General features: G+C 43.0%; 4 protein-coding genes and 1 pseudogene across 4 annotated transcripts in view; 2 read left to right on the forward strand and 3 right to left on the reverse strand.

Moving 5' to 3' along the window:
• SPAAR (small regulatory polypeptide of amino acid response) overlaps positions 1–2,235 on the forward strand; it is a 5,650-nt gene extending 3,415 nt beyond the window's left edge. The window contains exon 1 of the mRNA XM_047700685.1: positions 1–2,235. This exon is cut by the window's left edge and continues 3,415 nt beyond it. Within this exon, the coding sequence (XP_047556641.1) occupies positions 1,058–1,291 (234 nt within the window). The 5' untranslated portion in view covers positions 1–1,057 and the 3' untranslated portion in view covers positions 1,292–2,235.
• A 20,439-nt stretch (positions 2,236–22,674) lies between these two features.
• On the reverse strand, positions 22,675–23,634 carry LOC125083549 (olfactory receptor 2S2-like). Its single transcript, XM_047700276.1, has one exon. The coding sequence runs from the start codon at positions 23,632–23,634 to the stop codon at positions 22,675–22,677; it is 960 nt and encodes a 319-aa protein (XP_047556232.1).
• Positions 23,635–38,551: 14,917 nt separating this feature from the next.
• Positions 38,552–39,390, reverse strand: LOC125082983 (olfactory receptor 13C7-like; annotated as a pseudogene).
• Positions 39,391–41,210: 1,820 nt separating this feature from the next.
• LOC125083516 (olfactory receptor 13C7-like) lies at positions 41,211–42,170 on the reverse strand. Its single transcript, XM_047700197.1, has one exon. It carries the CDS (start codon positions 42,168–42,170, stop codon positions 41,211–41,213), a length of 960 nt encoding a protein of 319 aa, XP_047556153.1.
• Positions 42,171–66,652: 24,482 nt separating this feature from the next.
• Positions 66,653–67,613, forward strand: LOC125083521 (olfactory receptor 2S2-like). Its single transcript, XM_047700206.1, is given in 2 exon segments — positions 66,653–67,372; positions 67,374–67,613. Coding segments are annotated over 2 exon segments (960 nt in total).
• The last annotated feature ends 4,476 nt before the right edge of the window (positions 67,614–72,089 follow it).

Raw genomic sequence — 72,089 nt, forward strand, 5'->3', positions numbered from 1 at the left:
GGAATTCAGGAAGTGCTCACAGCTCGTCAGACATCTCGGAGCCTTGTCGGAAGCAGGACAAAGGCTGTAGCACCCAGGGATGAGTGTGCCGTGGGGTGGCCCGTGGGGTGGCCCCCGGGTCAGAAGGCCATGGCACCGCGTACAGCCAGCGCTGTCACTCGGGGAAGCCCAGGGTAAGTTGTCCTAGCACCTGAGTGTGGGCAGCAGGCTGAGTGAGCCTGCGGCGAGGAGGACTGGGGGGAGGCCGTGCAGAAGAGGGCTTCTCGGGAACAGGTACTACAGGGCAAAGGAGCTCGGATGTTAGTCGTTGGAGCGGGTCAGGTCCTGGGGGGAGCGTAGCCCGCCCTCTCTAAACAGCCCTCTTCCAGTCCCATGTAGGAAGGGACTGCAACCCCCGCCGAAGGCCCCATGGCCCTCTAGGTGACCGTGTAGCGCTCCCACCCCGACCTTGCCCAGGGCTGGCGTTGCCCTCCTCCCCACCTGCCTGCCTACCTCCTGCCTGAGGCCAGGAGCTCAGGAGGCGCCAGATAGGCCTACTCAAGGACGGGCCCAAGGTTCTTGCGGGGGAGGAGCCCAGGCTCATCCTGGAGCCCCAGGAGGGGGAGTATTTTGTCTTTTGTCTGAGCAGACAAACTCTCTTGAAATGGGTAGGCGGCACCAGAGGGCCCGGCTGGCAAGGTTATCTCTGAGCAAAGTCTTCTGCTCCCTCTTGCTCAGCCCCTCCAAGTCCGGGGAGTCTTGAGCTCACATCTTTCAGGATAGGTCTTCTTCCAGGAGCTGCCACTGGAGTTGACCACGGCACTTGGGATCCTGGCCAGAAGCTTAGAGAACAGTAACAGAGACCAACTGAGGTCTGACTGGTGCAATGCGGAGCGCCCAACGGCCTAGTGGGGCCGTGTTGCAGGGCCTCAGACCAGCATCTGCCTAGGAGCCCACAAGGAGCACGGCTCGAAGAGCAGGGTGCCTGCTACCACCCAGAACCACCTGGTGCGTATGGGGAGCTAAGACTCTAAGACACACCCCTGGTTGCTCAGCCGGTCAGCTGCTGTGCCGGGCCATGGAAACAGCGGTGATTGGAGTGGTGGCGGTGCTGTTTGTGGTCACCGTAGCCATCACCTGCCTCCTGTGCTGTTTCAGCTGTGACTCGAGGGCCCAGGATCCTCAAGGGGGCCTTGGCCACAGTTTCACGGTAGCCACGTTTCGCCAGGAGGCTTCTCTCTTCACAGGCCCGGGTCGCCATACCCAGCCTGCGGCAGCGGTGGGTGCCCAGGACTTCTGGACCTTCATGTGAGGCCTCTCAGTTCCTAGGATTTGTTTTGCTGGGGGTCAGACCCACTCACCCACCAGCAAGCCTTCCTGCTGTTCCACTACTTCAAGTCTGGCCTTCCTGGCCTTCTCTGCCTGTTGTATTCGGCAAACTCCCTGTGCCATCCCATCCCAGCTTGTGTGTCCGCCAGCCTGGTAGATCTTCAGGGCCAGGACCAGGTGGAATTCAGCTCCGACCCCTGAGAACTCAGCTGGACCCCTGCCCACAGGATGGGGCCTAGGGGAGGCCTGAAGAGTGAGTGACTGGGTCAGATTGCACGGGGGCCAGCTCTACAGACTAACGGTGGTATGACTGGAGTTTATCAGGAACAGAGGGCTAGTTCACTCAGGTTACCCCAGCATGCCTGTGAAACTGGTTCTGTTGCCACCAGAAGAAAGAGTGCCCTCGAGTGTACATTTTTACATTTTTATATGCTCTGCTGAGGGAGTCGTTTGGTTCCTTGCCAGGGCACAACGCACAGAACTCAGCCCTGAGACCTGTCCCCTGCCGATTGTCTGAAATTAGACCTGCAGTTCTGCAACCAAAAGACTGCTTCCTTGGGAACGAAGCATTTATTTTATTATTGAAAATGTATATCCTTATATAGGTTTCTCAAGAACCAGTGTTGAAAACTACAAAATGAAACAGAAGAGAAAAAAACATGGTCACAGAAAGTACAAGCTGTTTGATTAACAGGAAAGCCAGAAAGAAGACTTTGAACATATTTTGAATGAGACTATATTACTGTCTTCTTATAGGTCACTTGTGCTCTTAGAGAACGTGAATGACTTGCATCATTAGGAATGATAGAAAAATCATGAACTGAAAGATAATCCCAAATAAGTTAAAATGTTATGTTACATCAAAAGAGCCTGTAACAAAGCTCTTGTTTTCATCACAAATAAAGAGATGTTCAGTTTTTATTAACAGAAAATCTGCTTTTTTTTTTTTTTTTTTCTGTACTGGGAAATAAATGCTGTGCCATATTTAGAGTACAGTTTGAGGGGTGCAAACTTCTGGGTCTCCTTGCTCATATGTCCATTCAGGGCTGAATGGATGGCTCTCCTAGGACTCTTTTTGAGGGTGGCAAAACTGACCCTGATAAGGTTCTGGGCTCTAAGGTACCTAGACAGGCCATCTTGGCCACAGGAAGGACTCTCAGAGAGAGGCTTGGGGCTGCAGAGGTATAGCGGGGGAAAGGGGACAGGGAGAGTGTCAGGTTGGTAGAGAGGGATGGAATAGGAGAAATGGGGAAGGGAAAGGCACAGCCCAGGAACAAGAGTTCTTGGGAGCTTGTCTTGGTCACTCTGGACCCGAAAGCTCCCAAACAGGGCCTTCGTAGATGCACGTGGAAAGGAACTGTTGCAGCTTGCATTCCCCACAAATGAATACTGAGACAAAGCTTGGGGTATAAGATGTTTATAGGGGTCAACATCTGTGAGGGGAGGGTGGAGAAAGCAGGACTAGATAGAGGAAAAAGTCAAATTATAATGCAGGCCCTTAATACACACCTTCTGCCTTTGCTCGGTCTCTGAGTGCTGCCCACCCCCATTCCTGTCCCCCAAGTTTTGACCTCGGCAAAGCAGCTCTGCGGCTGAGGCTGACCCTGAAGTCCTTCCTTGAAGGGGTTCTGGGTGGTGACTTTTTCAGAACTCAGCAGGGGCCTGTTCTCAGATGTGCCCAGATATCAGAGGTAGGCGAGCATATCTAGACACAAAGAAATATCTGGGCATGGAAGCTCCAGATGGGCAGAGATAGAAGTGCAAGGTCTGGGAGGGGTGAGCAAAGTCAGCTCTGGTCCAGGTCAGGTGCCTTTCAGCTGGACCCAAGTATCAGGACCCAGGCCTGGAGCTCTGTCCCTGTGCTGCATGGTCACAACCTCTCTGGGTCAGGGAAAGAAAGGTCTGCAGGCTGGAATCACGTGACTCTGAAAACAAAGCAATGGTGGGGAGCTTGACCTCACTCTTCAGGCAATGGGCAGTCTGTCAAGCCCTGAGTTTTCCTCACTTGTTCACTTGCTAATCCACCCACTTATCTACCATCCACCCATCCATCCATCCACTTACTTACCCATTCATCCATACATCCATCCACCCACCTGCTCCCATTCACCCACCTAACCATCCACCCATTCACCTACTCATCCACCCACTCACCCACCCATTCTCCCTCCCATCTATCCACTCATCCATTCTCCCTCCCATCCATCCATCTATCCATCCTTCCATCCACTCCATCTGCTCAATAAGTCTCCCTTCCTTCCTTACTCAAGCAATTGTTCGTTCATTCTGTCACTTTTTCTCTTATTTAGTCATTCACTTCTCTATTCAATACACACTGGCTGAGCACTGACTGTGTACCAGGTTCTGCCTAGGGAACATGGGAGTCAACCAGATATGGTCCCAGCACTTGGTGAACTCCTAATTTAGTGACCTGGACAAGGCTGCAGATAACATACTCAGGTGTTCAAGGGAGGGAGAGCTGGGAGATCCAGGGGAAACTGGGAGGAGGTGGCTTTTGAGCTAGACCTGAAGAAAAGAGGGCACTTCAACAGGGAGAGTTTGGGAAAGGGTGTTCCAGAGGCAGCAGGACAAGTGGTGATTCAGAGAACATGTGGGGGCAGGGAGTAGGCAGCTCAGTGGGAGGAAATGAGGCTGGACAACAGCCAGCTCCCAAGGGAAGCGCTTCTTGACACATCTGGCCAGCATGTTTCTGGGCAATAGATGATGAAGGCAACAAAGAGGCAGCCTTGCTCGTTGCTCTGGGCAGGTAGTCTTTCCAAGCGCACACACATACACCTCCCCCCCAACACTGCAATCTGCTGTTGCTACAAAGGAGCTAGAGAAAAGTTCTTTCGAGACTCTGGGCAAGGCCAGTCGCGAGTGGAGCTGGGCTTAACGGTGTGGGAGAAGCTGTCCCAGAGATTAAGGAGCTTGAGAAGGGAAGGTAGGCAAGGCCAGCACCCTGGAGCAGGCTGACCTAAGGTGGGGGCTGAGGAGGAGCAGCTGAAGAAGGGGTAGGAAGGTGGGGAGCACATGGGACAGAGAAGCAGGGAGTAGGGTTGCCAGATTTAGCAAATAAAAATGCGGGACATCTAGTTATTTTGATTTCAGATAGAAAAAACCAACCAACCAACCAACCAACCAACCAGTATTTAGTATAAGTATGTCCCATGCAATATGTGGGACATAATTATACTAAAACATTATTTGTTGTCTATCTGAGAATCTATTTTAACTGGTGTTCTATATTTTATTTGGCAACCTTGCAAGGGAGAAAGTGGTTTTCAGAGAGGACGAGTCAGCTGGTTGAAAGCTTCGGGGGTGGGGGGGCTGAAGATGGTGAGCACAGAGCTGAGACCTTGGATTTTGCAACATGAGAATTGACAGTGACCTTGGTGAGAACAGTTTGAGTGGAGTGAAGGGAGTGGCCCTACAGTGGTGTGTTTAGGGTGCGTGCATGTGTGCAGGGGCTCTGCGTGCAGGGGCAGTTGGATCATTGGGAGCTGAGGAAGGAGAGGTTACTGTTGAAGATAATTTGAAGGGAAGAGGAGCCATGTATTTTGTATTTTGGCCAGAATGGTGCCACACTGAGGCAACGGTGATTATTATTTTTAGGAATAGGAGGGAGGTTGAGCATGTGTTGAGCAAGGAGGATTGGAGAGGGAGACACTAACAGTACACCAGCAAGGAAAAGACCCACAGAGGGCTCCCCAGGATGGGCCTGGGAGGCAGAACTCAGGAAGGGGATCTGGGGGGGTCAGGCCCAGGTGGTGGTGTGTGGATGCAGCAATGGTGCTGGGAAGGATGTTCAGGGATGCGGATAACTGCTGTGTGTCTGCCTGTCTGGGGGAGAAGGGAGATGAGCATGTCACGCCGGATGGTCCATTGTCTCAGAGAAGCAGGAGCATCTGCTGAAAGATGGGTATGGGGTAGCTGGGATAGGATAGTGGGGAAGGATGACCCAGAGAAGGGACAAGCAGCTCCTATAATCATACTTCTCTTATGTTTGTGGAGTGTGTGGGTGCCAGAGCACGCATGGGCTATGTGGTGTGAGAGTGAAGTGTGTGTGTGATGTGTGTGGCATGGGTATGTATGTGCATGAGGTGTGTGTTGTGTGTGTGGTGTGGTGTGTGGCAGCCCCAGTGCTCCTGCCCTTCTGCCCAGCGCAGCCCATTGTGTAATTGTGTAAGGGCGGGGTGGGAGGGAGGGGAGGCTCTGGAATAGGCTGGCAGCAAGGACAGAGACACCAGAATGCCAGCAAAGCCAGGAGTGTTTATCTGGTGGCAGCAAGGGAAGGGGCTGCTCAAGGTCACCTGAGAAATCTGGGGTGGAGCCTCATTTGAACCCAGTTTCCAAATCCAGTGTTCTCTCTGTTCCTTCTACTGCTGTTACCTGTTCCTACTTACTCAACATCTCCTATGTGCAGAACTCCAGGCTTTCTACAGATCTCAGTGCTCACAGCCACCCCATCCCCTTTATTTTGTAGCTGAGGAACCTAGCTGCCCACTGTGAGGCACTTCGGACCCAATGTCTTATAGCACTGCTGGGGCAGGAACCCACAGGCACAAAGCTCAACTGTCCTTTTTGTCCATAAATGGGGTCCGCCTCTGGCCACCTGTCAGCAGACCCATTTGCTATCTTCAGAATGAAGGGAAGGCCAGAGCACCTGGGGATCTAATTTGCCCTGGGTTTCCCCAGACAGAAGCTTTGTGCTGTGTCCTAAGGAGAGTGGGGGCCTGGCAAGGCACAATGACCCTTTTCTACTCCTTGGAACAAGTGGTTTCCTTTAAGGAAGGTAATTTTCCGGAAAACATGTTATTTAATGGCCCACTGACTCCAGAATCCAGCCTGTCCCAGAAAGGAACACCTCCCTGGTTGCAGGGTCAAGAATGTGGAGGAAAAGCCGGGCAGGGGTGAGCCCCTCCTGACAGCTGGGTTTAGAGGCTCTTCCAGCTCTGTGACTTCCTCTCGACAAAACAGGACAGAATCCTGTACCCCTGCAGGTGTGAAGCCTCAAGGAGGCCGTGGTGGGCTGGGTCAGGGCTGAGGTTCCACTCGTGTTCATCAGGGTGAGACTTCCTGGGCTGCTCTTTAGGACTGGGTATGGCAAAGACCCCTTTCTTCTTCAGAGTAAGAGATCCAGGGAAATCCACACGTGAACAGGGCTTCACTGTTGCTGTCCTTCACGGGCTTTACCACTGTAATACCCTCCGGCTGACCTCCCTGCCTTACCCCACCACTGCCCACCTGGCCCCAGAGGGATTTTTCTCAGACATACATCTAAACTCCTTAGGAGTCTCCTATGTGGGCTCTGTTCTCAACTTCAGGCTCTTGGTGCCTGTGCTAGGCATGATAATGGTCTCCCAAAGATGTCCAAATCCTAATCCCCAGGACCTGCGAATATGTCGTATTACATCCAAAGGGGAATTACTCTTGCAGATGGAATCACAGCTGAAAACCAAATGACCCCAAAATAAGGTTGTCCTGCATCATCCAGGTGGGCCCAACACAATCAAAAGGATCCTTAAATGTGAAAGAGGGAAGCAAGAGACGTCAAAGAAAGACTTGGAGAGAGAAGGGACCACCATCCAAGGAATGCCAGCAGTCTCCAGAAGCTGGAAAGGAAAAAGCAAGGAAACAGATTCTCCCTGAGAGCCTGCAGGTAGGAAGCCAACACCTTGACTAGAGCCCCCTGTGTCCCAGTTTGGACTCTGACCTCCAGAACTGTAAGACAGTACCTTTGTTATCTACATAACAAATTTGTTATAATAATGTGTTGTTTTAAGCCACTGACTTTGGGGTTACAACAGCAAAGCACTCTTGGCTTAACCATCATTGCTCATCAAGACTAAGGCTAGAATTTGCTCCTCTAGGTAACCCCAGTCCTGGCTGAGTCAGGTGGCATCTGAAGAGCAGAAGAAGGCAGTTGGGCTCAGGGGGTAGGAGAACCCTACAGATAGGGACGTGGAGATAGAAATCATGCTTTACAGATGCTGCTGGGAATAGGCTAAGAGTAACAACGTGGGTTGTTAGGCTCTGTGTGTCGGGCAATGTGCATCTCCAGCCATCCCAATACACAGAAATACCCACACTGTGTGTGCAAACATGTATGTCCAGGGATGGTCTTACAGTATTACTGTTTTTTAGAGGATTATTTTGAAAGCGAGAACATTATAAAGACCAAAGTATCCATCAATAGGGAAACATGTGTGTCCCTATTGGAATTATTATTATTATTATTGTTATTATTATTTTTTAAAAGATTTTATTTATTTGACAAAGATCACAAGTAGGCAGAGAGGCAGGTGGGGCGGGGGGTGAAGCAGGCTCCCTGCTGAGCAGAGAGCCAGATGCGGGGCTTGATCCCAACCCCCTGGGATCATACCTGAGCCGCTTGATCCCAGGACCCTGGAATCATACCTGAGCTGAAGGTAGAGGCTTTAACCCACTGAGCCACCCAGGCGCCCCCCCCTATTGGAATTATTATGGTACATCCACAAAGCGGAATAATAACCATTACAAAAATGTACTGACTTGGAAACTGCCCAGTACAAATAGAGAAAAAACAGCAAGTTACAGAATGGGCCCATGAAATGGGGTGGGGGAAGCAAATAAACACCTCTTCTTCCTAAGAAAACAAAAGCAAAAACAAAAAACTCCTAAATTACTCTTATGTGTATATGTATACATATACACATGGAAAGTCTGGAAGGATATGATTACCACCGGGGCAAAGGGTTGCAGGGAGGAGGAAACTTACTTTTGACTTTGGTTACTTCTGCATTGTTTGAATTTATTTTAACAAGCATGTGTTGCTTTTTAGTACATGTAATATTTTTTTAAAAAATGGTGCAAAGGTTAGGAAAAGCAAACTTTACTGCTACTGTTCAAAAATAGCTGTTATTTGCAAAAAGAGCTCTCTGGGCTGAGGAATGCCAGAGCTGTCCTTGGCAGGAGGAACATTCTGGATGCAGGCGAACAAAACTGATTCCTGTTGCTGTGTGAGCTCAGCCAGGGAATGGGGACAGCATGAATCCTCATGGAAATGTGCAGTCATCCAGGCGCTCCTGTCCTTTTACAGATGTGATAGTTCTGAAGATCTGAAGTTCAGGGAAGGGAACTGACATCTTCCTCCACATCTTATGGTAGTTCCAGACTGAAATGCTACTTCCTGGCTTCCATTTAGCTGAACTTGCACACAATTCACACCCCCTTTTTATAATCCATCACTTTCATGTGAGGAGTACAATTTTCTGTGTTCTACTGTCTGATCCCAACTAGGTGTAGAATGATTCCACTATAAATTCAAGGTCTTGTTTATATCTTGAAGCTCCAGCTCTTAAAAAGGTCAGGCACTGGCAGAGAGTCTAGGAAAGTGGCCAGAATGGGTGGCCTCTGGAGTTCCAGTCTCCCCATTGGGCTCGCTCCCCAATGGTTGTATCAGGTGTGTGGACGTCCTTTATTGGTCTGGCACCTAACCCTCTACAGGGTGTCCCAAGTTTGCAAAGCTCTTCTGAGCATGGTCTCAGCTGCCTCCCACAACAAGCCAGGGGCTAGGTAGAGCAGCATTAGTTGAAATTTCCAAGTGAGGAAACCAAGGCAGAGATCCGTAAGTGACAGGCCCCAAGTCACTCAGCAATTTGGTCGCAACTTTGGGGACAGAATCCCATCTCCCAATTCTTCTCCTTCAGCCAGAGTTTCCTTTTATATCTTTTTTATCTCCTGTTTTCAAGGTGGGCTTTGTTTGATAATAAAGATTGGCTGCTTTAAAAAGTTTGAAAATCGGTTATCCAGAGTAATGTTTCCACATTTCCAACTGATACTAACATTAATAGCCAGGAACAACAAATTAGAATTTCTGGGAATTTCAAGCTTCCTGACATTGTAAATCATTCCACATCTTTTTTTTTTTTTTTTTTTTAAAGATTTTGTTTAGGGGCACCTGGGTGGCTCAGCCGTTAAGCCTCTGCCTTCGGCTCAGGTCATGATCTCAGGGTCCTGGGGTCAGGCTCTCTGCTCAGCAGGGAGCCTGCTTCCCCCTCTCTCTCTGCCTGCCTCTCTGCCTACTTGTGATCTCTCTCTCTGTCAAATAAATAAATAAAATCTTTAAAAAAAAAGATTTTATTCATTTATTTGACAGAGATAAACAGTGAGAGAGGGAACACAAGTAAGGGGAGAGGGAGAAACAGGCTTCCTGCTGAGTGGGAAGCCTGATACAGGGCTCGATCTCAGGACCCCGGGATCATGACCTGAGCCAAAGGCAGATGCTTAATGACTGAGCCACCTAGGGCCCCAATAAATCATTCCACAACTTTCATAATACTTTTATATACTTTAAAAATGAGAGACCATAATAATAAACGGAATAATTTTCTGATCATATGATACTAAAAGTTTCAGAAGTTTTCAGCAAATAATACAGTTTTATATTATTATCCTCATGAACCAATATACTGTGACAATATTATTTCAATAACATGAAAAATGATCTCTCCCTGATGCAGACTCTGGGTATAGAAAATGATAAAAGGAAGGGAATAGTAACACAAAATAAATGCCAAAGAAAACCACTTAAAAAATGGAAAGGGAACACCACAAATATTTGATATTTACAAGTTACGATTTACAAAATGAACTTAAAAACACAAAGCATGAAATAGTCCACCTGATAGTTTTAATAATTTCTTTGCAACAAGCATTCGAGATGTAGAAAATGTTCTTTCATTTTGCACTCATGTTGGTTGACTTGAGAACATGGCCCAAACATCTTCAAGTTGGGCATTAGCGTACATGTTGCTTCAGAGAAGTTCCTTTCCTTTTCTTTTTTTTTTTCAAAGATTTATTTATTTTAAGGAGGGAGAGAGAGAGAGAAAGCAGGGGGAGGGGCAGAAGGAGAGAGAAACCCAAGCGGATTCTGCACTGAGCGTGGAGTCTGACATGGGGCTCGATCTTGATTTAGACTCAGGTCATGATCTCAGGGTCATGGGATTGAGCCCCATGTCAGGCTCCATGCTCAGTGCAGAATCTGCTTGGGTTTCTCAGGCATCCTGCATTTCCTTTTTTTTTTTTTTTAATATTTTATTTATTTACTTGAGAGAGAGACAGTGAGAGAGAGCATGAACGAGGAGAAGGTCAGAGGGAGAAGCAGACTCCCCATGGAGCTGGGAGCCCGATGTAGGACTCAATCCCCCGACTCCAGGATCATGACCTGAGCTGAAGGCAGTCGCCCAACCAACTGAGCCACCCAGGAGCCCTGCATTTCCTTTTTTAATGACAATTTTGTCTGCTTGCCTTAATCTTGATTTTGAATTTGTTTGAATTTGCCGTTGAATACAATATTGCTCTTGCCAATTCAGATTTTCATGCAGTTTCTGATTTCATGTTGGAGTGTTCTACGAAAGCAATCACGTTGTACTTTTTTGCATCTCTTTTATTGAATATTAACAAAGAACTGTAGCCTGTAGTGAATACTTGAACACCTAGAAATGCCAGCAATCATTATTGGAAAGTTTTCAAATAATATTAACATTCAGACCTACTGGGGAAGGTTACTAATACTACACAAAATCACTTGTTGAAATTGCCAAAGAAGGACTTACTTTGCCTCAGAATTTATTGTTTTATTTTTCTAACATCACTCATAGGACTTGTACAAGTATCCTATGTGCATAAAATTACTAGTATTTATTTTATTTATAAAAATGACTGTTAGGAGCAGACCGGTTCCCCCGCTCCCGCCACACACACTTGAAACCACTGTGTGCTGGTAAACCAACTCTCTGGGGGAAAAATAAAAGCCTTGATATGTAGCATTTGCCTGGTACCGAGGGGAGGTGTAAGTGTAAGTATTCCCAGTACGGTCAATTTTGAGCTCCCAATGTGATGTCCCTGAGCACTGGGAAGAGATGCACACAGCTGCTCCCCGGGGCCTGTGCAAGCCCGTGCCTGCCCACCACGGTTCCTAACATGGCCATGCTTGCCCACTTGCTGTGGGCAAGCCTGATGGGATCCCATTTGGAATCTGTCCACCTTAATTTTCCAGCGCATGCTTCAGTGTCCTCTATGTCTCTACATGTGCTTCCAACTTGACATCAGTGGATTTCTTTGAACTAGTGACATCTCTATGTTCACCGTTAAGGTTCTTTTGTTTGGTTGGTTTGTTTTTTTTGTTTTTCTATCCTAAACATTTTTTATTTTTGTTTTTTTCAGAGTAAAATATAAAATAATACAACAGTGCCCAAATTGCTCAAGTAAATCTTTTTTAAAAATTGAAGGAGAGTTGACATTTTCATATTAGTTTCAGGTGTACAACATAGTGATTCCACAATTATCTACATTACAAAATGCTCACCACAATAAGCGTTGTCACCATTGGTCACCACACAGTTATCACGATATTATATTATATTATATTGCCTATATTATATTATATTGACTATATTGCCTGTGCTATATTTTTCATCCCCGTGGCTTATTCATTTTGTAACTGTAAGTTTGTACGCTGAATTCCCTTCACCTAGTTTGCCCACTCCCCACTTGATTGTTAAGTTTTAATTTTCATGGGAGAAAACTTTCTCCAGGTTTCTAGACTTCCCAATGTACTTTAGTTAGGATTTGGGCTTTGGTAAAACAAGACAATTCTGAGAAATGCCAGGAAGGAATTCTTGCATGGAAACACTAATTGAGAAGATCTGAGTTAAAAAACCCATTTGCTTGAATGATCATGATTCCACTGGATACATTTTGTGTGCCCAGTTTTGTCCACTGGTCATTGATCTTATTTTAGGGGATTTTAACTTGGAGTCCTATGCAGTTTGGTGTCAAGGTTAGTGATTTTCCAGTAACCACTTGACCTTGTGTCTGACCCTGAGCACATGTCATACAAGTTGTTGTCCACATAGCTAGTTGTGCCCTGATCTCAGTGTCCCCCTTCTTCCTTATTATTAGAAACAACAACACAGCCTCCATTGAATCTAGGAATGCCCAACAGAAGTGGGGTGCATCCTCTGGGGAATGTCCTGAGGTAGAGAGAAAGTGTTCTGTACTTTGCCTTTCGGCTTTTCATGTGACCAGAACGTGGCTGTAATGGCTGGAGCGACTGAAGTCACACTGGACCATAAACAGATCTTGGAATGGAACAACAAGGTAGAAGGAGTCTTGGTTTCTGATATGGTGGGGTTGCCATACCTCACCCACTTCTAGGCTTGTACACCAAAGAGAAATAAATCAGCTGGTCTAAACGGCTGGTGAGGATGGGCTTTCTATCACTCGCTGCTGAAACAAGTGAAACCGCATACTCACCCATTTGTTTCCTATGGAAAGCACAGCGCACTCGCAAGAGACTAAGAAAGGTCAGTCATGGAGAGCAGCTGATGAAAAACCTCAGCCTTATTCAGTGACTCAGCAGGCGTCTTTGAGGAGATTTTACCTAAACGTGTGGAGGACAGAATTTGTAATATAAGGGACCGTGGGTCCCCCGGGGTGCTTGCAGTAGGTTTGTCAAGAAGGTTGGTACCTAAGAAAACTTCTGTACTGCTCTGAGCTGGTTAGCCTGGGAAAAGAAGTTTTCAGACTTTTGATTCTTCACAGGATCTGTTCACAAATGTCTATAGTCTTAACTTTGTAGCAACCAGAGCCCTGGGAGGCATAGAATGTACTTTATTGCCCTTCAGGCTGAGTGTAAGTACGGACTGAAGAACTAGGGGGTTTAGACCAGGGAAGAGATTAGAGGAGGTGGGGATCTGAGAGCCACTTTCACACATCAGAATAAAGAAGGGTGTAGGAGACTCCCAGGCCTAAACAAGGGCCCTTGGGTAGAGGCTGCCTATTCTGCCCCAAGTTACAGGGAAACCCGTCTCGGTGCTGGAAGGAGGTGGTTGAAGGGACTGCCTCTCCTGGTGGAGGGGATTTAAGCAGAGGCCGTTGCAGGAAAGATTCATCAGCTGAGCAGAGTTCCTAAATACAAGTTTCCACGTTGGTACCTGTCTGTAAATCTTTCCAGGCCTCATTTTCCTATTGAGGAAAGAAAAGATTGCGTGGTACATTTTTTATAAAGCCAAATACTTCAAATATCAATTTGAAGTACATTTCCTTTATTCTGAGATTATGTTCTTTCTATTTGGGAGGTGTTAAAATGGTTTTTTGTTGTTTTTAGATAGCAGGTGGTATTTGTTATTGTTGTTTAACATCCTAAGTCAACAAAAGCCAATCTTGACAACTCCTTATAAGTCTCTATAAACAAACAAACAAACACAAAAATCCTTATATGTCTGTGAAATCTGGAAATCTGGTAACCACTGGCAAGATGGACCATAGGATACAGCGTTCTCTGACTTGACCTTTCAAGGAGCTGTAGTTCATATAAGTGGCCACTAGGTGACACTCTTGTCTATTTCCAACAGCGGGACAGTTTCATGGCGCCAATACAGAGATCAGAAATGGGAGCCACTTGCTTTAAGGTAGATTAACTTTCACTGCAAAAGTATTCACTTTTGCCACATGTAACTACTTTGGAATAAACACTAATTTTTTATGAGCATATGAAAACAAAACTAATTTTCAAACTTTTTTCTTAAAATTGAAATGATTGCTTTCCTAAATGCTCTAACTCTCCAATAATCTTGGCAATTTAGTGTGCTTACAACAAACCTTCTCTTGGTCAAGAGCCTTTGTGAGCATCTCAGACAGCTGCTGTCTTTACTCGTGTGGCAGTATATCGTGTCCATTTTTACAGGAGCACACAGCCTCTAGCACGATGCCACACTGATACAATGACACTAATCTCTGTTTGTCTAGTGATTTGGGCTTTACAGCCCTCTTCCAATGGGAACTCAAGTTGCAGAGAATGACCTTTCCTTTGTCCTTCCTTGTAATAAGCTCAAATGAGTCTAATGCACATTTTTCATAGTGAAAACCTTCTCCCTCATTCATTTATTCAACAAATAGTTATTTGAGCATGTCAATCATTCTACCATGCTCCCTGCCAGATATTGTGTGTTAGCAATAGTCACAGCAGAGGAAGTCCATGCCCCCATGGAGTGGACATTCCAGTGGGGAGATAGTCAGTAAACAAGCAAATGAAGAGATTGCTTGTTGGGTGGTAATGAGTGCGATAGAGAAGAATAAAGGTGCAGGGGGTTGGGAGGGTGTCCATCTTGGGCATGTAGAAAGATGCCCTTTAGGCAGAGACCTGAGTAGGTGAAGGGCAGCACAGGGTGATGATGTGGCTGAAGCATGTGCCAAATCTCGTAGCAAAAAGGAACTGGGAAGTTTGACAGTGAGAAAAGGGCTTGGAAGGATGTCAGCTGGAGGGGTGGGTGAAGAGGTGGACAGGACACAGATTGTGTGGGAGTTGGGAATTTCCTTCCAAGTGTGACAGGATGCCACTGGAGGGTTTTGAGCTGGGAGGAAACATGCTTTGAAACATGAGGAATGCCCTGCCGAGAAGCATGTGTACTGACAGAATGGGCTCAATTTCAGTACATTTTGAAGGAGGCAAATGGGACTCCCTGATGCATTGGATATAGAGGGGGAGGGAAAGAGTAAATGAAGATCCATAGGTTCTTGGCCTGAGTAAGTCGGCAGGTGGTGGTGCCCCCATTTATTTAGATGGGAAAAATGGGGAAGGAACAAATCAGAAGAAGGGCACTGAGAAACTGAGGGTTCTATTTTGGACTTATTTGATTTGAGGATTTATTATACATCCAAGTACAGATGTCAAATAGGCAGGTGCTTATTCAATTCTAGACTTTGGAGGATGGGTTGGGGCTGGCAAAGTTGCTATGAGATCCGTTCTTGTGGACCTCAGCTGTCTGGCAGCTTTAGGTAACAACAGGGTCTGTTTAACTTACTGTGATGACACTTAGAAATTTGGCATGATCTCATAATATTTTTACTGCATTTCAAATGGAATATTTAGTAAATTCTACAACTACTGAAGCAGTCAGACATGAGACCAATATGTTTCAAAACGTACAAAGCATATTTGGAAAAGTTAAAGATTACAATTTTCTATTAATTTTACTTAATGAAGTTAGAAATTACTTTGCTTCTGAATGACAGTAGTATCAACTTGATTTTAGTATATGTGCTGCCGAAGCGAGCACAGTAGTATCAGCTTGAGAGAGACTTCCCTGAGTTGCTGGTGAGAGCATCATATCCAGACACCTGCCAAACCAGCAATCCTCTTCAGGGACTTAGTCCTGAGGAAATAATCAAGGAAGTGGATCAAGTTTTCTTAACAAAGATGTTCATTTCATCATTATTTACAAGAAAAATTAGGAAAAATAATTGTCCATCCATAAATGGCATAGTCAAGAACTGTGGTATATTCATAAAATGGAAGATTGTTCACACTCAAAGGGTGTCAGCAAAGGGTTTTTAGTAGCATGGTAGGGATCTTATGATATAAAATTAAGTGAATGGGGCACCTGGGTGGCTCAGTGGGTTAAAGCCTCTGCCTTCGGCTCAGGTCATGATCCCAGGGTCCTGGGATCGAGCCCCGCATCGGGCTCTCTGCTCAGCGGGGAGCCTGCTTCCTCCTCTCTCTCTCTGCCTGCCTCTGCCTACTTGTAATCTCTGCCTATCAAATAAATAAATAAAATCTTTAAAAAAATAAAATTAAGTGAATGATAAGATTTAAGTGTATACATACAATATAGTCTCAATCACATAGAACATTTAAAACTTCCAACTTTTTAGAGTGGTTAACCATGGGGGGATGAAATTCTGTCTTATACTGCTTTGACTTTTTTTAAAAAAGATTTTATTTATTTACTTGACAGACAGAGATCACAAGCAGGCAGAGAGGCAGGCAGAGAGAGAGGAAGGGAAGCAGGCTCCCCGCTGAGCAGACAGCAGGACACAGGACTCAGTCCCAGGACCCTGGGATCATGACCCGAGCCAAAGGCAGAAGCTTTAACCCACTGAGCCACCCAGGTGCCCCTATACTGCTTTGATTTTGTCTGAACTTCCTACAATGGGCATGTGTTAATTTGTACTCTGCCAAAAAATATATATATATATATATATATATAAAATTTGGATTGAAAACAATGAAAAAGAAATGGGAAAATGGAAAGATCTAGCATCGGGGTGGGAATCAGAAGGTAAGGATTTGGGTCCAGAGGGAAAAATTTATTTTTTCTTTGACCTTAGGTTTCTTACCTGTAAAATATGGCTAGGAATCCAGCCTGTCTCTTTTTTGGAGTTGATGTGAAGATTTAGGATTTATATCAGCACAGGGGCCGATCCCAGAAGCAATTCAAAGTTTGAAATGTGAAGGGCCTACACCAAAGCTCCAGGACAATGTCCTGTCTTCCTTCCTAGGGAAGAGTGAGTGGGAGAAGATAACTGAAGAGAAAGGAAAGTCCACAGGTGCAGTAACTCCTCTGAGCAGCCTGTCCTGGCCCCTAGGAAGTGGGTCTTCCAGTGTCCACTGGATGTAGGCCCAATCCTGACTCATTCATGTCTTAGAACTTTGGTGGTAAGATGGGAGAGACTTCAGTGATCATCCAATAATAATACTTATTTTATGGTTGTATTTACTGAAAATTCACAATGTTGTGTTTATTGAAAATTCACAATGTGTCAGGCACTGTGATTGGTGCCTTTTACTGATTTTGTTCATCTGTTCCACCCAACAAATAATTATTGGGCCCATTCTATGTGTCCTACCTAACTTCATTTTTATGTGGCAGGATTTCCCTACTCCTTACCCCTTTTGGCCCATCACATACCCACACCTTTTTGGCACGAGTGAGACACCACGCTGGGTGACAGGAGTTTAACTTTGTGACACAAGTTGAAGCAAAAAAAAAAGAGACCATGACTTTTGTGGCATAATAATGTATACATGATATACTAAGAGACAATCTGGGCTGCGGTAAAAACCTCAATATCTCATGGGCGCTTGACCTTGAGGCTATACTTCAGATCTTTTCCCTTCATGTTCATGCATTTCAAATTGTCTCTGGCTCCATCCAAGAGAAAACAAGAAGGTACTCAGTGATCAGGGGACAAGGGAAGGCTCCAATGGGAGGGAATAGGGAGGTTAAAGGACCACAGAACCTTAGGGGGAGGAAGTCTCCAGGGAAGTGGCTCCCAGGCAGACTGAGAGAGGGGCACCTACCTGGGCAGCAGCAAGTGTTGAGAACAAACGTCGCCATGACCTTTTTTGGCACAGAGGAGAGGCAACCTGAACAGGGCAGAGGAGCCATTCCTGATCCGTCCTCTACAGTGGACACTGAGGATGTGACAACAGGTGACTTGAACCCAAGGAAAAGAACAGTGTAAATCCTGAGCAATAACTACTTGACTAATCCTCTGACTGTTGCTTTTGTTCAGTTATGATCTTTGCTGCCTTGCCTTTCTGAAATTCAGGCTGTAATAAGGGGGTTACAGTTAAATGAAGAAATTGAGACTTGAAACAAAGCACAATGTGTGGATTGTTTAGATTCTTGTTCAAAGAAACTGTAAGAAAAAAAGAAAAGAAAGAAAAGATTAGGGCATTAGGAGACAATTGGAAATTCCAAATTTGGAGATGAGTAGATATTTGAGTATATTAAGAAATTACTGATAGAATTTTATACATGGTAATGGTATTGCACTTTATGCTAAAAATGTCATTACCTTTGACAGATACACTATTTTTTTTATAGGTGTAATGATAACTGTGTCTAGAAAATAAAGAAACTAGCTGAGCAGTTCCTGTGACAAAATATTGGCAATAATCATCCCCCGGGGGAGGAGACATCATAAAAGAGGAGAGGCAGGGCAGGATTTTTAGCATCAACCCCAGGTAAAACTTTCCTCTCTTGTTGTTCTTATTGTTTTATCTTAAATTAGGGCTGCCAGATAAAACATAGCCCCCGTAAAATTTTAATTTCAGATAATCAATGGAAACCCTTTTTGATAAAAGTATATATACTTATACTAAAAAATATACCTTTTAAATGTATGTATTTTATGGGTGTATATATAGTTATGAAAGTATTAATGATTTATCTGAAATTTGCATTGACTTGGGCATCTGCATATTGATTTGTTAAATCTGGTACCCCCTCATAAATACATGGACACTGCTTGTGAAACAGGACTTTGGACTTCTAGGCCCCTTAGTTTTCTTTCTTGGAAGATGGTTGAATTTTCTTTTCTTTATTCAACTGCTTGTTTTGTATGTCTACCTAATATTATAGCATTAAATTTTAAGTAATCTCTACACCCAGCGTGGGGTTTGAACTCATGATCCAGAGATCAAGAGTTGCATGCTCTACCGACTAAGCAAGCCAGATGTCCCCTTGTAGCATTGTATCTTAAAAATTGACCTACTTCACATTAGCACCAACGGAATATGAAAGTGTTTATTTCCCTCTGTTCTCATCAACATCAGATATCATCTGTCTTTTAAGTTTTGCTAATCTGCAGCACGAAAAGTTTGAGAATTGCCAGTTTAGAACACTTTTTAAATGAGACAGACTTTTCTTTGGTGATGCCTAGCATCAAGGTTTTGTTTAAGATAATTTTAAATATTACTCTACATTGTGAAAATTTGCACCGTGAAGTGTAATGACTTATAAGACATTAGCTGCTTTTTAAATTTCAACAGTGGATTTCCTTAGCTTCTTCTAACAAAACTGAGCTTTTCTGTGCGTGCTCAAGTCAATGCTCAAGAATTTCAAGTTAGCTTTAGCAAAAGCAAATATTTATATTTAAAAAGAAAATATTTGAACCCAGAACTCATTAAGATAAAAAATTTAATAAACTGAAGATGTCTTGTTCATTGAAGCCCCTAAAGGAAACATCTAGGTCAGATAACATATATTGATTTAAACAGCATTCCTGTTAGCGTCATGTAACGGTATTTGTAATCATTGCAATAAGGGATTTAAGAAAAAAACTAGTCTCTTTAATCTACATTTCCACAAAAAGCTGTTGAAAGAACACATTTCTGCTCAGTTGTTTTTTCCTTTGCTTAAAAAAAAAAAAAGAAAGGTGCCAGGAATCCCACCCCACCCTGCTACTGGGTAACAGTCAATCATTTATTATTCCTGGATCAAACACAAGCATTCATGCCTACGAAAACATGTTGCAATGAACGGGATCTTGGTCTGTACTAAAAACAAAAAATGGCTAAAAAGAGACTTCAATTTATTTTCAAATTCTATGGCTAAATTCCTGTAATTCCTCACTGGTAAAAACATTGGCAAGCCACTACATTTTACTTAGAATCGGATTTACTTCTGGTGTCTGCCCAGAGGTGTTATTGGGAACTATTTGTGGCTAGCTTTTTAAGAGACAAGATGGGCCTCAGATGGAATGAATACAGACACTGATGTACAATGCACAAGGAAAGGCTGAAGAAAGAATCAAATAATTTTTAAAAATAACTAAGCACAGCCCATTTTGACTTGAAAGTTTTAATATTTGGCAAACCACAAAGGTTATTTCTCAAAATGGCCAAACTTATAGCTGAAACCTTTCCTTTTATTTTGTTATTAAAGCAGGAGTTATACATCTTATCAAAATTCTTTCTAACCAATCAATTCAATCAACTTCAAAAATACAATCACCGTAGATCCAGACATACTCAGTGGTCTTCCTTTCCTCGAGCCTCATCAGCCCTTAACCTAATTAAGCCTCTAGAAACTAATACATCCCCCCAAAGTACTCAGTCCCCCCCCCAAAGTGATCGAACCCCTTCTCCCAAGCATTCCTTGTCATCCAGTCAACTACATATGGTCCAGAAATCACCCATAAAACAAATGTCATTCTGGTAGAGACCAATAATATTTCAGTTTATACATTCTGATTATTTTCATTTGAGGGATGGATTCCTACATTATATGGTGCCACAGCAATAGTTTTTGAGAAAGATTGATGACCTGGGCCCAAGAACAGTTTTCCTCTGTCTTCTGTTGTCTTGTTCCTGTTGATGCAACTTCTTTTTGAAAGCATGGGCCAAGAGACAGGCAATTTACTTTGAAATACAAGGAATGTGAGATGGGAGGTTGGGAGTAGAATTAGCCATTGTTCCTAGAGAAAACAATTTATGTGATTTTTTACCTAACAATTACATTAACATTATATCATCCATGAAATAAAATGATACGGTTGCCATTACTCAGAGGAAAAGCAAGGGAGCAGAAGGTGGTCTTCTTCAAAAGTGATTCTCTATACCAGTCTAATCTCAGTTATCCTGGGGGAAATAGAGTTAGCTTGGCAGCATCATTATTATTCCCAAGGTATTTTCAGAACTATCATACTCTTTCCATTTTTGATGATGCTCTAGATACAGTTGGGTAAAGGTGGGTGATTTTGGCATCAGAGGAAGGACTGGGACTGTTGGAGCTGGAGGGGAACTATCTAGAAGAACTATCTGCATATACCAGAAGGGAAGAGATTTGGTGCATTTCATATAGAGGCACTAAACCTAATTAAGAGTGAAGGTAGAAGCAACTGGAGGGTATAGTTAAGCATAATTCAAAGAAGAATTTGCAAAGGCTGTACGAAAAAGCCAGACTCCGGATGTATTGAATTCTTTGTCACTGGAAATGTCCAAGCAAATGCCAGTTGACTGGGGTGAGGGACATTGAAGAGGAACAGCATGCATCCTGTGCATAGGGTTGAACAAGAAAACCCCCCAAGCCTCTTCTAACAATGATAATTGCATGGCTCCACTAAGTGGTTGAAGTTTGCTTAAATGGCCACTAGATGGCATTTGTGTATTTGCAAGAGCAAGATTGTTCCCTACTGGTGCAAAAAAGAAATCAAGAACAGGACTCACATAAGGATGTGAAATTTTATTAACAAAATATGTATCCTTATGCAACTCATTTTATTTAAAGATTTTATTATTTATTTGAGATAGAGAGATTGAGAGCACATGAGTGGTGGTGGGCAGAGGGAAAGGGAGAAGCAGGCTTTCCACTGAGCAGGGAGCCCGGCACAGGCTCAGTTCCAGGACTCTGAGATCATGACCTGAGCAGAAGGCAGACGCTTAACTGACTGAGCCATCCAGATGGCCCACAACTCATTTTTTAATAAATATAAGAAAACATAACTATCATTGAAGCAAAACCTTCCACTACCAAGATCTAGTCTCAAAATTGGACTCACTTTCTAAATTTTCTTTTTAAATATGTGTGCCATGTTCAAAGAATTTCATAGAACTTGCCATAAAAATGCTTCTATTCCCCTGCTGAATCTCTCATTTACCTTGTGTGTCTATTGCTCTATATATGGTGTCTTACTCTGTTCCACATGGCACAGCACTGGGCAACATTCATGATACGACCAAAACTGGTATCTAATAGTTCTATTGTGTTTACCATTTACAAAGCACTTGTTTATAGTAAGTAATTCATGTGAAACCAAGAGGTTAGATGTTAAAATATGAAGAAATAGACTGAAAAGTTTAGGCAACCAACCGAAGGTCATAGGTAAGAAAAAGCTTCCCCATTTTTATCCTGCTGAGCTATGGAGGCTCAGGAAATGCTACCAAGTTTACATCTCTTGAACATTCACAGTGTACTGTGGCATATCAAAGCTTTGAGAAGTCCTGGACCAAAGAAAGGTGTTAAATGTTATGCCCCAAAAGACTTCAAATATACTTAGCCTCTGTCTATCTGTCTGTCTATCTCTATCTCTGTCATCTTTCTTTTTTCTAGAATGTGAGTTATTATCCAAACAAATATTAGCTTTTTTTAGTGGGAATTGCTGTAAGTGATGAGCATCGAATTCAACTCTATACTCCTTCTTGCCGTTAACTTAGGAGCAGTATTTCATAATGTGAAGTGCATTGAGAAAAAATAGCCTCAATTTTCTCATAGCTAAAAAGAAATGGGGCGTTCAGAATAGCTTGTTCCCACCCAAAAGCTCTCTATGTGGAGAACTTGCCTTTGTCTCTTCTTATACTTCAGCCAAACTGTCTTCCAAAAACAGTCCAAAATGAAAATTCCCACTTCCTCCTTGTTCCTGTGACTTGTTCCTTGTTCCTTGCTCCTGGGTAATCCAAGAGGGATGGCAACACTGCTGGGAGCTTCCTCTCTCCTCCGTGCACTGGGTGTGTAGCTAGACACAGTGCAGGTCATTCACCAAACTCACTTTGATGATTCCTCTCTCCTTAGTTTTATCATGTGTTCAGAATGTCTTTGTGTATTCAATTAGAGGTCTGTTGTGTGCCAACTGTCAAAACTCTCAGCTGTATGGCTAGAACTCAGAAGATATACTCTGAAAAGTTAATCATTCTCTGAAAATGGACAGAAGGGCAAGAGAGGATTCTGGATCACGTGACTTGTCTATCAGATGGCAACTATAATGATCAGAAGTCCTTTATCTCATAGGGTGGGAACACAGAGGAGCCCTCCATCACTGGGTGAAACATTTCTGAGCCACCAGGTTCCTCACAGCAGCCTTCACATCCTTGTTCCTGAGGCTGTAAATGATGGGGTTGAGCATGGGGACCGCCAACCCATAAAAGAGGGGGATGAGCTTATCGGAAAGGTCTTGTCTCTCTGCCCCCAGGGGATCCTTAGACTTGGGCTTCCCGTACATGAAAACTAAGGTCCCATAGAAGATGACTACCACAGTAAAGTGGGCAGAGCAGGTGGAGAAGGCCTTTCTCCTCCCCTCAGCTGAGGGGATCCTCAGGATGGTAACAATGATGAACACATAAGAGATGAAGATGAAGAGAACTGGGGCCCCCAAGAAGATCACGTTGGTCACCCCTATGCTGATCACATTGATGGAGATGTCAGCACAGGCCAACTTCAGGACAGCCAAGATTTCACAGGTGAAGTGGTTGATGACATTGTCCCCACAGAAAGGCAGCTGAATTGTCAAAGATGTGTGTATCACAGAAGCTGTACCACCAATAACCCAGGAGCTGGCTGCCATGGGCACATAGGTAGCCTTGCTCATGATCACAGGGTACCTAAGGGGGTTACAGATGGCCACATAGCGATCAAATGCCATCATGCTCAGAAGCACACACTCTGTCCCTGCCATGGTAAAGGAGAGAAACATCTGCACAGCACAGGCTAAGAAGGAGATGATTTTCCTAGGATTGAGGAAGCCATCCAGGATTAGAGGGACTGAGGAGGTTGTGTAGCAGATGTCCAGGAAGGAGAGGTTCCCCAGGAAGAAGTACATGGGTGTGTGCAGGCGGGAGTCAAGGACGGTCACCAGGATGAGGACCCCATTGCCAAGTAAGATCACCAGGTACATCAGGAGGATGAGCACAAAGAACATTTTCTCCAGCTTTGGGTAGTCTGAGAGGCCTAGGAGAATGAACCCCGCCACAGGGGAGGACCAATTGCCTTTTTCCATGTGCTATCCCTTCTGTCATCAGCCAAGGACAAATGCAGCAAAGGCTTTCTTGAGAAAAGTCTCAGGCATCTGGAACACCATCACTGTGTGCTACAGAACAGGACAACATATGTGCATAAGAGATAAATGACTGAAAGAGACAGTAGGTAGGAGTGTGCTTAGATCTTAGATGGGGGACGGTCAGGGCTGGAAGAGGGCTTACAAATACTGCACTGAGGCCCAGAGAGGGGAAGTGACCTGTCCAAGTCTTCTGAGCAAGGTGGTGATAGAGAAACAGGACCTGAGCCCAGCAGAGCTAATCCCCAGTCAAGGAGGGCTTTTCCTCTGCTTTATGATGAGCATGGGAAAATGCTGTTAGTTACTTCTTTTTGATGTAAATGCATAGAAATTTCATTTAATCTGGGCTTTCCTAGATTCTTAGAGAGGGGAATCCCCAAGCTGATCCTATTCTTACAACTACCAAAATTTCAAGCCTTGTTAAACGTTGATTACATTTGGAAGGAACTTGTTAAAAAAGTGTTAATCCGGGGCACCTGGTGGCTCAGTGCGTTACAGTCTCTGCCTTTAGCTCAGGTCATATTCAGGGTCCTTGGATGGATATCTGCTCGACAGGGAGCCTGCTTCCCCCTCTTTCTCTGCCTGCCTCTCTGCCTACTTGTGATCTGTGTCAAATAAATAAATAAAATCTTAAAAAAAAATTGTTAACCCTTATGCAGACAGAATAAAGCCAGGATCAATGTTCAGCCATAAGATGGATCCTTCCTTAGTCAGCCCACCCTCAGCAACAGACTTGCCTATTGTCAGAATTAGGATCTGTCTATTCTTTTTTTTTTTTTAAAGACTTTATTTATTTACTTGACAGACAGAGAGCACAAGTAGGCAGAGAGGCAGGCAGAGAGAGATGAGGAAGCAGGCTCCCTGCTGAGCAGAGCCCGATGAGGGGCTCAATCCCAGGACCCTGGGATCATGACCTGAGCCAAAGGCAGAGGTTTTAACTCACTGAGCCACCCAGGTGCCCTGGGATCTGCCTATTCTAATACATATTAAAGGCAATACGTGGGGGAGGTTCCCTCACGGGGAAGAATTCATGAAGGCACAGAAGGAGTAATTGGAGTGAGTGAACCCACACTATGGGATGACAGCCATGCAGCTTACTGACCAGTTAAGTCCGTTTTTAATAACCGGGCAGACTTTAAGTTATCAGACAGCAGGATGTATGGCATTAACATCTAATCCCAGCTCATTAGAGTTTGGTGAACTCTTAGCCAAGGGTGTCTAAAGAATGGTTTTTCTTTGTCCTTTTATGTTTATACTGTATTCTTGTGTAATATTCTGGCTCTCTGCCTCCATTCTTGGGTTCCCTGCAAGCACTTAGCTTATGGGAAGACTTGCATGCCTTTGGGTTGAGGATTTCCAGACTCTCAGCAACAGTTGCCAGACTCTGTATTCAGAATTCTCAATTGTAATATTTCTTTAGCTCTTTCTTAATTGCAGTGGTGTGTACACATGTGTATGTGTGTGTGTGATGAGTGTGTGTGTGTGGGTGTGTGTGGGTGTGGATGTGTGTGGGTGTGTAGGCGTGGGCAGAGGGTAGACAACGAGTGGTTAATATTAATGAACATCTATTTTCTGCCATATTCTTTGAAGCAAGTGACTGAGAAGACACTGTCATTCAGGTGTCATAGGTAAAAGTAAGCAGAGCTCAGAGGAGCCAAAGATTTGGTTCTTAAGATTGAACACCATTGCCAGGGTTGGATCATAGGCCCCCAAGCTGGGTTCTTCCCACCAAATAGCTGCCGCACTGTCTTGCACAGATGTTGGACAGAGTCTGTCTCTGCAGTACCTCTGGGTGCTCTGTCTCATAGCCCAGCCTGCTCTTGCTTCAGTCATGGTTGGAGTTTATGTGAGGTACTCTGTCAGGCAGAGTGACTCCTGCCCTGCACTGAGCCCGGAGCTGTGGGACCAGCCCCTGCGGGTCCATATCCATGGATATGGATGTTCTATGTAGTTTGAGCAAGTCCCCAGGCCTCGGTTTCCCCATGTGCATCACAAAAAGGCTGAACAGTTTTCCTCCCAGGGCATCCCAACTCTGTCATAGAGTACTCAGCACTGTCCTCACCAGGCAGGGAGCAGTCTTGGGTGAAGATTACAGACCCTTCCTTTGGGTGAGTGTGTGTGTGTGAAGAGGTGATCTGAATGCTTGGTTTCCCATCAAGATATGGCCAGCAGGAAATAGTGCCGTGTCAGGCTTTGGAGGAGACTCAGGATGGAAGAAAACAGAGAGGTCTGACACCTACAGCCCCAGGTGCACATGAGTCAGCCTGTGAGAGCAGGAAAGGAAGGGAAGCTCTTACCTGTGTGGCTGGATCCTACAGGTGTGACACTGGGATAGGGCTTGCTTGTGGCCTGATCCCTACTTATCTCTGGAGGCAGCAGGCAGCTGAGAAAAGGAATGCAGTCCCGAGCCCCATGTATTATCATGCCGCCTCTGTGGAGAGCAGCTTCTGTAGAAAAACAAAAAAGCTGGGAAATGCACAAAACTCAATATTTCAACCTCTGGAAGAAAATTGTGAATGCTCAATGAAGTGGAAGACCGGTATCTCTCAATGGAAGCCTTCATAACTGTCTGCCAATAAATGCCTGATGGTGCCATTTCATATAATGGAATATTAGACATTTAAGTTACATTTATAATTTTTACACTAGCACATCATTACACTTTAAAGATGAAAGTGAGAATGCAAAATCGTACATACCGTTTTGATCTCAGTTAGGTAAACAGTATATGTGGATAAAAGTGATTGAAAAGAAGTTATAACAAAATCAATTGGGAAAGGGATTCTGCTTTGTAACTCTTCAATACTATCAGATTATGTAATAAATTACAGGCAGAAATTACTTTGTGTTCAGGCAAAAAAATTCTCAGTACGGTAATCCCCTTTACCAATATTGTTCCAAAATTTCAACTCTGGCCCCCCCAGCACCCCAGCTGTGGTTTGGAGCAGAAGATAGCATTTCTGACCTGTGGTCACGAGGTCAAGGGTAGCCTTATGTTGCATCTCAATTTCTAGGTCACTTACCTCACTGTGACTCATCATGTGGCCATTTTATCATCTTGCACTGTCACAGGAAGAAAGGGAGTCCAGTATAATAGATACTGTGAGAGAGAGACCACATTCATATAACTTTATTATGCGATGTTATAATTGTTATATGTTATTATTGGTTATTGTTAACCTCTCACTGTGTCATTTAATTTGTAAATTAAACTGTATCATAGGTACATGTATGTAGGAAGAGAAGGGATACATAGAGTTCAGTACTGTCTGTGGTTTCAGGCATCCACTGGGGGTCTTGGGAGGCATCCCCATGAATAAGGGGTAGAAAGAAAGTGAGGAGGACAGAACTAGCCACAGACTGGGCATCACGGACAGGATTGGTTCCAACTTGCCTGTCTGCTCACCCTGTGACCCTGTGAAAGGCTCAGTCTTTTCGGAAATCTCAGCAGGATGGGATGGAAATCAGGCTGCCTTTTTCCCAGGACTCTGGGCTCCTCCCAGGGAGGATGGAACAGCAGTGTCAGGACAGGGCTTGGTCAGTGGTGAGCACTGTAGAGCAGGAGGGACTGCCTGGGCTTAGCCTCATCAGCTCCTCCCTGCTCCAGCATCAGCTGCTCACAGCTGGTTGCAGCTGGAAGGTGCTTGGAGCAGAGGCAGGGGGAGGAGGAAAGTCCATCTTTGGAAAATGCTCTGCAAACTCATGGCCACCAAGCTTGTCCCTATCACAGCCCAGCGCTACCCACCTGCATCCTGCTTGCAGCCATTTCTCTTGAATCTCCTGATCCTGGAGCCAATTCTCAGTTTCTCGTTGTGTCCTGGGCCAGACCCTGGATCCCAGAGAAGGACCCCAGACACTCCCCTGCTGGAGTTCTTTCGCCTCTGAGACCCTGTGTCTTCTTTTTTCCCCATACAGCCCTGTGGAAACTTTAGCCTCTGGTGGGGTTTCTCTCACATCCTTCCTCCTAGATGTGCAGGCTGACTGGGTGTCTCAGCTACAGACTCTTCATGGAGAGGACTTGTCATCCTGGTCTGAAGCCCAGAAATCCCACAGGTACATCTTCCCCAGCAGTGAAAGGAGTCCTCAAGAAGCAGCTGTGAACTCCTACAGGGACCCTGTTAGTCCCAGAAGCAATTTAAAGTTTGGAATGTCAAATGTGCACAGGGTACAGGCCCTATACATACCTGGGGCCTCCAGGGATCATCTCCCTGTCCCAATTAGAGATAACGACTGGGACACGGTCACCTGAAGATGAAGAAGAGTGTATAGCAGATGCTGGTTTCCTCCTGAGCTTTCCTGGGCTCCCAGAGAAGCCGGTGCTCCATTCAGAGTCAGAGTATGTTGTCCCCCTGCTGAATCCTAGACATCCAGAATGGAGAGGCAGGACATGTGTCTCACAACAGCAGTAGCAGAACTGGCTACACTGAGTGAGGTGCTCCCATGTGCCAGGCACTGTGACAGACACTTCACAAACCTTCATTTTAACATTTCCTCCACTTCCTCACCAGCACATGTTATTTCTTGCCATATTGATTTTCGGCATTCTGACTTGTGTGAGATGGTATCTCATTTTGGGTTTAATTTGCATTTCCCTGATGATAGTGATGTTTCTTTTAGCCCTCCGCAGGTCATCTTTAGGGAAATGTCTATTCAGATCCTCTGCACATTTTTTATCAGATTATTTTTTTTCTTGGTGTTGAGTTGTATGTTTTATTTATATATTTGGATACCATCCAATATATTGTTCACCATTACCTTCTCTCATTCAGTAGGTTGCCTTTTCGTTTAGCTGATGGTTTCTTTCACCGTGCAAAAGCTTTTTAGTTGATGAAGTCCAAGAGTTATTTTTGCCTTTGTTTTTCTTGTCTGAGGAGACATATCCTGAATAATGTTGTTGAGGCTGATGTGCATGAGATTGTTGCCTGTGTTTTCTTTTAGGAGTTTCATGGTCAGGTCTTACCTTTTGGTCTCTACTCCACTTTTATTTCACATCTGTGTAAAACAAAAGAAAGTAGTCCAGTTTTTCTTCTTTTGCATGTAGTTCTCCAGGTTTTTCAACACGATTTACTGAAGAGACTGTTGTACATTCTTGTCTCCTTTGTTATAGACTAATTGATGAGATAAGCATGGATTTATTTCTGGTGGTTATCCTGTTCCTCTGATCAATGTGTCTATTTTTGTATCAGCATCCTAGTGTTTTGATTACTATAGCTTTGTAGTATAGCTTGAAAAGTGCCATTATGTCCCTAGCTTCTTATTCCAGGCAACAGAATTTAAAAGGTTAAACAATTTACCAAAGGCCACATCTTTTGTGAATGGCAGAGCTGGATTTCAGTCTCAATACATCTGATTCTGTTTATCACCATTGATTCCTCCTCCTCCTTGATTCATCTTTGTGATTATCATTCCATTAGGGGGTGTTCCTTGTACACAATTCAAAATTTAAAGGTGGTAAACAATATAGAATAAAAATTCACTTTCCTTTCTTGTCACATAATTATGTTCCTTCAAGGCAACCAATGTTAGCAATGTCCTTATGTTTTTTTTTTCCCCTAGAGATAGTCTATGGATATTGTTGAGTGAGAAAAGCAAGATATTAAGACAGTGACAATTTTGCACAACAGTGCTCTTTCTTAATATCTTGATTTTCTCACTGAACAATATATCTTGGGTATATGTATCTGGGAAAAAGATGTGTAATACTGCCTATTTTAAAAGTATTTATTTATTATTTATTTGAGAGAGAGAGAGAGACCTTGTGTAGGGGATGGGCAGAGGAAGAGGGAGAAAGCAGGACTCCCGCCCTGAACAGGGAGCCCCATTCAGGGCTTCTTCCCAGGACCCTGAGCTCATGAATTGAGCCCAAGGCATATGCTCAACCAACTGAGCCAGACAATATACTGTCTTGTTCTTTTAAATGGCAGAATAATCTGTTTACGTTTGTGCCATCATTTAATTAATCAGTCTAATAGTGATGGACATTTAGATCTTCCAAACTTCTGCAATCTTATGCTGTTATAATTAATGCTACAACAAAATTCCTTATGAACTCATAATTTAGCACATCGTAAAAATACACCTGTTTCTGTACATTTGTAATTTTGTTAGGTATTGACAAATTTACACATTCCTGTCATTAGCATGTCTGAACATGTTTGTTTTCCACACTCTGCTAACATAGTAGTTTAGTCTCAAGAACTCTTTTTGGTCTTTGCCAATCTGAAAGATGAGAAGTGGTATCACATATTTAATACTTTAGGAATTTAACATGTGAAAAGTAGCACAGATATGTAAATGCATATGAAAGTACATCAAACTCATAGATTTAATTTAAAGACTAATAAAGTAACAATCTCCTAATTTAAGGAGTAGAACATTGCCAGTACCTTGGAAGCTCCCTGGATATTCCTGCCCAATCTATCCTCTCCTGCCAGAGAGAACCACATTGCTGATGAGTTTAATCATTTCCTTGCTTTTCTTGAGTTTTATGACCAATGTATACATCCTTAAACAGTATAGCCTAGGCTTTCCTCTCTCTAAACTCAATATAGGGATGCCTGGGTGGCTCAGTTGGTTAAGCATCTGCTTTTGGCTCAGGTCATGAACCCAGGGTCCTGGGATGGAGTCCCACATGGGTCTCCTGGCTCAGCAGGGAGCCTGCTTCTCCCTGTGCCTGCAGCTCCCCCTGCTTGTGTTCCCGTTCTCTCTAACAAATAAATAAACAAAATCTTAAAAGAAAAAAAAAACATCAGTGTCAGTTGAACCCTTATAGGTTTTCTTTTTGTCTTCCTTAGTCAATATTATGTTTGCTAGACTCATTAATATTTACGAGTATGGCTAAATTCATTAATTTGTATTGCTAAATTCCATTATATGAATATAGCACAGTTTATTTATACATTCTACGTTGATGGATCATTGGATTGCCTCCTAGTTGAATGCTGCTATAAATATTTTATACATTTCTCCTTGGTACATGTATTTCCAACTGTCCTATTTGTGTTTGTGACCCACCCCTTCTCCAGTGATGTGTAATACATCAAGTGTGTTATATATCAAATCTCCAAACATGCATGTGTCCATTTCTGGGATTTCTCTTTTTTAAAATTATATTTTATTTAATTCAATTAATAACAGGTAGTGTATTATTAGTTTCAGATGTAAAGTTCAGGGATTCATCAGTTGCATATAATACCCAGCTCTCATTACACCAGGTGCCCTCCTTAATGCCCATCACCCAGTTACCCCATCCCTCGACCCATCTCCCCTTTTATAACCCTCAGTTTGTTTCCTGTAGGTAAGAGTCTCTTATAGTTTGTCTCCCTCTCTGCTTTTGTCTTATTTATTTTCCCCTCCTTTCTTCTGTGAGCTTGTGTTGTTTCTTAAAATCCACATGTGAAGTCATAGGATAGTTGTCGTTCTCTGATTGACTTATTTTGCTTATGATAATACATCTAGTTCCATCCACATTATTGCAAATGGTAAGATTTCCTTTTTTGATAGCTGAGAAATATTCCATTGTACGTGGTGTATACATATACACAACACATACATACATGTGTGTATGTGTTGTGTATATGTATGTATGTGTGTGTGTGTGTGTGTGTGTGTGTGCGTGTATGTATGTATCTTCTTTTCCATCCATCTATTGATGGATGTCTGGGTACTTTCCATAGTTGGGCTATCATGGACATTGCTGCTATAAATTGGGGTGCAGGTACCCCTTTGGGTCACTACATTTGTATCTTTAGGGTAAACAGCCAGTGGTGTGATTTGCTGGGTCATAGGGTAGCTCTATTTTTATCTTTTTGAGGAAGCTCCATTCTGTTTTCCAGAGTGGCTGCACCAGCTTGCATTCCCACCAATAGTGTAGGGGGGTTCCCCTTTCTCCACATCCTCACGAATATCTGTCGTTTCCTGACTTGTTAATTTTAGCCATTCTGACTGGTGTGAGGTAGCATATCACTGTGCTTTTGATCTATATTTCCCTGATGCTGAGTGATGTTGAGCAGTTTTTTCCGGTGTCTGTTGGCCATCTGGTTGTCTTCTTAGCAGAAATGTCTGTTCATGTCTTCTGCCCATTTCTTGACTGGATTATTTGTTCTTTGGGTGTTGAGTTTGATAAGTTCTTTATAGATCTTGGATACTAGCCCTTTATCTGAAAAGACATTTGCAAATACCTTCTCCCATTCTGTAGGTTGTCTGTTGGTTTGTCGACTGTTTCCTTTGCTGTGTAAAAGCTTTTAATCTTGATGAAGTCTCAGTACGTCACTTTTGCTTTAGTTTCCCTTGCCTTAGGAGACATGTCTAGCAAGAAGTTGCTGCGTCTGAGATTGAAGAGGTTGCTGCCTATGTGTTCTCTTTTAGGATTTTGATGCATTCTTGTCTTACATTCGGGTCTTTCACTCATTTTGAGTTTATTTTGTGTATGGTGTAAGAAAATGGTCCAGTTTCATTCTTCTCCGTGTGGCTGTCCAATTTCCCGAACACCATTTGTTGAACAGACTGTCTTTATTTCCACTGGACGTTCCTTCCTGCTTTGTCGAAGATCAGTTGATAGTAGAATTGAGGGTCCATTTCTGGGTTCTCTATTCTGTTCCACTGATCTATGTGTCTGTTTTTGTGCCAGTAGCATACTGTCTTGAGGATTACAGCTTTGTAATAGAGCTTGAAGTCCAGAATTGTGAGGCTACCAGCTTTGGTTTTCTTTTTCAAAAAATCCCTCTGGCTATTTGGGGTCTTTCCATACAAATTGTAGGATTATTTGTTCCAACTCTGTGGAAAATGGTGATGGTATTTGATGGGGATTGCACTGTATGTGTAAATTGGCCTGGGTAGCATGGACATTTTAACAATATTTGTTCTTCACATTCAAGAGCTTGGAATATTTTTCCATTTCTTTGTGTCTTCCTCAATTTCTTTCACAAGTGTTCTATAGTTTTCAGAGTACAGATCCTTTCCCTCTTTGGTTAGGTTTATTCCTAGGCTTCTTAAGGTTTTGGGGGGCAATTGTAAATGGGATTGATTCTTTGATTTCTCTTTCCTCCGACTCATCGTTACTGTATAGAAAAGCAACTGATTTCTGTGCACTGATTTTTATACCCTCCACTTTGCTTAATTCCAATATGAGACCTAGCAGTTTGTGGGTAGTAGCTTTTGGGTTTTCCACATCGAGTGTCACATCATCTGTGAAGAGTGAGAGTTTGACCTCTTTGACTAGAAGCCTTTTATTGCTTTTTGTTGTCTGATTGCTGAGCCTGGGTGTTCTAGCACTATGTTGAACAGCAGTGGTGAGAGTGGTCATCCCTGTCCTGTTCCTGACCTTAGGGGGAAAGCTCTCAGTTTTTTCCCACTGAGAATGATATTCCCTGTGGGCTTTTCATATATGGCTTTTATGATAATGATGTTTCCTCTATTCCTACACTGTGGAGAGTTTTAATCAAGAGAGGTTGCTGTATTTTGTCAAATGTTTTTTGTGCATCAGTTGAGAAGATCATATGGTTCTTGTCCTTTCTGTTCTTAGTGTGGTGTATGGTATCTCTGTTCTTTTCCATTGGTTTATTTGTCTGTTGCTGTGGTTGATGTTATGCTGCCCCAATCGATATTGCTTTATAGTATACTTTGATATCTCATAGGGTATGTCCCTTTATCCCCACCCAGTACATCTTCAAATGTGTCTGGGCTGTTTTTTTTTTTTTTTAAAGATTTTATTTATTTGACAGACAGAGATCACAAGTGGGCAGAGAAGCAGGCAGAGAGAGAGAGGAGGAAGCAGGCTCCCCGCTGAGCAGAGAGTCCAATGCGGGGCTCGATCCCAGGACCCTGGGATCATGACCTGAGCCGAAGGCAGAGGCCTAACCACTGAGCCACCCAGGTGCCCCGTCTGGGCTGTTTTTAGTCCTTTGTTCTTCTCTATACATTATGGAGCCAACTTCTTAATTGTAGAATAGTTATTTTGGGGGTTTAAAATTGGCATTACATTGAATCTATAGATGAATTTGAGGAGAACTAATATCTCCATAGTGAATTTCCTGGCCCATGAATAGGAAACATTACTCTATTTTAGTATCATTAATATATTAAATTAACATATATTAATTTAATATATAATTATATAATAATACAATATATAATTTAATATATATCAAAACATATACTAAAGTTTATTTATATGTAATTCTATACTAACATTTATATTTATTTTTTATTTATTTTTTTTAAAGATTTTATTTGCTTATTTGACAGAGAGAGATCACAAGTAGACAGAGAGGCAGGCAGAGAGAGAGAGAGAGAGAGAGAGAGGGAAGCAGGCTCCCTGCTGAGCAGAGAGCCCGATGCGGGCCTCGATCCCAGGACCCTGAGATCATGACCTGAGCCGAAGGCAGCGGCTTAACCCACTGAGCCACCCAGGCGCCCCTAACATTTATATTTAAATATCTAAACATGCATGCTTATATTAAAATATATAAACATGTACATTTATATTTCTTCACATGTTTTAAAATATTTCATAACCTGTTGCTGGAATGTGGAAATGCAATATATTTTTTGTACATTGATTTAGTGTTGAGGAACACTCTTTTAAATGTTTGTAATATATCTCATAGGTATTTAGATTTTGTATATAGTAGGCAATAATAACACCGGTGAATAATGACAACTTTCGTCTTCCTTCCAGTTTGATAGGCTTGTCTCTTTTCTTGCCCTACTGCCCTGTCTGGGACCTCCAGTTCAATGCTGAAAGTTTTTGTTGTTTTTGTTTTGTTTTGTTTTGTTTTGATCATGGCTTGGTCTTGTTTGAAATGCTCTGATTTCACCTATTTGGGTAATTTCTTTCATTATCTGTTGTCTGCGACCACGTGGGATGTTCCATTTGGTTATGTCAGTAAACACTTTCATTGGAGGCTGTAATCTCTTGAAGATTTTAGGGGTCATCCTAACGTGAGATAAATGGTTATGAGTCGTAATGAGGCGGAAAGTAATCAGCACATAAGCAGAGCTGTGAAAGCCTCCATCAGTCAGTGGTCTGTTCTACACTCTTTGGTTATCTCCAAAAGCATGGACTGAGTTGAAGGCTGGTTTTCTTTGCTTCTGAGACCTTTAGATCAGGGAGCGTTCATGTTTGCCTCAGGGCTTTGACAGTCCCTCCCAACTAATAGCTGGGGCTGCTCTAAGGATGGGAAAGTGGGTGGAGAATGGCTCTTCCCACCTGCTGGCAAGAGGGAAAAGGGCTTTGAAAGAGGGCACTTGGAGGATAGTTAAATGTCCTGAGGCTTACATTCTGGAATTTTGCTTCTTCAAAATGAAAATATCTTATGACTTCTCCTGTTAATATATGGTCATTGTAAATATATGATATTGACATAGGCCTCTTATACTTCTTACATATTTTCCATAGGTATTGTAAAACTTTTCTAACTGCAGTGAATTATATACAGCCCCTCTCGTGTACTATCTTGTTATTTCTTGTAGTTTTGGCATTTGAGTAAATTTTTTTCAGTTAAACAACATTTGTGGTTTTTCCTTCTTTCCAATATTTATGTTCCTTGTTTTCTTCATCTCATCTAATTATCTAGACTGCAAAGTGATGTAGACATTGAAGGCTGGTGACCTCATCCAAGTCGTAGACATGCTGCTTGCTGATGTTCTGATATTTTATTTCATGTCAGGGGGAGTTTCCTCTATTGAAGTGTGCTACTTTTCTTTTTTCTTTTTTAAATTTTTAAGATTTTATTTATTGATTTGACAGACAGAGATCACAAGTAGGCAGAGAGAGAGAGAGAGAGAGAGAGAGGAGGAAGCAGGCTCTCTGCTGAGCAGAGAGCCCGATGTGGGGCTTGATCCCAGGACTCTGGGATCATGACCCGAGCCGAAGGCAGAGGCTTTAACCCACTGAGCCACCCAGGTGCCCCTGAAGTGTGCTCCTTTTAAAAAGTCAGAAATCAATGTTAAGTTTTATCAAGTGACTTGTCAACATCTGTTGATGAGATCACTTTTTCCTCTTGAATCTATTAATAAAATGATTGCAATAGATCTCCTAATCTATCCTAATGTTAGAAACCTTGAAGCCCCTTACAAAACTGGGTACTATGTATCATGTATTTAATATTCAATGATTTAAATCTTATTCAGGTTCAGTGTATGACTTTGATTTGATCAAGTTTCTTTGCTCATTCATTGTCCTCTTATTCTTTCAAACGTCTTCATGCTAATATTTGTCTACTGGTATTTTTCTTAAGATTTCCACAAGCATATATTTTTTTCAAGATTTCATTTTTCTGAGAGAGAGACGACAAGCAGAACCGGGGCAGAGGGAGAGGGAGAAGCAAACTCTGAGTTGAGCTGTTGAGCAGGGAGCCAGAAACTTGGCTCCATCTCAGGACCATGGGATCATGATCTGAGCCAAGGGCATCTGCTAACTGACTGAACCCCCCAGGTGCCCCTCAACAAGCACATTGATACTTTTGTTATTCTAGTATCAATGCATTATACTCATATATTATAAGATTCCCTTTCCCACCACATCCTTCTTAAGATGAGACCTTCAATGGGATATAACTATACATCTTTTTCTAAATTTCTCAGCTTAATAAAGTCATCTAGAATTGTACCTAGAGTTACACCATTGCTTTGTTGTCACTGTTTACCTCGATGCATTTCCTCATAATTTCTTCATATATTTGTCTTAGCACATTTGGTATCAGGTGTTCATTAGACTTTTTAAAATTTTATTTTATTTTTTCAGTGTTCCAAGAGCCAATGTTTATGCACCACACCCAGTGCTCCATGAAATACGTGCCCTCCTTAATACCCCCACCAGGCTCACCCACCCCCTATGACCCACCCCTCCAAGACTTTGTTGGTCTTCAGACATTTAGACATCCTCTACTGTGTCTTACTTACCGTATAGGTCCCAGTCCCTCCCTTATTTATTTTTAACTATTTGTTGGGAGAACTTTATAAACAAAATCTTTTTGAATAAGGGATAATAGGGGTGTGTGCTGTCTGTGTTTGCACGTGCCTACAATGTCTTTTCAAGTGTCATATAGGTGCAATGGTCAGGGTGTGAAGAATTCAGATTCTCAGCCCCTTTCCCTCAGCACTCTGTCAGCCTTGTTCCTCTGGCATCTACATTTAGGGCAGCAGGGAAGCAGGCCAGCGGCAGCCAGATTCTTGATCCTTGTTGGGAAGTACAGTTTTATGCTGTGGAAAACTCTATGGAATTCTTTTGGCATATATGATAATCACAACTTACCTTTGGATCGACTGTACATAGGTAGGTCTTGTGGTACAATTCTTGCCTGGTGATTGATGAACATTTTATGAATCGACATGCAGAATTTCTGCTCAGTGAAATGTTTTTCTCCTCCTTTGTTATTTGTCTTTCATCTGTTCTGTTTTCTTCTCCTGAATTATTTAATGGATTCCCGTGGTGTACCTCTTATGACTCTTACCTGTTTTTTAATAACAAATTCTGTCTCTTGCTCTCTCTCCCTCTTCTTTTTTCCCTCTCAGCATCAGAGAGAAACTTAAGTTCTTTTTATTTTAAAAATTCAGTTTTAAGTATTTTTGTGTACTTTTAAATACTTTCTCTCCTGGATTTTATTTGATCGACAATGTCAATTTTTTCCCTAGGACAAATTTTTATCTCCCAGCCACTTTTTCTGCTCCTAGCTTCTCTTAGATCAATGGCTTTTGTTATTATTGATCCAATAGCCTCCCAAATTCCACGCAGAACCCACTGAGATTTTTCTTCACTGTCTCACCATCTTCCTGCAGTAACTCTTTTCCAGGAAAGTCTGTTTGTTTTGATGACTAGTTTATTTCCTTCCTATTGGGATAAAAGTTCATGTCAGCTCTCGGAGGCTTTCTATCCTGCTCATTCTTTTAACTGGACTTGGGAAGTGGCTTGGAATTCCTCATAAGTCAGGGGTTTATTCTTAGTGACTGCTAGTGAACATCACCTTCCTCTCCCTGTGACTGCCATGTAGGGTTGGGTATTCTAGGGCAGAAAAGTGATTGATGGTCACCAGTTGGCTGCATGCATGGTTGAGCCCGGTCAGGAAGTTAAGAGAATTCATTTGATTCTTCTAAATACATTTCAGTTTCTGTATCACTCTGATTTGCTCTGGGAGGTCTCAGCTATCCAGGGACAGAAGCAAGGGGGTGAATAACATCCTCAACAAGGGGAAAGGAACAAGGCCTGGGTCTTTCACCCTTACATCAGTTTTGCCACCACCTACACACTCTACTCTGTGCTCCCGAGGTGTGAATGGTTTTCTGGTGGGGACCATGACTGAGGACAAGAAAAGAGGTCAATTTTGGAGACACAGGAAGAGAACAATTCAAGAAACAGTTTTAAGAATTAATATGAAAAAAGGGAGAAAGAAACAATGAGCACAGAGATAAAACATTACTATTGTTTAATATGGAGTAGGATATGTTGAAAGGTATATGAATCAAGGACCCATCCAAACATGTTCAAAGAAAGAGGCCAGGGAGCAATTGTATTACAGATCTATAGCCTAGAGCTTTTTGTAAGTTAAAATTAAAACTTGAAGAGTTATTTTCCCTGGACATCAAGTAGCTCAGTATTCATCCCAAGGATAGATGATTATAAGGCTTGACCAATGTATATACTTGTGTAGAAGTGCTTCTAGAATGGGACAGAAACGTCCCATTAAATGCTTTCTTATTCACACAAAGCGTTCTGTGTAATCAGATTTGCCTATGCACCTTTGACGAAATTGGCCCTTTATCTTATCCTCTGAGCCCCTCAGGTGAGAGAAACTAGGGAATAGAGATCTATCAGGACCACTCCACCATCACTGGATGACGTGTTTGTGTAGGACCATGTTCTTCACAATGGCCTTACATCCTTGTTCCTGAGGCTGTAGATGATGGGGTTGAGCATAGGGGTCACCACCCCATTGAAGAGGGAGGTGAGCTTGTCTGAAACATCCTGCTTGCCTGCCCTCAGTGGGGTTCTTGGATTTGGGCTTTCTGTACACAAAGAGCATAGTTCTATAGAACCTTGAATGTGAGGTAGGCAGAGCAGGTAGAAAATGCCTTTTTCCTTCTCTGAGCTGGGGGTATCCTCAGGTTGGTAGCAATGATAATCACATAGGAGATGAAAGTATAGTGAGCTGGAATGCCCAGAAAGGTCACATTGGCCACTGCCATAGTGATTGCGTCAATGAGATGTCAGCACAGACCAACTTCAGGACAGCCAGGTTCTCACAGGTAAAGTGGTTGATGAGGTTGTCCTCACAGGAGGGCAATCATGTCACTAAAGATGTTTGCACCATGGCAGTCATGCTTCTGGCTGTCCAGGAACTGACAGCCATGGCCATATAGGCAGCTTGTTCATGACCAGTAGGTACCTGAGGAGGTTACAGATGGCCAGATAGAGATCAAATGCCACCATGCCCAGAAGCACACACTGTGTGGCTCCTATGGCAAAGGAGAGAACCATCTGCACACCTAGGCAGAGAAGGGGATGGTTTTCCTGCAGATTAGGAAGCTGTTGAGAATGAAGGAGCCTGAGGTGGTTGTGTAGTGGATCTACAAGAAGGATGGGTTCCCAGGGAAGAAGTACATGATCATGTGTTGGTAGGAGTTGGACACAGTCCCCAGGATGAGGACCCCATTGCCCAGCAAGAGCACTAAATAGATCACGAGGATATGCACAAAGAGCATTTGGCATGGGAGGAAGGGCTGGGGCTGTGTGGAATACTTTCACATACGAGAAGGAAAGAGATTGGGTACATCTCATGTAGAGGCACTAAACCTAATTAGGAGTGAAGGTAGAAGCTACTGGAGGGTAGAGTTAAGCATCAATCGAGGAAGAGTGCAAAGGCTGAACGAAAAAGCTAGACTCTGGAAGTACTGAATTCTTTGTTACTGGAGTTGTCCAAGAAATGCCATTTGACTGGGGTCAGGGACATTGGAGAGGAACAACATGCATCCTGTGCGTAGGGTTGAACAAGAAAATCCCCGAAACCTCTTCTAACAATGATATTGCATGGCTCTACTAAGTATCTGAAGTTTGCTTAAGTGGCCACTAGATGGCCTTTGTGTATTTCTAAGAGCAAGATTATTCCCTGCTGGTGCAGAGAAAAAATTAGTAACAGGATTAACATTAGAATCAGAAATTTTATTAAACAAACACTATTCCTTAGGCAATTCATTCCTAATAAATGTAAGAAAATGTAAATATCACTTGATCAAAAACTTCCAAAATCTGTTCTCACAAAGGATTCACTTTCCAAATTCTCTTTTTAAATATGTGTGCCATATTCAAAGAATTTCATAGAACTTGCCATAAAAATGCTTCTATTCACCTGCTAACACCTCTGAATCTCTCATTTACCTTGTGTGTCTATTGCTGTATGTACGGACGGTGTCTTACTCTGTTCCACATGGCACACAGCACTGGGCAACATTCATGATACGACCAAAACTGGTATCTAATAGTTCCATTGTTCTTATCATTTACAAAGCACTTATCTATAATAAGTAATTAATGTAAAATCATGTGGTTAGGTGTGAAATATGAAGAAATAGACTGAAATAGGTTAGGCAACCCACCGAAGGTCATAGGTAAGAAAAAGCTTCCCTGTTTTTATCCTGCTGAGCTATGGAGACTTAGGAAATGCTACCAAGTTTACATCTCTTGGACATTCACAGTGTACTGTGGCATATTAAAGACTTTGAGAAATCCTGGAACAAAGAAACGTATCAAATGTTAGCCCCCCAAAGTCTTCAGATATATTTAGCATCACTCTATCTGATTGGTTATCTATATTTCTATCATCTTTCTTTTTTCTAGAATGTGAGTTATTATCCAATCAAATACTAGCTTTTTAGTGGGAATTGCTGTAAATGATAAGCATCAAATTCAAACTCTATACTCCTTCTTGCCGTTAACTTCCTAGCAGTGTTTCATAAAGTGAAGTGCATTAAAAAAAAATCTTTAATTTTCTCATAGCTAAAAAGAAATGCGGTGTTCAGAATAGCTTGTTCCCACCCAAAAGCTCTCTATGTAAAGAACTTGTCTTTGTCTCTTCTTATACTTCAGCCAAACTGACTGTCTTCCAAAAACAGTCCAAAATGAAAATTCCCACTTCCTCCTTGTTCCTGTGACTCTTCCTGGGAAATCTAGGAGGGATGGCAACAGTGCTGGGAGCGCCCTCTCTCCTCTGTGCATGGCTGTGTAAGTAGACGCAGTGCAGGCCATTCACCAAGCTCGCTCTGATGGCTGGCTCCTCTCTCCTTAGTTTTATCACGTGTTCAGAATGTCTTTGTGTATTCAATTAGAGATCTGTTGTGTGGCATCTGTCAAAACTCTCAGCTGTATGGCTAGAACTCAGAAGATATACTCTGAAAAGTTAAACATTCTCTGAAAATGGACTGAAGGTCAAGAGAGGATTCTGGATTACATGACTTGTCTTTCGAAGGCAGCTATAATGATCTGAAGTCCTTTATCTCATAGGGTGGGAACACAGAGGAGCCCTCCATCACTGGGCGAAACATTTCTGAGCCACCAGGCTCCACACAGCAGCCTTCACATCCTTGTTCCTGAGGCTGTAGATGATGGGGTTGAGCATGGGGGTCACCACCCCATAGAAGACGGGGATGAGCTTGTCTGAAAGGTCTTTTTTGTCTGTCCCCTGGGGATCTTTAGACTTGGGCTTCCCGTACATGAAAACTAAGGTCCCATAGAAGATGACCACCACAGTGAAGTGGGCAGAGCAGGTAGAGAAGGCCTTTCTCCTCCCCTCAGCTGAGGGGATCCTCAGGATGGTAACAATGATGAACACATAGGAGACAAAAATGAACAGAACTGGGACCCCCAGGAAGATCACATTGGTCACCCCCATGCTGATCACATTGATGGAGATGTCAGTACAGGCCAACTTTAGGACAGCCAGTAGCTCACAGGCAAGGTGGTTGATGACGTTGTTCCCACAGAAAGGCAGCTGAATTGTCAAGGTTGTGTGTACCACAGAAACTGTACAACCAATAGCCCAGGAGCTGACAGCCATGGGGACATATGTAGCCTTGCTCATGACCACGGGATACCTAAGGGGGTTACAGATGGCGACATAGCGATCAAATGCCATCATGCCCAGAAGCACACACTCTGTGGCTCCCATGGCAAAGGAGAGAAACATCTGCACGGCACAGGCTGAGAAGGAGATGGTTTTTCTGGGGGTCAGGAAGCTGTCAAGAATGAGGGGGACTGCAGAGGTTGTGTAGCAGATGTCCAGGAAGGAGAGGTTCGCCAGGAAGAAGTACATAGGTGTGTGCAGGCGGGAGTCAAGGACAGTCACCAAGATGAGGACCCCGTTTCCCAGCAGGATGACCAGGTACATCAGGAGGATGAGCACAAAGAAAATTTTCTCCAGCTTAGGGTGGGCTGAGAGCCCCAGGATAATGAACTCTTCCACAGGGGAAGACCAATTGGCTTTTTCCATGTGCTATGCCTTCTGTCATCAGCCAAGGACAAATGCAGCACAGGAGGCTTTCTTGAGGAGGTCTTAGGCATCTGGAACACCATCACTGTGTGCTATAGAATAGGAGAAGATATGTGTATAAGAGATAAATGACTGAAAGAGACAGTAGTTAGGAGTGTGCTTAGATCTTAGATGGGGGATTGTCAGGGCTGGAAGAGGGCTTACAAATACTGCACTGAGGCCCAGAGAGAGGAAGTGACCTGTCCAAGGCTTCTGAGCAAGGTGATGATAGAGACAGGACCTGAGCCCAGCAGAGGTAATGCCCAGTCAAGGAGGGCTTTTCCTCTCTTTTTGATGAACATGGGAAAATGCTGTAAATTATTTCTATTTGATGTAAATGCATAGAAATTTCATTTAATCTGGGCTTTCCTAGATTCTTAGAGAATTCCCAAGCTGATCCTATTCTTAAAACTACCAATATTTCAAGCCTCATTAAACTTTGATTACATTTGGAAGGAACTTGTTTAAAAGTGCTAATCCCCATCCAGACAGAATAAAGCCTAGATAAAAGTTCAACCATATGAGGGAACCTTCCTTAGTCTGCAGACCCTCGGCAAAAGACTTAACTATTTTCAGAATTGGGATCTGCCTATTCTAATACATATTAAAGGCAATATGTGGGGGAGGTTCCCTCACGGGGAAGAACTCATGAAGGCCACAGAAGGTAATTGGAGTGAGTGAACCCACACTATGGGATGACAGCCATGCAGCTTACTGACCAGTTAACTCAGTTCTTAATAACTGGGCAGATTGTAACTTATCAGATAGCAGGATGTATGGCATTAACATCTAATCCCAGCTGATTAGAGTATTGGTGAACTCTTAGCCAAGGGTGTGTAAGGAATGGTTTTTCTCTGTCCTTTTATGTTTATACTGTATTCTTATGTAATATTCTGGCTTTCTGCCTCCACTCTTGGGTTCCCTGCAAACACTTAGCTTATGGGAAGACTTGCATGCCTTTGGGTAGAGGATTTACAGACTCTGAGCTACCTTTGCCAGACTCTGTATTCAGAATTCTTATTTGTAATATTTCTATAGGCCTTTCTTTTAAAAAATTGTTTTTGAAGATTTTATTTATTTACTTGATAGAGAGAGAGATCAAAGTTGGCAGAGAGGCAGGCAGAGAGAGAGGCGGATGGAGGCTCCCCGCTGAGCAGAGAGCATGGTGCTCAGTCCCAGGACACTGAGATCATGACCTGAGCTGAAGGCACCCCGTTATAGCTCTTTCTTAATGGCAGTGGTGTGTACACACAAGTATATATGTATGTCATGAGTGTGTGTGTGTGTGTAGGTGTGGGCAGAGGGTAGATGACGAGTGGTTAATATTAATGAACATCTATTTTCTGCCATATTCTTTGAAGCAAGTCATGGAGAAGACACTGTCATTCAGGTGTCATAGGTAAAAGAAAGCAAAGCTCAGAGAAGCCAAAGATTTGGTTCTTAAGATTGACCACCAGAGCTGGGGTTGGATCACAGGCCCCCAAACTGGGTTCTTCCCACCAAATAGCTGCCGCACTGTCTCGCACAGATGTTGCAGAGTCTGCCTCTGCAGTACCAGCTCTGTGGCTCTCTGCTCTGTCTCATAGCCCAGCCTGCTCTTGCTTCAGTCATGGTTGGAATTTATGTGAGATACTCTGTCAGGCAGAGTGACTCCCACCCTGCACTGACCCCAGACTTTGTCAGCCTCGGCACTAGTGACACTTGGGGCTGGAGCGCTCCTTGTTGTGTGGGGCTGTCCTGTGCATCGGAAGATGTTTAGGACCATCCCTGACCTCTGCCCACCTGCTGCCAATAGCGCCTGCTCCTTGAGCTGTGACCACCAAATGTGTCTCCAGACACTGCCAGATGTTTCTGGAAGGAGAAGGAGGTACAAGTTGTGCCCTGAAGAGGAGCAGTGCTCTGAGCCAGGAGAGGTCTCCCTTATGATGCAACCATGGGTTTCATGGTATTTTCTGTGTAGGCCTAGGGCCCTCCCCCCATCCCTCAATTCAGGACGTGAGGGTGCTCCCGTCTGCTCATGCAGGCCCACTCTGGGTGTTCTGCCATGAACCTCTGCCCCAACTTGTGTCCCATGCCTCCCAGTGGCTCTCCCAGCCCCTTCCTTTTCCCAGAAAAGGCAAAGGAAACACTGCAGTCCTTGCCACAAGCAGGATTCAATAGTGATAAAGATATGCTGTGGCTGGAGAGGCCAAGGAGAGTGGCTTCTGTTAGAGAAGCCATCCTGTCCACTCCCGTGAGCCAGAGCTGTGCACACAGAAGCTTCTTCCCATGAGCAGTGTGCTGTGGGTGGGAGTGATGTGCAGATTTGACCCACGTGAGAGCTTCTGTCCCGGAAGTCCTTAGTGCCCACCATGTTAAAGTTGCTGAATGAAAGCTAGTACGATTGGGATGAATGGAACGGCTAGGAGGATCTTGCACACTGAGGCCAGAGCTGGGGACCAGCTGGTTCATATCCATGGATATGGATATTCCATGTAGCTAGAGCAAGACCCAGGCCTCAGTTTTCCCATGTGCATCACAAAAAGGCTGAACCATTGCCTCCCAGGGCATCCCAATTCTGTCATGGAGAGCCCAGCACTCTCTTCACCAGGCAGGGACCAGTCTTGGATGAAGGTGACAGCTTCTTCCTTTGGGTGAGTGTGTGTGTGTGTGTGTGTGTGTGTGTGTGTGTGTGAGAAGAGGTGATCTGAATGCTTGGTTTCCCATCAAGATATGGTCAGCAGGAAATAGTGCCGTGTCAGGCTTTGGAGGAGACTCAGGATGGAGGGAAACAGAGAGCTCTGACACAATCCTAGGTGGACTAGAGTCAGCCTGTGAGAGCAGGAAAGGAAGGGAAGCTCTTACCTTTGTGGCTGCATCCCACAGGTGTGACACCTGGGTCTCATCACTAATTATCTATGGAGCCATCAGGCATCTGAGAAAAGGAAGGGAACAGTGGGTGGCTCAGTTGGGTCAGCAGCTACCTTCGGTTTAGGTCATGATCTCGGGATCCTGGAATCGAGTCCCACATCAGGCTCCATGTGTGGTGTGGAGTCAGCTTGACTCCCTCTCCCTCTTCCCCTCCCCACCACTCATGCTCTCTCTCTCCCTCTCTCTCAAATCAATAAATAAAATATTAAAAAAGAAAAGAAAAGGAAGGGCACACAATGCTGTCCAGAGCCTCATGCATTGTCACACAGCCTCTCTGGAGAGCAGTTTGCATAGAAGAACAGAAACTAAAAAACTCATATAACTTAGCAATTTCTCCTCTGGGAACAATGAGAGTGGAGGACCAGTGTCTCTCAATAAAGACATTCACCACAGCCGTAGTATGCATGAATACAGGAAATAGAATAACTGTCTACCAATAAATACCTGACAGTGCACTTCATATAATGGAATTTTAGACATTAAAGTTATATTTATAATTTTTACACAGCTGCATCATTACCCTTCAGTAATAAATGAGAGAATACAAAATTGTACACACTTGTTTGATCTCTATTAGGTAAACAACATATTTTATTAAGAGTGACTGAAAGAGGGGTACCTGGGTGGCTCAGTGGTTTCAGCCACTGCTTTCGGCACAGGTCATGATCTCAAGGTCCTGGGATCGAGCCCTGCATTGGGTTCTCTGCTCAGTGGGGAGCCTGCTTCCCCCTTTCTCTCTGCCTGCCTCTCTGCCTACTGGTGATCTCTGTCTGTCAAATAAATAAATAAAATCTTAAAAAAAAAAGAGTGACTGAAAAGAAGTTACAGCAAAATCAATAGGGTTTCCTCTTTGTACCTCTTCAATATTACCAGATTTTCTTTTTTTCCTTTTTTAACTTTTTAATTATTTTGAGAGAGAGAGAGAGAGAGAGAAAGAGAGCAGTTGTGGGAGCGGTTTGGGGAATGGAGGAGCAGGTGGATTTCAAGCAGATTCCTTACTGAGCTCAGAACCCAAAGCAGGCTCAGTCACATAACCATGAGATCATGAGCTAAGCTAATATCAAGAACAGGAAGCTTAACCACCAGAGTCACCCAGTGCCATGATATTATCAAATTTTCATTTTTTAAAAAAGATTTTATTTATTTATCTGACACAGAGAGAGAGATCTCAAGTAGGCAGAGAGGCAGGCAGAGAGAGGGGGAAGCAGGCTCCCCGCTGAGCAGAGAGCCCAATGCGGGGCTTGATCCCAGGACCCTGAGATCATGACCTGAGCCGAAGGCAGAGGCTTAACCCACTGAGCCACCCAGGTCCCCCATTATCAAATTTTCTAATACAATGGGTAGAAATTTGTATTCAGGGAAAAACATTCTCGATATGATAACGTCACTCACTCACATTTTGCTTTCCAAAGCTTCAGTTCCCACCCTGCCATCACCTCTAACTATGGTTTAGAGCAGAAGATAGCATTTCTGATCTGTATTGACAAGGTCAAGAGTAGCCTTATGTTGCATCTCACTGTCTAGGTCACTTACCTCACTGTGGCTCATCATGTGGCCATTTTTCACCTTGCATTGTCACAGGAAGAAAGGGAGTCCAGTATAATAGATACTGTGAGGGAGAGACCACATTCATATAACTTTATTATGTGGTATTGTTATAATTGTTGTATGTTATTATTGGTCATTGTTAACCTCTCACTGTGTCAGATTTATAAATTAAACTGTATCATAGGTACATGTATATAGGAGGAATGGGATACATAGAGTTCAGTACTGTCTGTGATTTGAGGCATCCACTGGGGGTCTTGGGAGGTATCCCCATGAATAAGGGGTAGAAAGAAAGTGAGGAGAACAGAACTAGCCACAGACTGGGCATCACAGACAGGGATGAGTCCCAGCTTGCCTGTCTGCTCACCCTCTGACCCTGTGAAAGGCTCAGTCTTTTCGGAAATCTCAGCAGGATGGGGGTGGAAATCAGGCTGCCTTCTTCCCAGGACTCTGGGCTCCTCCCAGGGAGGATGGAACAGCAGTGTCAGGGCAGGGCTTGGTCAGTGGTGAGCTCTGTAGAGCAGGAGGGACTGCCTGGTCTTAGCCTCAGCTGCTCCTCCCTGCTCCAGCATCAGCTGCTCACAGCTGGTTGCAGCTGGAAGGTGCTTGGAGCAGAGGCAGGGGGAGGAGGAAAGTCCATTTTCAGAAAATGCTCTGCAAAAGTCATGTCCACCAGCCCTGTCCCCACCACAGCCAGCGTTTCCCACCTGCATCCTGCTTGCAGCCACTTCTCCGAGTCTCCTGCTTCGAGACCCAATTCTCAGCTCCTCACTGTGCCCTCGCCAGACCCTGGATGCCAGACACTCCTTTGGTGGACTTCTTTACCTCTGACCCTGTGTCTTCTTCTTCCCCTACATCCCTATGGAAACTTTAGCCTCTTGTGGGGTTTCTCTCACATCCTTCCTCCTAGATGTGCAGGCTGACTGGGTGTCTCAGCTACAGACTCTTCATGGAGAGGACTTGTCATCCTGGTCTGAAGCCCAGAAATCCCATAGGTACATCTTCCCCAGCAGTGAAAGGAGTCCTCAAGAAGCAGCTGTGAACTCCTACAGGGACCCTGTTAGTCCCAGAAGCAATTTAAAGTTTGGAATGTCAAATGTGCACAGGGTACAGGCCCTATATATTTGTGGAGTCTCCAGGGACTATCTTCCTGTCCCAATTAGAGATAACGACTGGGACACGGTCACCTGAAGATGGAGAAGAGTGTATAGCAGATGCTGGTTTCCTCCTGAGCTTTCCCTGGGCTCCCAGAGAAGCCGGTGCTCCATTTAGAGCCAGAGTATGTTGTCCCCCTGCTGAGTCCTAAACATCCAGAATGGGGAGGCAGGACACATGTTTCGCAACAGCAGCAGCAGAACTGGCTACACTGAGTGAGGTGCTCCCATGTGCCAGGCACTGTGATAGACACTTCACAAACCTTCATTTTAACATTTCTTCCACTTCCTCACCAGCACCTGTTATTTCTTGCCATATTGATTCTCGGCATTCTGACTTGTGTGAGATGGTATCTCATTTGGGGTTTAATTTGCATTTCCCTGATGATAGTGATATTGAGCATCATTTCGTGTTTCCTTTATCCCTCTGTAGGTCATCTTTGAAGAAATATCTATTCAGATCCTCTGCCCATTTTTTATCAGATTATTTGTTTTCTTGGTGTTGAGTTGTACGTTTTATTTATATATTTTGGATACTATCCAAATATATTATTCGCAATTATCTTCTCTCATCAGTGGGTTGCCTTTTCGTTTAGCTGATGGTTTCTTTCACTGTGCAAAAGCTCTTTAGCTTGATGAAGTCCAAGAGTTTATTTTTGCCTTTGTTTTCCTTGTCTGAGGAGACATATCCTGAAAAATGTTGTTGAGGCTGATGTGCAAGAGATTGTTCCCTGTGTTTTCTTTTAGGAGTTTTATGGTCAGGTCTTACCTTTCGGTCTCTACTCCACTTTATTTCACATCTGTGTAAAACAAAAGAAACTAGTCCAGTTTTTATTCTTTTGCGTGTAGTTCTCCAGTTTTTTCAACACCATTTACTGAAGAGACTGACCGTTTTAACATTCTTGTCTCCTTTGTTATAGACTAATTGATGAGATAAGCATGGGTTTATTTCTGGTGGTTATCCTGTTCCTCTGATCAATGTCTATTTTTGTATCAGCATCCAAGTGTTTTGATTACTGTAGCTTTGTAGTATAGCTTGAAATGTGCTATTATGTCCCTAGGTTCTTATTCCAGAGAATAAAATTTAAAAGGTTAAACAAGGGATGCCTGGGTGGCTCAGGTGCATCAATCTGCTGCCTTCGGCTCAGGTCATGATCCCAGGGTCCTGGGATCCAGTCTCGATCAGGCTCCTTGCTCAGCAGGGAGCCTGATTCTCTCTCTGCCTCTCTGCCTGCTTGTGTGCTCTCTCTCTCCTTCTCTCTGACAAATAAATAAATAAATAAAATCTTTAAAAAAAAAAAAAGGTTAAACAATTTACCAAAGGCCGCATCTTTTGTGAATGGCAGAGCTGGATTTCAGTCTCAATACATCTGATTCTGTTTATCACCATTGATTTCTACCTCCTCCTCAATTCATCTTCGTGATTATCATCTCATTAGGAGGTGTTCCTTGTCTGCAAATCAAAATTTAAAAGGTATAAATGAATATAGAATAAAAATTAAGCTCCTTGTCACATAATTATGTTCCCTCGAGGCAACCAATGTTAGCAATGTCCTTATGCTTTGTTTCCCCAGAGATATTCTATGGATATTGTTGAGTGAGTAAAGCAAGATATTAAGACAGTGACAAAATTTGCACAACAGTGCTCTTTTTTAATATCCTGATTTTCTCACTGGACAATATATCTTGGGTATATGTATCTGCAAGGAAGATGCATGATACTGCCTATTTTTATAAAGTATTTATTTATTTATTTATTTTAGAGAGAGAGAAAGAGAGAGAGACCTTGAGTAGGGGGATGGGCAGAGGAAGAGGGAGAAGCAGACTCCCACCTGAACAGGGATCCCCATTCAGGGTTTCTTCCCAGGACCCTGAGCTCATGATTTGAGCCCAAGGTAAATGCTCAACCAACTGAGCCAGACAATATACTGTCTTGTTCTTTTAAATGGCAGAATATATTCCATTTAAGTTTGTGCCATCATTTAATTAACCAGTCTAATAGTGATGAACATTTAGATCTTCCAAACTTCTGCAATTTTATGCTGTTATAATCAATGCTACAGCAAATTTCCTTATGAACTCATAATTTAGTACATCATAAAAATATACCTGTTTCTGTACATTTGTAATTTTGTTAGGTATTGACAAATTTACACATTCCTGTCATTAGCATGTCTGAACATGTTTGTTTTCCACACTCTGCTAACATAGTAGTTTAGTCTCAAGAACTCTTTTTGGTCTTTGCCAATCTGAAAGATGAGAAGTGGTATCACATATTTAATACTTTAGGAATTTAACATGTGAAAAGTAGCACAGATATGTAAATGCATATGAAAGAACATCAAACTCATTTATTTTATTTAAAGACTAATAAAGTAATAATCTCCTAATTTAAGGAGTAGAACATTGCCAGTACCTTGGAAGCTCCCTGGATATTCCTGCCCAATCTATCCTCTCCTGCCAGAGAGAACCACATTGCTGATGAGTTTAATCATTTCCTTGCTTTTCTTGAGTTTTATGACCAATGTATACATCCTTAAACAGTATAGCCTAGGCTTTCCTCTCTCTAAACTCAATATAGGGATGCCTGGGTGGCTCAGTTGGTTAAGCATCTGCTTTTGGCTCAGGTCATGAACCCAGGGTCCTGGGATGGAGTCCCACATGGGTCTCCTGGCTCAGCAGGGAGCCTGCTTCTCCCTGTGCCTGCAGCTCCCCTGCTTGTGTTCCTGCTCTCTCTAACAAATAAATAAACAAAATCTTAAAAAAAAAAAATAAACCAGCAGTGTCAGTTGAACCCTTATAGGTTTTCTTTTTGTCTTGATTCCTTAGTCAATATTATGTTTGCTAGACTCATTAATATTTAGGAGTATGGCTAAATTCATTAATTTGTATTGCTAAATTCCATTATATGAATGTAGCACAGTTTATTTATACATTCTACGTTGATGGATCATTGGATTGCCTCCTAGTTGAATGCTGCTATAAATATTTTATACACTTCTCCTTGATACACATATTTACAATTGTCCTGTTTGTATTTGTGACCCCACCCTTTCTCCAATGATGTGTAATACATCACATGTGTTATATATCAAGTCTCCAAACATGCATGTGTCCATTTCTGGGATTTCTCTTCTTTTTTAAAATTATATTTTATTTAAATTCAGTTAATAACAGATAGTGTATTATTAGTTTCAGAGGTAGAGTTCAGGGATTCATCAGTTGCATATAACACCCAGCTCTCCTTACATCAGGTGCCCTCCTAATGCCATCACCCAGTTACCCCATCCCTCCACCCACCTCCTCATCTATAACCCTCAGTTTGCTTCCTGTAGTTAAGAGTCTCTTATAGTTTATCTCCGTCTCTGCTTTTGTCTTATTTTATTTTTCCCTCCTTTCCTCTATAAGCCTGTGTTTTGTTTCTTAAAATCCACATGTGGTGAAGTCATAGTATAATCATCTTTCTCTGATTAACTTATTTCGCTTAGCATAATACCCTCTAGTTCCATCCACATTATTGCAAATGGTAAGATTTCTTTTTTTTAGTGTAATTTTTAAAATTTATATTAACATATAATGTATTATTTTCCCCAAGGGTACAGGTCTGTGAATCATCAGGCTTACACATTTCACAGCACTCACCATAGCATATACCCTCCCCAATGTCCATAACCCAACCACCCTCTCCCTACTCCCCCACTCCCAGCAACCCTCAGTTTTTTATTTTTTTGTGTGAGATTAAGAGTCTCTTATGGTTTTTCTCCCTCTCTATCCCATCTTGTTTCATTTTTTTCCTTCCCTGCCCCCAAAAACCTCCCGTCTTGCCTCTCAAATTCCTCATATCAGAGAGATCATACGATAAGTATCTTCCTCTGATGAACTTATTTCACTCAACATAATACCCTCTAGTTCTATCCATGTCATTGCAAATGGCAAGATTTCATTTCTTTTGATGGCTGCATCATATTCATATATATATATATGAATCATATTATATATGATTATATATGATGCATCATATATATATATATATACCGCATTTTCTTTTTTTTTTAATTAAGATTTTATTTATTTATTTATTTGACAGAGAGAAATCACAAGTAAGCAGAGAGGCAGGCAGAGAGAGAGGAGGAAGCAGGCTCCCTGCTGAGCAGAAGCCCGATGTGGGGCTCGAACCCAGGACCTGGGATCATGACCTGAGCCGAAGGCAGCGGCTTAACCCACTGAGCCACCCAGGCACCCTATACCGCATTTTCTTTATCCATTCATCTGTTGATGGACATCTAGGTTCTTTCCATAATTTGGCTATTGTGGACATTGCTGCTATAAACATTTGGGTGCACATGCCCCTTCAGATCACTACGTTTGTATCTTGAGGGCAAATACCCAGTAGTGCTATTACTGAGTCATAAGGTAGCTCTATTTTCAACGTTTTGAGGAACCTCCATGCTGTTTTCCAGTGTGTGTGCATCAGCTTGCATTCCCACCAACAGTGTAGGAGAGTTCCCCTTTCTCTGCATTCTCACCAACATCTGTCGTTTCCTGACTTGTTAATTTTAGCCATCCTGACTGGTGTGAAGTGGCACCTCATTGTGGTTTTAATTTGTATTTCCTTGATGCCTAGTTATGTTGAGCCCTTTTTCATGTGTCTGTTGGCCATCTGGATGTCTTCTTTGTAGAAATGTATGCTCATGTCTTCTGCCCATTTCTTGATTGGATTATTTGTTCTTTGGGTGTTGAGTTTAATAAGTTCTTTATAGATTTTGGATACTAGCCCTTTATCTGATATGTCATTTGTGAATATCTTCTCCCATTCTGTTAGTTGGCTTTTGGTTTTGTTGACTGTTTCCTTTGCTGTGCAAAAGCTTTTGATCTTGATGAAGTCCCAATAGTTCATTTTTGCTCTTGCTTCCCTTGCCTTTGGCAATGTTCCTAGGAAGAAGTTGCTGTGGCTGAGTTCAAAGAGGTTGTTGCCTGTGTTCTCCTCAAGGATTTTGATGGATGCCTTTCTCACATTGAGGTCTTTCATCCATTTTGAGTCTATTTTCATGTGTGGTGTAAGGAAATGGTCCAGTTTCATTCATCTGCATGTGGCTGTCCAATTTTTCCAACACCATTTGTTGAAGAGACTGTCTTTTTTCCATTGGACATTCTTTCCTGCTTTGTCAAAGATTAGTTGACCATAGAGTTAAGGGTCTGTTTCTGGGTTCTCTATTCTGTTCCATTGATCTATGTGTCCGTTTTTGTGCCAATAGCATCCTGTCTTGATGATGACAGCTTTTTTTTTTAACTTTCTGCATAACAGTATTCATTGTTTTTGCACCACACCCAGTGCTCCATGAAATCCATGCCCTCTCCAATACCCACCACCTGGTTCCCCCAACCACCCACCCCCTGCCCCTTCAAAACCCTCAGATTGTTTTTCAGAGATGACAGCTTTGTAATAGAGCTTGACATCTAGAATTGTGATGCCACCAACTTTGGCTTTCTTTTTCAACATTCCTCTGGCTATTTGGGGTCTTTTCTTGTTCATACAAATTTTAGGATTATTCTCCTCTCTAACTCCCCTTGTCCTCCATGTTATTTGTTATGCTCCACAAATAAGCGAAACCATATGATAATTGACTCTCTCTGCTTGAATTATTTCACTCAGCATAGAGAGGAGAAGGGAGTTGGGGGAAATTGGAAGGGGAGGTGAACCATGAGAGACTATGGACTCTGAAAAACAATCTGAGGGGTTTGAAGCAGGGGGGCTGGGAGGTTGGGGGAACCAGGTGGTGTGTATTAGAGAGGGCACGGATTGCAAGGAGCACTGGGTGTGGTGCAAAAACAAGGAATACTGTTATGCTGAAAAAAAATAATCTGCAAAGAAAAAATATTATAAAATGAATAATCAAAAAAAATTTTAGGATTATTTGTTCCAATTCTTTGAAAAAAATGGATGGCATTTTTTTTAATTTTATTTTTTATAAACATATAATATATTTTTATCCCCAGGGGTACAGGTCTGTGAATCGCCAGGTTTACACACTTCACAGCACTCACCATAGCATATACCCTCCCCAATGTCCATAATCCCACCGCCCCTCTCCCAACCCCCCCCATCAACCCTCAGTTTGTTTTGTGAGATTAAGAGTCACTTATGGTTTGTCTCCCTCCCATCCATTTTGATAGGGATTGCATTAAATGTGTAGATTGTTTTAGGTAGCATAGACATTTTCACAATATTTGTTCTTCCAATCCATGAGCATGGAACATTTTTCCATTTCTTTGTGTCTTCTTCAATTTCCTTCATGAATACTTTATAGTTTTCTGAGTATAGATTCTTTGCCTCTTTGGTTAGTTTTATTCCTAGGTATCTTATGGGTTTGGGTGCAATTGTAAATGGGATTGAATCCTTAATTTCTCTTTCTTCTGTCTCATTGTTGGTGTAAAGAAATGCAACTGATTTCTGTGCACTGATTTTATATCCTGACAGTTTACTGAATTCCTGTATGAGTTCTAGCAGTTTTGGAGTGGAGTCTTTTGGGTTTTCCACATATAGTATCATATCATGTGCAAAGAGTGATAGATTGACTTCTTGTTTGCCAATTTGGATGCCTTTAATTTCTTTTTGTTGTCTGATTGCTGGGGCTAGGATTTCTAGTACTATGTTGAATAGCAGTGGTGATAATGGACATCCCTGCCGTGTTCCTGACCTTAGCCAAAAAGCTCTCAGTTTTTCCCCATTGAGAATGATATTCGCCATGGGTTTTTCATAGATTGATTTGATGATATTGAGGTATGTACCCTCTATCCCTACACTTTGAAGAGTTTTGATCAAGAAAGGATGCTGTACTTTGTCAAATGCTTTTTCAGCATCTATTAAGAGTATCATATGGTTCTTGTTCTTTCTTTTATTAATGTATTGTATCACATTGGTTGATTTGTGGATGTTGAACCAAACTTGCAGCCCTGGAATAAATCCTACTTGGTCGTGGTGAATAATCCTTTTAATGTACTGTTGGATCCTATTGGCTAGTGTTTTGGTGAGAATTTTCACATCTGTGTCCATCAAGGATATTGGTCTGTAATTCTCCTTTTTGATGGGATCCTTGTTTGGTTTTGGGATCAAGGTGATGCTGGCCTCATAAAATGAGTTTGGAAGTTTTCCTTCCATTTCTATTTTTTGGAACAGTTTCAGGAGAATAGGAATTAATTCTCCTTTAAATGTTTGGTAGAATTCCCCTGGGAAGCCGTCTGGCCCTGGGCTCTTGTTTGTTGGGAGATTTTTGAGGACTGCTTCAATCTCCTTACTGGTTATGGGTCTGTTCAGGTTTTCTATTTCTTCCTGGTTCAGTTGTGGTAGTTTATTTGTCTCCAGGAATGCCTCCATTTCTTCCAGATTGTCAAATTTGCTGGCGTATTTTTGCTCATAATATGTTCTTATAATTGTTTGTATTTCTTTGGTGTTGGTTGTGATTTCTTCTCTTTCATTCATGACTTTATTTACTTGGGTCCTTTCTCTTTTCTTTTTGATAAGTCCTGCCAGGGGTTTATCAATCCTATAAATTGTTTCAAAGAACCAACTCCTAGTTTCATTGATTTGTTCTTCTTTTTTTTTTTTTTTTTTTTTTACTTTCTATTTCATTGATTTCTTCTCTGATCTTTATTATTTCTCTTCTCCTGCTGGTTTTAGACTTTCTTTGTTGTTCTTTCTCCAGCTCCTTTAGGTGTTGGGTTAGGTTGTGTATTTGAGACCTTTCTTATTTCTTGAGAAAGGCTTGTATTGCTATATACTTTCCTCTCAAGACTGCCTTTGCTGTGTCCCACAGATTTTGAACTGTGGTGTTTTCATTATCATTTGCTTCCATGAATTTTTTCAATTCTTCTTTAATTTTCTGGTTGACCCATTCATTCTTTAGTAGGATGCTCTTTAACCTCCATGTATTTGAGTTCTTTCCAACTTTCCTCTTGTGATTGAGTTCTAGTTTCAAAGCATTGTGGTCTGAAAATATGCAGGGAATCATTCCAATCTTTTGGTACCAATTGAGACCTGATTTGTGACCCAGGATGTGATCTATTCTGGAGAATGTTCCATGTGCACTAGAGAAGAATGTGTATTCTTCTGTTCTGTTGCTTTGGGATGGAATGTTCTGAATATATCTGTGATGTCCATCTGGTCCGGTGTGTCATTTAAAGCCTTTATTTTCTTGTTGATCTTTTGCATAGATGATCTGTCCATTTCAATGAGGGGAGTGTTAAAGCCTCCTACTATTATTGTATTATTGTCAATGTGTTTCTTTGATTTTGTTATTAATTGGTGTATATAGTTGGCTGCTACCATATTAGGGGCATAGGTATTTAAAATGTTAGCTCTTGGGTGCCTGGGTGGCTCATTGGGTTAAAGCCTCTGCCTTCGGCTCAGGTCATGGTCCCAGTGCCCTGGGATCAAGTCCCGCATCAGGTTCTCTGCTCAGCAGAGAGCCTGCTTTCCTTCCTCTCTCTCTGCCTGCCTCTCTGTCTACTTGTAGTCTCTGTCTGTCAAATAAATAATTAAAATCTTTAAAATGTGAGATCTTCTTATTGGACAGACACTTTGAGTATGATATAGTGTCCTTTCTCATCTCTTATTATAGTCTTTGGCTTAAAATCTAATTGATCTGATATAACGATTGCCACCTCAGCTTTCTTTTGATATTCATTAGCATGGTAAATTGTTTTCCACCCCCTCACTTTAAATCTGGAGGTGTCTTTGGGTCTAAAATGAGTTTCTTATAGATAGCATATTGATGGGTTTTGTTTTTTATCCATTCTGATACCCTGTGCCTTTTGATTGCAGCATTAAGCCCATTTACATTCAGGGTAACTATTGAGAGATATGAATTTAGTGCCATTGTATTGCCTGTAAGGTGATTATTAGTGTATATCGCCTGTGTTCTTTTCTGATCTACTACTTTTAGGCACTCTCTTTGCTTAGAGGACCCCTTTCAATATTTCCTGTAGAGCTGTTTTGGTGTTCACAAATTCTTTCAGTTTTTGTTTGTCCTAGAAGCTTTTTATCTCTCCTTCTATTTTCAATGATAGCCTAGCTGGATATAGTATTCTTGGCTGCATGTTTTTCTCGTTTAGTGCTCTGAATATGTCATGCCAGTTCTTTCTGGCCTGCCAGGTCTCTGTGGATAAGTCTGCTGCCAATCTAATATTTTTACCATTGTATGTTACAGACTTCTTGTCCCGGGCTGCTTTCAGGATTTTCTCTTTGTTGCTAAGACTTGTAAGTTTCACTATTAGATGATGGTGTGTGGACCTACTCTTATTGATTTTGAGGGGGGTTCTCTGCCCCTCCTGGATTTTGATGCTTGTTCTCTTTGCCATATTAGGGAAATTCTCTACAATAATTCTGTCCAATATACCTTCTGTTCCCCTCTCTGTTTTTTTCTTCTTCTGGAATCCCAATTATTCTAATGTTGTTTCATCTTATGGTATCACTTATCTCTTGAATTCTTCCCTCATGGTCCAGTAGTTGTTTGTCTCTCCTTTGCTCAGCTTCTTCATTCTCTGTCATTTGGTCTTCTATATCACTAATTCTCTCTTCTGCCTCATTTATCCTAGCAGTAAGAGCCTCCATTTTTTATTGCACCTCATTAATAGCTTTTTTATTTCAACTTGATTAGATTTTTGTTCTTTTATTTCTCCAGAAAGGGTTTTTATTTCTCTAGACAGTGTTTCTCTAATATTTTTCATGCCTTTTTTGAACCCAGCTAGCACCTTGAGAATCATCATTCTGAACTATGGATCTGACATATTACCAATGTCCATATTGATTAGGTCCCTAGCCTTTGGTACTGCCTCTTATTCTTTTTTTTTTTTTGTGTGTGTGGTGAGTTTTTCAGCCTTGTCATTTTATCCAGATAAGAATATATGAAGGAGGGGCACCTGGGTGGCTCAGTTGGTTAGGTATTTGCCTTTGGCTCAGGTCAGGATCCCAGGGTCCTGGGATCGAACCCCACATCAGGCTCCCTGCTCAGCAGGAGGCCTGCTTCTCCCTCTCCTGCTTCCCCCACCTTGTGTTCCCTCTCTCGCTGCCTCTCTCTCTCTGTCAAGGGAATTGAGTCTTAAAAAAAAAAAAAAGAATATATGCAGGAGTGAATAAAATACTAAAAGGGTGGCAAAGACCCCAGGAAAAATGTGCTTTAACCAAATCAGAAGAGTCCCCAAATCATGGGGGGAAGCAAGGGGATAAAAAGAAGTTCAGAAAAAAATTTTTTTTAAGAAAAAATATAAAGAAAAAATAAAAAAAGAAAAAATATATATTACACTGCTGAATAGAACAGGGTCACCCACTTAATTTTGGGAGTATTTTGGTCTCTTAGAAGAAACTACCTCCCAAAATTTTAAAGAATGAAAAACATATATAAGGGTAAACACGAAGAAAGGATGGACTATGACTATAAAGATGAAAAAAATTTTTTTTAATTTCTAAAAAAGGAGTTGATAAGATAAGTTGGTTGGGAGAATAAGGAAAAAGAAAGTGGAGAGAATTTGCTCAGGCTGGAGACTAGAACAAAGCCCTGTGCTAGATTTAGGGTATATTTTGATCTATTAGAAGAAGTTGTATCACAAATTTTTTTAGAAGAAAAAACCCTATGTGTATACAAAAAATAAAGTTAGGTACAATGAAGGATAAAATATGACTATAATAATGAAGGTTCAAAAAATATTTTTTTAAATGAAAGTTATTGTTAAGATAAACTAGTTTAAAAATGTTAAAAGAGGAAAGAGTAAGGGGTGCCTGAGTGGCTCAGTGGGTTAAAGCCTCTGCCTTCGGCTCAGGTCCTGATCCCAGGGTCCTGGGATTGAGCCCCGCATCTGGCTCTCTGCTCAGCAGGAGGCCCGCTTCCCTTCCTCTTTCTCTCTGCATGTCTCTCTGCCTACTTGTGATCTCTATCAAATGAATAAATAAAAATCTTTTTTAAAAAAAGAGTAAAAGTTAAAAAAATTTTAGCACAAGAAAAAAAAATTAACTTTGAAAGACTAAAGAATCATGGGGAGAAAGCCATGAATTCCACGCTTTGCTTTTTCCTCCTCTGGAATTCTGCTGTTCTCCTTGATACGTGAACTTGGTCTTGGCTGGATTTCTTGCTGATCTTCTGGGGGAGGGACCTGTTGTAGTCATTCTCAAGTGTCTTTATCCGAGGCAGAATTGCCCCACCCTTACCATGGGCCAGGCTAAGTAATCCACTCCAGTTCCCTTTTGGGAGCTTTTGTTCCCTGAATGCTTTCTGTAGAGTTCCAGAGGACGGGAACGAAAATGGCGGCCTCCCAATCCTGGCCTGGAGAAGCCAAGAGCTTGGGGCGCCACTCCTCAGTGCGTCCTTGGAGAAAAGCGTTCAGTCACTCCCATCTCCTTGTCCTGTGGCTGCGCTCTGAGCTCACCCAGCCTGTGACCAAGCATCTCTCTCTCTGGCACACAGCCCCACCTGGAGTCTCCAAACCCCGCAGATCCCTGTGCTCTTCCAGGGGGGTCTCCCCGGATCTTGAGGGGTCCCCACTTACAGAGCAGTGGCCTGTGCCATGGATCACAACTTAAGGTAACCCCAAGTTGAGAGCTCACTCCTCGGCTCCATCTCTGCAGCCAGCTTCCCTGCTCTAATACCTGCGAGCTCTGTGACACTCAGATACCCCTGATCCTTCTGTGACCCCCCGGGACCTGAGACCATGATGTCCCTGCGTGGGCTTCACCACAGCTTAGCCGCTGGAGTGATGTAGTGATGTCCCTCAGTGGAGCTGACTTTTAAACGTTCTGATTTTGTGCTCTGTTGCTCCACTGCTTGCTGGGAGCCGGCCCTGACCCCGTGGTCTATCTTCCAAGCACTTTGGATTCATTTCTCTGCAGGTCCTACCTTTCAGAAAGTGGTTGATTTTCTGTTTCTAGAATTGCTGCTCTTCTCTTCAAACTCCTGTTGGATTTGTAGGTGTTCGGAATGGTTTGATAAGCTATCTAGCTGATTTCCTGCTATCTGATGTCACCTCAGCCTGCTACTTCTCTGCCATTTTTAAATAAAATATTTTTTTAAAGAGGCAGAATTACACATGTTTTCCAGACATATATACCCAAGATATATTGTTTGGTGAGAAAATCAAGATATTAAAAAAGAGCACAGCTATGCAAAGTTTGTCACTGTCTTAATATCTCGCTTTTCTCACTCAATATCCATAGATATCTCTGGGGAAAAAGAGCATAAGGACATTGCTAACATTGGTTGACTCGAGGGAACATAATTATGTGACAAGATGGGTGCTTAGTTTTTAACTCTATATTCATTTACATCTTTTAAATTTTGATTTGGGTACAAGGAACACCTCCTGATGGGATGATAATCATGATGATGAGTCAAAGAGTAGGATGAAATCAATGGTGATAAACAGAATCAGATGAAATCCAGCTGAAATCCAGCTCTGCCATTCACAAAAGATGGGGTCTTTGGGAAATTGTTTACCTTTTAAAGTCTGTTCCCTGGAATAAGACATTAGGGACACAATACCACATTTCAAGTTTTACTACAGCTTGAAATGTGGTTGATTACTACTAATCAAAACAGGTTGATGCTGACACAAAAATAGACACATAGATCAGAGAAAAAGGATGAAACACCCAGAAATAAACACATGCTTATCTCATCAATTTACAGCAAAGGAGGCAAGAATATACAATGGATAGTCTCTTCAATAAATGGTGTTGAAAAAACTGGAGAACTACATGTAAAAGAAGAAAAACTGGACCACTTTCTTTTGTTTTACACAGATGTGAAATAAAAGTGGAGTGGAGACCAACAGGTAGGACCTGACCATAAAACTCCTAAAAGAAAACATAGGCAAAAATCTCTTGCTAATCAGCTTCAACAACATTTTTCAGGATATGTCTCCTCAGACAAGGAAAACAAAGGCAAAAATAAACTCTTGGACTTCATCAAACTAAAAAGCTTTCACAAAGTGAAGGAAGTCATCAGCTAAATGAAAAGGCAACCTACCGAATGGGAGAAGATACTTGCAAACAATATATTAGATATTATCCAAAATATATATAAATAATGCATACAACTCAAAACCAAGGAAACAAATAATCTGATTTTTTAAAAAAGGCAGAGGATCTGAAATAGATATTTCTACCAAGATACCTACAGAGGGCTAAGAGAAACATGAAACAATGCCAAATATCACTATCATCAGGGAAATTCAAATAAACCCACAATGAGATACCATCTCACACAAGTCAGAATGCCGAGAATCAATATGGCAAGAAATAACAGGTGCTGGTGAGGAAGTGGAAGAAATGTTAAAATGAAGGTTTGTGAAGTGTCTAGCACAGTGCCTGGCACATGGGAGCACCTCACTCAGTGTAGCCAGTTCTGCTGCTGCTGTTGCGAAACATGTGTCCTGCCTCCCCATTCTGGATGTTTAGGACTCAGCAGGGGGACAACATACTCTGGCTCTAAATGGAGCACCGGCTTCTCTGGGAGCCCAGGGAAAGCTCAGGAGGAAACCAGCATCTGCTATACACTCTTCTCCATCTTCAGGTGACCGTGTCCCAGTCGTTATCTCTAATTGGGACAGGAAGATAGTCCCTGGAGACTCCACAAATATATAGGGCCTGTACCCTGTGCACATTTGACATTCCAAACTTTAAATTGCTTCTGGGACTAACAGGGTCCCTGTAGGAGTTCACAGCTGCTTCTTGAGGACTCCTTTCACTGCTGGGGAAGATGTACCTATGGGATTTCTGGGCTTCAGACCAGGATGACAAGTCCTCTCCATGAAGAGTCTGTAGCTGAGACACCCAGTCAGCCTGCACATCTAGGAGGAAGGATGTGAGAGAAACCCCACAAGAGGCTAAAGTTTCCATAGGGATGTAGGGGAAGAAGAAGACACAGGGTCAGAGGTAAAGAAGTCCACCAAAGGAGTGTCTGGCATCCAGGGTCTGGCGAGGGCACAGTGAGGAGCTGAGAATTGGGTCTCGAAGCAGGAGACTCGGAGAAGTGGCTGCAAGCAGGATGCAGGTGGGAAACGCTGGCTGTGGTGGGGACAGGGCTGGTGGACATGACTTTTGCAGAGCATTTTCTGAAAATGGACTTTCCTCCTCCCCCTGCCTCTGCTCCAAGCACCTTCCAGCTGCAACCAGCTGTGAGCAGCTGATGCTGGAGCAGGGAGGAGCAGCTGAGGCTAAGACCAGGCAGTCCCTCCTGCTCTACAGAGCTCACCACTGACCAAGCCCTGCCCTGACACTGCTGTTCCATCCTCCCTGGGAGGAGCCCAGAGTCCTGGGAAGAAGGCAGCCTGATTTCCACCCCCATCCTGCTGAGATTTCCCAGAAGACTGAGCCTTTCACAGGGTCAGAGGGTGAGCAGACAGGCAAGCTGGGACTCATCCCTGTCTGTGATGCCCAGTCTGTGGCTAGTTCTGTTCTCCTCACTTTCTTTCTACCCCTTACTCATGCGGATACATGTCAAGACCCCCAGTGAATGCCTCAAACCACAGATAATACTGCACTCTATGTATCCTGTTTCCTTCCTATATGCACATAGCTGTGATACAGTTTAATTTACAAATCTGACACAGTGAGAGGTTAACAATAACCAATAACAACATACAACAATTATGTGAACATCCTATAATAAAGTTATGTGAATGTGGTCTCTCCCTCACAGCATCTTATTATACTGGACTCCCTTTCTTCCTGTGAAAATGCAAGATGATAAAATGGCCACATGATGAGCCACAGTGAGGTAAGTGACCTAGACATTGAGATGCAACATAAGGCTACTCTTGACCTTGTAACCACACATCAGAATCACTGTCTTCTGCTCCAAACCACAGCTGGGGTTCTGGGGGGGCCAGAACTGAAATTTTGGAAAGCAAAATATTGGTAAGGGAGATAACCGTACTGAGAATTTTTTTGCCTGAACACAAAGTAATTTCTGCCTGTAATTTATTACATAATCTGATAGTATTGAAGAGTTACAAAGCAGAATCCCTTTCCCAATTGATTTTGTTATAACTTCTTTTCTTTTCTTTTTTTTTTTTTTAAAGATTTTATTTATTTATCTGACAGAGAGAAATCACAAGTAGGCAGAGAGGCAGGCAGAGAGAGAGGAGGAAGCAGGCTCCCTGCTGAGCAGAGAGCCCGACGTGGAGCTCGATCCCAGGACCCTGAGATCATGACCTGAGCCGAAGGCAGTGGCTTTACCCACTGAGCCACCCAGGCGCCCCTATAACTTCTTTTCAATCACTTTTATCCACATATACTGTTTACCTAACTGAGATCAAAACGGTATGTACGATTTTGCATTCTCACTTTCATCTTTAAAGTGTAATGATGTGCTAGTGTAAAAATTATAAATGTAACTTAAATGTCTAATATTCCATTATATGAAATGGCACCATCAGGCATTTATTGGCAGACAGTTATGAAGGCTTCCATTGAGAGATACCGGTCTTCCACTTCATTGAGCATTCACAATTTTCTTCCAGAGGTTGAAATATTGAGTTTTGTGCATTTCCCAGCTTTTTTGTTTTTCTACAGAAGCTGCTCTCCACAGAGGCGGCATGATAATACATGGGGCTCGGGACTGCATTCCTTTTCTCAGCTGCCTGCTGCCTCCAGAGATAAGTAGGGATCAGGCCACAAGCAAGCCCTATCCCAGTGTCACACCTGTAGGATCCAGCCACACAGGTAAGAGCTTCCCTTCCTTTCCTGCTCTCACAGGCTGACTCATGTGCACCTGGGGCTGTAGGTGTCAGACCTCTCTGTTTTCTTCCATCCTGAGTCTCCTCCAAAGCCTGACACGGCACTATTTCCTGCTGGCCATATCTTGATGGGAAACCAAGCATTCAGATCACCTCTTCACACACACACACTCACCCAAAGGAAGGGTCTGTAACCTTCACCCAAGACTGCTCCCTGCCTGGTGAGGACAGCGCTGGGCACTCCATGACAGAGTTGGGATGCCCTGGGAGTGTTTTTGTGAGGCCTATGGGGAAATCAAGGCCTGGGACTTGCTCAGGCTACACGGAATATCTATGTAGCAGGCAGGGACAGGTCCACAGCTCTGAGTTCAGTGTGCAAGATCCTCCTAGCCGTTCCGTTCATTCCAATTGAACTAGCTTTCGTTCAGCAATTTTAACATGGTGGGCACTAAGGACTTCCGGGGCTGAAGCTGTCATGTGGGTCAAATCCTGCCCATCACTCACGCCCACAGCACACTTCTCATGGGAAGAAGTTTCTGTGTGCACAGCTCTGGCTCACGGGAGTGGACAGGATGGCTTCTCTAACAGAAGCCACTCTCCTTGGCCTCTCCAGCCACAGCATATCTTTATCACTATTGAATCCTGCTTGTGGCAAGGACTGCAGTGTTTCCTTTGCCTTTTCTGGGAAAAGGAAGGGGCTGGGAGAGCCACTGGGAGGCATGGGACACAAGTTGGGGCAGAGGTTCATGACGGAACTCCCAGAGTGGGCCTGCATGAGCAGACAGGAGCACCCTCACGTGCTGAATTGAGGGATGGGGGAAGGGCCCCAAGCCTGCACAGAAAATACCATGAAACCCATGGTTGCATCATGAGGGAGATTGCTCCTGGCTCAGAGCACTGCTCCTCTTCAGGGCACAACTTGTACCTCCTTCTCCTTCCAGAAACATCTGGCAGTGTCTGGAGACACATTTGGTGGTCACAGCTCAAGGAGCAGGCGCTATTGGCAGCAGGTGGGCAGAGGTCAGGGATGGTCCTAAACATCTTCCGATGCACAGGACAGCCCCACACAACAAGGAGCGCTCCAGCCCCAAGTGTCACTAGTGCCGAGGCTGACAAAGTCTGGGGTCAGTGCAGGGTGGGAGTCACTCTGCCTGACAGAGTATCTCACATAAATTCCAACCATGACTGAAGCAAGAGCAGGCTGGGCTATGAGACAGAGCAGAGAGCCACAGAGCTGGTACTGCAGAGGCAGACTCTGCAACATCTGTGCGAGACAGTGCGGCAGCTATTTGGTGGGAAGAACCCAGTTTGGGGGCCTGTGATCCAACCCCAGCTCTGGTGGTCAATCTTAAGAACCAAATCTTTGGCTTCTCTGAGCTTTGCTTTCTTTTACCTATGACACCTGAATGACAGTGTCTTCTCCATGACTTGCTTCAAAGAATATGGCAGAAAATAGATGTTCATTAATATTAACCACTCGTCATCTACCCTCTGCCCACACCTACACACACACACACCCACACCCCCCCCACACACTCATGACACACACACATACACATGTGTACACACCACTGTAATTAAGAAAGAGCTATAGAAATATTACAAATGAGAATTCTGGATACAGAGTCTGGCAATTGTAGCTGAGAGTCCGTAAATCCTCTACCCAAAGGCAAGGAAGACTTCCCATAAGCTAGCTGCTTCCAGGGAACCCAAGAATGGAGACAGAGAGCCAGAATATTTTACAAGAATACGGTATAAATATGAAAGGGAAAAAGAAAAAAACATTCCTTAGTCATCCCTGATTAAGAATGTCACCAATACTCTAATGAGCTGGGATTAGATGTTAATGCCATACATCCTGCTGTCTGATAACTTAAGTCTGCCTGGTTATTAAGAACTGAGTTAACTGGTCAGTAAGCTGCATGGTTGTCATCCCATAGTGTGAGTTCACTCACTCCGATTACTCCTTCTGTGGCCTTCATGAATTCTCCCCCGTGAGGGAACCTCCCCCACATATTCCTTTAATATATATTAGAATAGGCAGATCCCAATTCTGACAATAGTCAAGTCTGCTGCTGTGGGTGGGCAGACTAAGGAAGGATCCCTCATATGGTTGAACTTTTACCTAGGCTTTATTCTGTCTCAATGGGGATTAACACTTTTTAAAAAAATATTCTTCTTATTTATTTCTTTGACAGAGATCACAAGTATGCAGAGAGGCAGGCAGAGAGAGAGAGAGGGAAGTAAGCTCCCTGCCGAGCAGAGAGCCTGATGCAGGACTCGATCCCAGAACCCGAAGATCATGACCTGAGATGAAGGCAGAGGCTTAAACCCACTGAGCTACCCAGACACCCCCGATTAACGCTTTTTAAAAAAATACCTTCCAAATGTAATCAACGTTTAACAAGGCTCGAATTTTTGGTAGTTGTTTTTTTTTTTTTAAGATTTTATTTCTTTATTTGACACAGAGAGAGAGAGAGAGAGAGATCACAAGTAGGCAGAGGCAGGCAGAAGGGGAGGGGGAAGCAGGCTCCCCCATGAGCAGAGAACCCAATGCAGGGCTCGATCCCAGGACTCTGAGATTGTGACCTGAGCTGAAGGCAGAGGCTTAACCCACTGAGCAACCCAGGTGCCCCGAATTTTTGGTAATATAAAAATAGGATCAACTTGGGGATATTCCTCTCTAAAAATCTAAGAAAGCCCAGATTAAATGAAATTTCTATGCATTTACATCAAAAAGAAGTAACTTACAGCATTTTCCCATGCTCATCATAAAGAGAGGAAAAGCCCTCCCTGACTGGGGATTACCTCTGCTGGGCTCAGGTCCTGTCTCTATCACCACCTTTGCTCAGAAGACTTGGACAGGTCACTTCCCCTCTCTGGGCCTCAGTGCAGTATTTGTAAGCCCTCTTCCAGCCCTGACCATCCCCCATCTAAGATCTAAGCACACTCCTACCTACTGTCTCTTTCAGTCATTTATCTCTTATGCACATATCTTCTCCTATTCTATAGCACACAGTGATGGTGTTCCAGATGCCTGAGACTTTTCTCAAGAAAGCCCCCTGTGATGATTTTGTACCTGGTTGATGACAGAAGGGATAGCACATGGAAAAAGCCAACTGGTCCTCCCCTGTGGCGGGGTTCATTCTCCTAGGCCTCTCAGACTACCCAAAGCTGGAGAAAATGTTCTTTGTGCTCATCCTCCTGATGTACCTGGTGATCTTACTGGGCAATGGGGTCCTCATCCTGGTGACCGTCCTTGACTCCTGCCTGCACACACCCATGTACTTCTTCCTGGGAAACCTCTCCTTCCTGGACATCTGCTACACGACCTCCTCAGTCCCCCTCATTCTTGACAGCTTCCTGACTCCCAGGAAAACCATCTCCTTTTCAGTTTGTGCCATGCAGATGTTTCTCTCCTTTACCATGGCAGGGACAGAGTGTGTGCTTCTGAGCATGATGGCATTTGATCGCTATGTGGCCATCTGTAACCCCCTTAGGTATCCCATGGTCATGAGCAAGGCTACCTATGTGCCCATGGCTGTCAGCTCCTGGGCTATTGGTGGTACGGCTTCTGTGGTACACACATCTTTGACAATTAGGCTGCCTTTCTGTGGGGACAATGTCATCAACCACTTCACCTGTGAAATCCTGGCTGTCCTGAAGTTGGCCTGTGCTGACATCTCCATCAATGTGATCAGCATGGGGGTGACCAATGTGATCTTCCTGGGGGTCCCAGTTATCTTCATCTCCATCTCTTATGTGTTCATCATTGTTACCATCCTGAGGATCCCCTCAGCTGAGGGGAGGAGAAAGGCTTTCTCCTTTGTGCTCTGCCCACTTTACTGTGGTGGTCATCTTCTATGGGACCTTATTTTTCATGTACGGGAAGCCCAAGTCTAAGGATCCCCTGGGGGCAGAAAAACAAGACCTTTCAGACAAACTCATCCCCCTCTTCTATGGGGTCGTGACCCCCATGCTCAACCCCATCATCTATAGCCTCAGGAACAAGGACGTGAAGGCAGCTGTGAGGAATTTGGTCACTCAGAAATGTTTCACCCAGTGATGGAAGGCTTCCTCTGTGTTCCTACCCTATGGGAAAAAGGACCTCTGATCATTATAGCTGCCATCCAAAAGACAAGTCATGTTATCCAGAATCCTCTCTTGCCCTTCTGTCCATTTTCAGAGAATGATTAACTTTTCAGAGTATATCTTCTGAGTTCTAACCACACAGCTGAGAGTTTTGACAGATGCCACACAACAGATCTCTAATTGAATACACAAAGACATTCTGAACACATGATAAAACCAAGGAGAAAGGAGCCAGCCATCAGACTGAGCTTGGTGAATGGCACTGTTGCCATCCCTCTTGGAATCCCCAGGAAGAGTCACAGGAACAAGGAGGAAGTGGGAATTTTCATTTTGGACTGTTTTTGGAAGACAGTTTGGCTGAAGTATAAGAAGAGACAAAGACAAGTTCTCCACCTAGAGAGCTTTTGGGTGGGAACAAGCTATTCCGGAACACCCCATTTCTTCTTAGCTATGAGAAAATTGAGGCTATTTTTTCTCAATGCACTTCACATTAGGAAACACCGCTAGGAAGTTAATGGCAAGAAGGAGTACAGAGTTTGAATTTGATGCTCATCACTTACAGCAATTCCCACTAGAAAAGCTAGTATTTGGTTGGATAATATCTCACATTCTGGAAAAAGAAAGATGATAGAGATATAGATAGACAGACAGGTAGACAGAGGCTAAAAATATTTGAAGACTTCAGGGGCTAACATTTGACATATTTCTTTGTTCCAGGTCTCGAAGTCTTTAATATGCTACAGTATATTAGCGAATGTCCAAGAGATGTGAATGTCCAAGCGATGTAAACTTGGTAGCATTTCCTGAGCCTCCATAGCTCAGGAGGATAAAAACAGAGAAGCATTTTCTTACCTATGACCTTTGGTAGGTTGCTTAAACTATGTAGGTCTATTTCTTCATGTTTTACACCTAACCTCTTGATTTTACACAAATTACTAATTACAGATGAGTGGTGTAAGTGGTAAGCACAATGGAACTATTAGATACCAGTTTTGCTCGTATCATGGATGCTGCCCAGTGCTGTGTGCCATGTGGAACAGAGTAAGACACCATCACTATATAGAGAAATAAACATACAAGGTGAATGAGGGACTCAGAGGTGTAAGCAGATGAATAGAAGCATTCTTATGACAAGTTCTATGAAATTCTATGAATATGGCAGACTTATGTAAGAAGAGAATTTAGAAAGTGAATACTTTTTTTTAAATAAAGATTTTATTTATTTATTTGACAGAGAGAGATCACAAGTAGACAGAGAGGCAGGCAGAGAGAGAGAGAGAGAGAGAGGGAAGCAGGCTACCCGCTGAGCAGAGAGCCCGACGCGGGCCTCGATCCCAGGACCCTGAGATCATGACCTGAGCCGAAGGCAGCGGCCTAACCCACTGAGCCACCCAGGCGCCCAGAAAGTGAATACTTTTTTGAGAATGGATTTTGGAAGTTTTGATTCAAGTGGTACTTACATTTTCTTATATTTATTAGGAATGAATTGCCTAAGGATTAGTGTTTGTTTAATAAAATTTCTGATCCTAATGTTAGTCTTGTTACTAATTTCTACTTTGCAACAGCAGGGAAAAACCTTGCTCTTGCAAATACACAAATGCCTTCTAGTGGCCATTTAAGCAAACTTCAGACACTTAGTGGAGCCATGCAGTATCATTGTAGGGAAATGTTTTGGGGGTTTCCTTCTTCAATCCTACGCACAGGATGTGATCACTATGGCAGTGGCCAATGTGGTCTTTCTGGGCAGTCCAGCTCACTACACTTTCATCTCCTATGTGATTATCATTGCTACCAACCTGAGGATACCCCCCAGCTCAGAGAAGGAAAAAGGCCTTTTCTACCTGCTCTGCCTACCTCATATTCATGGTCATCTTCTACAGAACTTTGCTCTTTGTATATGGAAAGCCCAAATCCAAGAACCCTACTGGGGGCAGACAAGCAGGATGTTTCAGACAAACTCACCTCCCTCTTCTATGGGGTGGTGACCCCTATGCTCAACCCCATCATCTACAGCTTCAGGAACAAGGATGTGAAGATCCTGGTCCTATGCAAACATGTCATCTAGTGATGGTGTAGGGGTCCTGATAGATCTCTATTCCCTAGTTTCTCTCACCTGAGGGGATCAGAGGATAAGATAAAGGGCCAATTTTGTCAAAGGTACATAGGCATATTTGATTACACAGAATGTTTTGTGTGAATAGGAAGCATTTAATGGGATGTTTCTGTCCCATTCTAGAAGCACTTCTACACAAGTATATACCATTGGTCAAGCCTTATACTCATCTATCCTTGGGATGAATACTGAGCTACTTGATGTCCAGGGAAAATAACTATTCAAGTTTTAATTTTAACTTACAGAAAGCTCTAGGCTATAGATCTGTAATACAATTGCTCCCTGGCCTCTTTCTTTGAACATGTTTGGATGGGTCCTTGATTCATGGACTTTTCAACATATCCTACTCCATATTAAAGAATAGTAATGTTTTATCTCTGTGCTCATTGTTTCTTTCTCCCTATTTTCATATTAATTCCTAAAACGGTTTCTTGAATTGTTCTCTTCCTGTGTCTCCAAAATTGACCTCTTTTCCTGTCCTCAGTCATGGTCCCCACCAGAAAAACATTCACACCTCGGGGGCACAGAGGAGAGTGCGTAGGTGGTGGCAAAACTCATGTAAGGGTGAAAGACCCAGGCCTTTTTCCTTTCTCCTTGTTGGGGATGCTATTTCCCCCCTTGCTTCTGTCCCTGAATAGCAGAGACCTCCCAGAGCCCATCAGAGTGATGTGGAAACTGAGATGTTTTTAGAAGAATCAAATGAATTCTCTTAACTTCCTGACCGGGCTCGACCATGCATGCAGCCAACTGGTGACCATCAGTTGCTTTTCTGCCCCAAAATAACCAACCCTACATGGCAGTCAGAGGGAGAGGACGGTGATGTTCACTAGCAGACACCTAAGAATAAACCTCTGACTTGTGAGGAATTCCAAGCCACTTCCCAAGTCCAGTTAAAAGAATGAGTGGGATAGAAAGCCCCCAAGAGCTGACATGAACTTTTATCCCAATAGGGAGGTAATAAACTAGTCATCAAAACAAACAGCCTTTCCTGGAAAAGAGTTATTGCAGGAAGATGGTGAGACAGTGAAGAAAAATCTCAGTAGGTTCTGTGTGGAATTTGGGAGGCCATTGGATCAATAGAAACAAAAGCCATCTATCAAAGAGAAGCTAGGAGCAGAAAGGTGACTGGGAGATAAAAATTTGTCCTAGGGAAAAAACTGACATTATCAATTATATAAAATCAAGGAGAAAGTATTTTTTTTTAATTTTTTTAAAATTTTCAGCATAACAGTATTCATTGTTTTTGCACCACACCCAGTGCTCCATGCAATCCATGCCCTCTCTAATACCCACCACCTGGTTCCCCCAACCTCCCACCCCCCCACCTCTTCAAACCCTTCAGATTGTTTTTCAGAATCCATAGTCTCTCATGGTTCACCTCCCCTTCCAATTTCCCTCAACTCCCTTCTCCTCTCTAACTCCCCTTGTCCTACATGCTATTTGTTATGCTCCACAAATAAGTGAAACCATATGATAATTGACTCTCTCTGCTTGACTTATTTCACTCAGCATAATCTCTTCCAGTCTCGTCCATGTTGCTACAAAAGTTGGGTATTCATCCTTTCTGATGGAGGCATAATACTCCATAGTGTATATGGACCACATCTTTCTTAACCCACTGAGCCACCCAGGCGCCCCGCGGACCACATCTTTCTTATCCATTCGTCCATTGAAGGGCATCTTGGTTCTTTCTGCAGTTTGGCAACCGTGGCCATTGCTGCTATAAACATTGGGGGGTACAGATGGCCCTTCTTTTCACTACATCTGTATCTTTGGGGTAAATACCCAGTAGTGCAATTGCAGGGTCATAGGGAAGCTCTATTTTTAATTTCTTGAGGAATCTCCACACTGTTCTCCAAAGTCGCTGCACCAACTTGCATTCCCACCAACAGTGTAAGAGGGTTCCCCCTTCTCCACATCCCCTCCAACACATGTTGTTTCCTGTCTTGCTAATTTTGGCCATTCTAACTGGTGTAAGGTGATATCTCAATGTGGTTTTAATTTGAATCTCCCTGATGGCTAGTGATGATGAACATTTTGTCATGTATCTGATAGCCATTTATATGTCTTCATTGGAGAAGTGTCTGTTCATATCTTCTGCCCATTTTTTAAATATATTTAAAAGTACACAAAATACTTAAACTGAATTTTTTAAAATAAAAAGAACTTAAGTTTCTCTCTGAGGCTGAGAGGGAAAAAAGAAGAGAGAGAGAGAGCAAGAGACAGAAGTTGGTTATTTAAGAACAGGTAAGAGTCATAAAAGGTACATCATGGGAATCCATTAAGTAATTCAGGAGAAGAAAACAGAACAGATGAAAGACAAGTAACAAAGGAGGA

Source organism: Lutra lutra, chromosome 13, assembly GCF_902655055.1.
Source record: "Lutra lutra chromosome 13, mLutLut1.2, whole genome shotgun sequence".
Classification (NCBI taxonomy): Eukaryota; Metazoa; Chordata; class Mammalia; order Carnivora; family Mustelidae; genus Lutra; species Lutra lutra.

What these genes read in the sequence shown, in the direction of transcription:
- LOC125083549 (XM_047700276.1), bottom strand. Translation starts at nt 23,634, where the DNA reads ATGGAAAAAGGCAATTGGTCCTCCCCTGTGGCGGGGTTCATTCTCCTA.
- LOC125083516 (XM_047700197.1), bottom strand. Translation starts at nt 42,170, where the DNA reads ATGGAAAAAGCCAATTGGTCTTCCCCTGTGGAAGAGTTCATTATCCTG.